This window comes from Pristiophorus japonicus, chromosome 1, assembly GCF_044704955.1.
Source record: "Pristiophorus japonicus isolate sPriJap1 chromosome 1, sPriJap1.hap1, whole genome shotgun sequence".
Taxonomy (NCBI): domain Eukaryota; kingdom Metazoa; phylum Chordata; class Chondrichthyes; family Pristiophoridae; genus Pristiophorus; species Pristiophorus japonicus.
Window position 1 is genome coordinate 310134026 of NC_091977.1, and position 72089 is coordinate 310206114.

At 42.6% G+C, this 72089-nt stretch overlaps 1 protein-coding gene across 2 annotated transcripts; it reads right to left on the bottom strand.

Annotated features, from left to right (window-relative positions):
• Window positions 1-14570: 14570 nt before the first annotated feature.
• slc35b3 (solute carrier family 35 member B3) lies at window positions 14571-58019 on the bottom strand. 2 transcript variants are annotated; one of them, XM_070888561.1, is made up of 9 exons: window positions 57565-58019; window positions 57298-57419; window positions 50530-50684; window positions 48070-48177; window positions 45240-45337; window positions 23845-23937; window positions 20923-21034; window positions 17169-17238; window positions 14571-15418 (listed from the first exon to the last, which is right to left on the bottom strand). In XM_070888561.1, the coding sequence occupies exons 1-9, from the start codon at window positions 57778-57780 to the stop codon at window positions 15271-15273; spliced, it is 1122 nt and encodes a 373-aa protein (XP_070744662.1). In that variant the 5' UTR covers window positions 57781-58019; the 3' UTR covers window positions 14571-15270. The 2 variants fall into 2 exon arrangements, with proteins under 2 accessions (XP_070744662.1, XP_070744663.1); XM_070888562.1 differs by lacking the exon at window positions 23845-23937.
• Between the last annotated feature and the right edge of the window lie 14070 nt (window positions 58020-72089).

A 72089-nucleotide genomic window follows, 5' to 3' on the forward strand; every position in this document is an offset into this window, starting at 1 on the left:
GAGGATGCAGATGTGGAACTGGATAAGCACATAAGAAATAGGAGCAGCATTAGGCCTCCATTCAATGAGATCATAGCTGATCTTCTACCTCAATTGCACTTGCATGCACAATCCCCATATCCCTTGATTCCTTTAATATCCAAAAATCTATCGATCTCTGACTTGAATGCACTCACTGACTGAGCTTCCACAGTCCGTTAGGGTAGAGAATTCCAAAGATTCACCATCTCTGAGTGAAGAAATTCTTCCTCATCTCAGTCTTAAATGGCTGATCCATTTAATGATCTTGATGTAGTTAAGCAGAGTCATAAGGCATGCCAGCTCCTGGCCAGAGCCAATGGACAATGATTGCAAGAGTCCTAAGAACAAAAAGGCTGCTAGTAGAGTTTCAAATGCATGCGGAGGTTCTGCATGACTTCTCCCAAGATACAAGGTGAATGTCTGCAATAACTGCAGAGTCCACTGCCATGAGGAGCACCAATATCTGAGAGGGGCTCAACTTATTGCAGGGCAGCCTAGAGAAAGTGGCTGCTGCAGGAACCTTGCCTCACGAGAGATCCAGGCAAGTCAGTCAATTCAATATGGAGGCATTAACTAACGGATTGCCAGTTTTGGGGGTCACCTGGAAAGGTAATTGTTAACCAGATTACAAATTATACAGGACAGCATTTCTGAAGCACGGAACAATATTTGGTGGACTCTCTCCCAGGGTTTGAAGGACCTTTCTGATTTTGTGAGGTCCATTCTCCCACTGATCACTGGCAACCAGAATCCTGTTCCCATGACCACTGGAGAAGCTGGTGTGTTCGTGCCTTAGAAGCTTCGTCCCTTCACGACAGAAGCACAGAGGAATACTCCAGCGGGTCTCTGCTGAAAGCTTCATATTTTCAGGTTCAGGCTGCCAAGGAGCCCATGACAAATATTTAACTTGTGCCGAGTCCATCCCAAAACATGGGTCCCCTGAAAAAAGGCCCACCTCCATCCCAAGAGGCTCATAATATTTTGCAGCAGCCGCCTACGTCGCGGGCCCCAGGTGGCATGTAGAAATAGAATTGGAACAGGGCACAGAAAAACAGTGTGATCACAAAATAAATGTACGGTGATAACACCAGAAGATGTTTTTGTAAATGGTTGTAATCACTGGAATATTTGATGTACAGTCTATTTGACGTTTGTCTCTTTTGTATGACAATGGTTCAGTATTAGGGTGTGATGGCTAGCTGTGAGGAGAAAGACTCTTACATAGACTATTAAGAGGTTGGTGAGAGGAGGCAGATCTTTGATGTGACTGAAACTTCCAGTGACCCAGGTAGATGACTAGGGGCAGGATGTTGAAAATCATATCAGCAATCTGTATCTAATGTCATGCAGGCCTGACCCAAATTATTCTGGTACCCTACTAGAAGTTAGGGAGCCTTCAGGACAACTCTTCAAGCCATTCCTAAGCCCAATACCCCAGCATTAGGCAGTGATGCTGACCTCTCCACCGTTCCCTGGGAACAATCTAAAGTTCTACAATCAGAAATAATCCCCTTCCACCAGAGGGATTGATTCCAGAGGGCACCACCGTAGACTCACATAGCCAGGAATTTTTGTACGGGTTCCCAATTGTCCACTTTGGCTTAATAGCTGTTTACGCCGTTTCTTCGAGAAGTTCACTGATCTTCTGTCAAAGTTATGGAGGGAGATCACGAAAACATGGCAGGAATTGTACCTCATACTCAGAGTGAGAAATACCTGGTTACATGAGAGACAATCACTGCATAATACGCAGCAGGCGCATATTTTATTTATGCAAAGATGATACCATTTTTGCTTGAGTACCATCTAGTACACATCTTTCTAAAAAGAGGGGGGTCATTTTGACTTTAGACAATAATGTAAAATGGGTGATATTGGATCCGTTATCGCCCATTTTATATTATTTGACAGTCAAAATTACCCCTAGAGTGAGCATGTGTGAAGGAGATGGTGTGTAGAGTGGACATCCCATGTGAAGGAGAGAGTGGGGAGGTGTGTGTGTAGAGAGGACACATGTGTCCGTGTGAAGTAGAGTGGGGAGGTGTGTGTGTAGAGTGGACATGTGTGCCCATGTGAAGGAGAGAGTGGGGAGGTGTGTGTGTAGAGAGGACACATGTGTGTCCATGTGAAGGAGAGTGGGGAGGTATGTGTGTATAGAGTAGACACATGTGTCCATGTGAAGTAGAGTGGGGAGATGTATGTGTATATAGAGAGGGCACACGTCTGTCCGTGTGAAGGAGAGTGGGGAGGTGTGTGTATATAGAGAGGGCACATGTGTGTCTTTGTGAAGGAGAGAGTGGGGAGGTGTGTGTATAGGAAAGCCCACTTAGAAACATTTATTAAAAACCTCACCTCAACTGGCCATAACTGCCCGAAATTTCACAGGCAAACTGCTTCCGTCGTGAGGTTGAGTAGCAATGCCACTTAGCTTAAGTGGTCTTGTGAATGATTTGAATATACTTGATATATTTTAATTCGTTCATTATTCATTTTCCAACACATAAAACTTATTTTATTTAATCACTTAATAGTTTTGCTTCCCTTTGATGGCTTTCATGGTGATTACTCGGCTCATTTCTACCTGTTATAGGCCTACTTGGTTATTACTGTCAAACTAGGAAGTCTAGCTGGATACCATGTTGTTATGTTTTAATGCTTGGGGGTCACTAGACACCAGAGGGCGCTGCAGCCGGAGGTCATCAGGCTGTACACATGTGGCATGTGTGCTTGGTCACCTGTATATAAGCTGTGTGTCTTTGTCAAGCTGGCACTCTTGGGCTGGAATAAAGATGGATCAGGTTGCACCTGAGCGAGTTTACAGTAACCAGACTCTTGAGTCATTACAAATGGCGACAAGGTAATTTAAGAACCTTCGCATGCACAATGGGCACTGTTGGAATCCTGGAGAGATTCGTGGAGGGCGAGGATTGGACGGATTTTGTTGACCGCCTGGATCAGTATTTTGTGGCCAACGTCATGGAGGCAGAGGCCTACACAGTTAAGCGCAGGGCAGTTCTCCTCATCGTTTGTTGTCTGAAAATTTACGACCTGATGAAGAATCTTCTCTCACCTGTACGTCTGGCGGAAAAATGGTACGAGGAATTGTGTACATTGGTGGGTAACTATCTGAAGCCAAAAGAGGGGATCATCATATCACGCTACCGTTTCTACACACATGTTCGTGCTGAAGGCCAGGACGTGTCGGGATTTGTCACCGACCTGTGATGTCTTGCTGAGCCGTGTAAGTTTGGGAACATGCTGCAAGACATGCTGCGTGATGTCGTCGTGATAAGCATCAACCATGATGCGATCCTCAGGAAGCTGTTGGCTGCAGAGATGCTGGATTTGAAAAAGGCCATCGCGATTGCCCAGGTATGCATGACGACAGATGATAATTTGAGGCAGATATCATTGATGAGTCGGAGTTCCATGGCAAGTAATGTGAAGCTGAATGGCGTGCCTATATCAATGGAGCTGGACACGGGTGCGAGCCAGTCGATAATGAACCAAAGGACATTCGACAAGCTGTGGGACACTAAGGCTGCGAAACCGAAGCTGAGTCCAGTCAATGCCAGGTTGCGTACTTACACTAAGGAACTCATACCGGTGCTCGGCAGTGCAGCAATCGAGGTGTCATATGACGATGTGGTTCACGAGCTACCATTATGGATCATCCCAGGTAATGGTCCAATGCTGTTCGGCAGGAAGTGGCTCGAGAAAATCAAGCTGAACTGGAATGATGTCAAGATGTTGTCCTCGGTGGATGATACTTCGTGTGCTCAAGTATTGTAAAGGTTTCCTTCTTTGTTTGAACCGGACATTGGCAATTTTACGGGAGCCAAGGTGCAGATTTACCTGGACTCCAATGCAAGGCCTGTCTATCACAAAGCTCGATCTGTTCTGTACATGATGAGGGAGAAGAATGAAATTGAGCTTGTCAGACTCCAGCGTGAAGGGATCAAATCACCGGTCGAGTTTAACGAGTGGGCTAGTCCTATTGTTCCTATGTTAAAGAGTGATGGCACTGTCAGGATTTGTGGAAACTACAAGGTTACAATTAACCGATTATCGAAACAGGATCAGTATCTGTTACCGAGGGATGATGACCTGTTCGCCATGCTAGCTGGTGGAAAGTCGTTCACGAAACTGGATCTGACGTCAGCCTAAATGACACAGGACCTTGTTGACACTTCGAAGAAACTCACCTGCATCAACACCCATAAAGGACTGTTCGTCTACAGGTGTCCTTTTGGGATTCGTTCGGCTGCAGCCATATTTCAGAGGAATATGGAGAGTTTACTGAAGTCTATTCCTAGAACTGTCGTGTTTCAAGATGACATTCTGGTCACAGGTCGCGACACTGCTGAACATCTGAACAATCTTGAAGAAGTCGTACAGTGTCTGGACAAAGAGAGGCTCAGGCTGAAATTCTCGAAGTGTATATTCATGGCACCTGAAGTCGAATTCCTTGGGAGGAAGATTGCTGCTGATGGCATCAGGCCCACTGATTCGAAAACCGAGGCCATCAAAAATTCGCCCAGGCCTCAGAATGTGACAGAGCTGCATTCGTTCCTTGGGCTACTCAACTACTTTGGTAATTTCTTACCCAGATTGAGCACTTTACTAGAGCCACTGCATGTGTTACTAAGAAAAGGTGCCAACTGGGTCTGGGGTGCGTGTCAAGATAGAGCCTTTGAGAAAGCCAAGAATCTGCTATGTTCAAACAAGTTGCTTGTTCATTATGATCCGTTTAAGTGTCTTGTATTGGCCTGTGATGCTTCATTATATGGGATTGGCAGTATACTCCAACAAGCAAATGAATCGGGCAAGCTACAACCTGTTGCATATGCTTCGAGAAGTCTGTCTAAAGCAGAAAGAGCTTACAGTATGGGAGAGAAAGAAGCTTTGCCCTGAATGTATGAGGTAAAAAACATACACCAGTACCTGTTTGGTCTTCGTTTTGAACTAGAAACGGATCACAAGCCACCTATTTCATTGTTTACGGAAAACAAAGGTATTAATACCAATACATCGTCCCGTATTCAAAGGTGGGTGCTGATATTGTCTGCCTATGATTACGTCATCCGTCAATGACCTGGTACTGAGAATTGTGCTAATTCACTGAGTCGTCTGCCCTTACCCACAACTGAGATGGGGACTCTTCAACCTGCAGATCTACTGTTAGTGATGGATGCTTTTTTTTGAGAGTGAAGGAATCCCTGTCACTGCTCAACAAGTTAGGATCTGGACCAGCCATGACCCTATTTTATCGGTTGTGAAGCAGTGTGTACTCAGTGGTGATTGGTCTGCCATACCTATGGAGATGCGTGAGGAGACCAAACCTTACAACCGTCACAAGGATGAGCTGTCCATTCAGTCAGACTGTTTACTGTGGGGTAATCATGCCTACGAAAGGTAGAGAAAAATTTGTACGTGAACTTCATAGCACTCATCCTGGTATTGTCATGATGAAGTCCATTGCTAGGTCTCATGTATGGTGGCCTGGAATTGACTCTGATCTGGAATCATGCATGCATTAGTGCAATACTTGCATGCAGCTAAGTACCAGCAGAATCTCCGCTGAGTCTTTAGTCGTGGCCATCCAAACCATGGTCGAGGATCCACATTGATTTTGCGGGCCCGTTCCGAGGAAAGATGTTTTTTGTCGTAGTGGATGCATATTCTAAGTGGATAGAGTGCTATTATGTCATCCAGCAAATCTATAGCTACTATTGAGAGCCTTTGTATCATGTTTGCTACTCATTGCCTGACATTGTTGTGAGTGACAACAGATCTTGCTTCACAAGTCTTGAGTTCCAGGAGTTCATGAAACTTAGTGGCATCAGACATGTGAGATCAGCTCCTTTCAATCTTGTTTCTAATGGTCAAACAGAGGGTGCCATTCAAATGATCAAGCAAAGTATGAAACGTGTAACTCAGCGTCCACTGCAGAGACGGTTGTCATGTATATTGCTCAGTTACAGGTCAAGACCTCATACGGTTACTCGGGTTCCTCCTGCTGAACTACTGATGAAGAGAAATCTCAAGACCAGGCTTTCTCTTATGATCGTGTTGAAAACAGACGTCAAAGTGAGCAATGGTGTCATGATCATAGAAACATAGAAAATAGGTGCAGGAGTGGCCATTCGGCCCTTCTAGCCTGCACCGCCATTCAATGAGTTCATGGCTGAACATTCAACTTCAGTACCCCATTCCTGCTTTCTCGCCATACCCCTTGATCCCCCTAATAGTAAGGACCTCATCTAACTCCTTTTTGAATATATTTAGTGAATTGGCCTCAACAACTTTCTGTGGTAGAGAATTCCACAGGTTCACCACTCTCTGGGTGAAGAAGTTCCTCCGCATCTCGGTCCTAAATGGCTTACCCTTTATCCTTAGACTGTGACCTCTGGTTCTGGACTTCCCCAACATTGGGAACATTCTTCCTGCATCTAACCTGTCTAACCCCGTCAGAATTTTAAATGTTTCTATGAGGTCCCCTCTCATTCTTCTGAACTCCAGTGAATACAAGCCCAGTTGATCCAGTCTTTCTTGATAGGTCAGTCCCGCCATCCCGGGAATCAGTCTGGTGAACCTTCGCTGCACTCCCTCAATAGCAAGAATGTCCTTCCTCAGGTTAGGAGACCAAAACTGTACACAATACTCCAGGTGTGGCCTCACCAATGCCCTGTACAACTGTAGCAACACCTCCCTGCCCCTGTACTCAAATCCCCTTGCTATGAAGGCCAACATGCCATTTGCTTTCTTAACCGCCTGCTGCACCTGCATGCCAACCTTCAATGACTGATGTACCACGACACCCAGGTCTCTTTGCACCTCCCCTTTTCCTAATCTGTCACCATTCAGACTGATCGTGTTGCCGGGTCACGTGACGTCTTGGTCAATGATCCGGTTTATGTACTGAACTATGGTCAAGGTCCAAAGTGGATCGCCAGCAATGTTACAGCCAAGGAGGGTAACAGAGTGTTTATTACCGTGCTCAAAAATGGGCAAACATGCAGGAAACACCTTGACCAGGTTAAACTGCGGCACACGGATGAACTGGAACCAAGTGAGGAAGATGCAGTCAGTGACCGACCAACCATTGTTCACTGATCAGAGGACTCTGCTGACATTATTGACTCTGAACCTTCAGTCTCTGATGTGGTCATGACCACTCCCATCAGATCGGCTACTCAGCCCTCAGTCTCAACAGACTCAGAACACTCGCCCAGAGCCAAAGTTGAACTGAGATGATCAACTCGTGAGATGAAAGCCCCAGACCATCTTAATTTGTAAAAAGACTGTTGTTAAGATTTTAAAAGGGTGATGTTGTTATGTATTAATGCTTGGGGGTCACCAGACACCAGAGGACGCTGCGGTCGGAGGTCATCGGGCTGTACACATGTGGCATGCGTGCTTGGTCACCTGTATATAAACTGTGTGTCTTTGTCAAGCTGGCACTCTTGGGCTGGAATAAAGATGGATCAGGTTGCACCTGAGTGAGTTTACAGTAACCAGACTCTTGAGTCATTACAAATGTGGAGTGCTGACATGTGGATTTGTGACCATCATTCCCACCATAGCCCATTCCAGACCTTGGCTGTGTTATCACAGAGATAGGGACATCTGTTTCACATTGAGGAGAAATGAAAAAAAAATAAAGGACAGTTCACTGTTAGACTTTTCCCACACACTTTATTAGCTGATTCACAAGGCCTTAAAGCCATTGGGATGCAGATAACACTGTGGTACATTAAAAATAAGGAAGGGAAAATGAATGTGCTTGACTTAGGTGCATTTGATATTTATAGTTTTCCTCAATTTCTAATTGAAGTTGAATAATTTTGTTTTCTCTAATATGATATTCAGTATATGTCCCCAATCAGTTGTGACTTAGTTGGGAGCACTTTCGTCTCTGAGTCAGAAGGTTGTGGGTTCAGGTCCCAATCCAGGGACTTGAGTACAAAAATCTAGGCTGTTCTGAGGGAATGCTGCAATGTCGATGGTACTGTCTTTCAGATGAGACTTTAAATCGAGGCCTCGTCTGCTCTTTCTGGTGGACACAAAAGATCCCATGGCACTATTTTGAAGAGGAGTAGGGGAGTTATCCCCATAGTTCTGGCCAATATTTATCCCTCAATCAATATAACTAAAGAAAAAGATTATCTGGTCATTATCACATTGCTGTTTGTGGGAGCTTGCTAGACATAAATTATCTGCCGCATTTTCTACATTACAACAGTGACTACACTTTAAAAAACTATTTAATTGACTGTAAAGTGCTTTGGAATGTCCTGAGGTCGTGAAAGGCGCTATATAAATGCAAGTCTTTTGATTCAATCCATTAATATTTTTTCTCACTGACCAGAGATTTTGGGAAATGGAACGTGGGACAAAGTTCAAAAGTTATTTGCACAAAATTAGAGATATGGCCAAATTTCACACCTTTATCCTTGTCCAAAAGCAACCGCGGTTAAGGAAAGCTCGAGGCAGAGAAGGCCCCAGATTTCCTTGTGGGGCCTAGAGAATCACCCCGTCCTCCAGACCCACAAGGAAATATACATCCTTCTATAAAAAACATCTTCTGCTCCTACTTGGAGCCTGTAGCGAGGGCCTCACATGCTGCCTCAACAGGCCTGATAAAATGACATGAAGCAAACAGGATACCATGCTGCCCCAATTTGAACCCTTCACACTCTGCCTCCCCTTACCCCGAGAGTTAAAATCAGGCCTAAGATTTCTTCAAAACATTCATTTTTTAGGGTGGTCACACAGAAGCTACTTTATCGTTCACTAATATTCATGTAGGCATGTCAGTAAATCAGAACAAAAACATATCTGTAAATAGATAATTTTGCTGGCTCTAAATTTTCCAAGAAAACATTTGAGACTTGTAATGTAGTTCCGTTCCTAATCTACTGTATAATAATGGTTAGCTGTATGGTTAAATATAGACTAGCTGGAGATTTACTAAAAAGCTCCAAAGCTCCAACCCCACTGACCTCAGGTTCCAAACTATAACTTCTGCTGCATCATGTGGCACTACTATTTTTCACATCTTCTGAGGCTACTCAGAAATTAAATTACACTGGCTTGACTAGTATTGTACCACTGACTAAGATCAGAAAATAGGGTGAGCTGGTCAGGAGGGATCGCATTGAATTTATAGCTCCTATGAATCATCAGGAAGAAAACAACCGTAGTCATTCATTCCTAGTTTCATTGAAGTCTGTAGAGCTGAAGATCCACACAACAGACAAAAACTGTCTTCATCCATGTTTATACAAGTAATCAATTCAGTGATCCAGTTAGACTTCGTGAATTAAAATCAATCCAAAACACCCTTTTAGATCACTATAAAAGATTTCCAATTATCCGAGGAAAAACAGAATGGAGATATGAGATTTTCTTTAACCTCAGGCTTCCAGGCCGTTATTGGTTGCAACCCTTCAGGCTCTAACAATGAAGGGGTTAAATGAAGCGACCCTGATGTTGTGTTAATTAACTTGACTTTGATCTCTTCTGTGCCATAATTTTCATTATAGCAACCCGTGTCAGATTTGGAATATAACTGCATCAATGATGCTTGTTTACATCAGAACCAATACATAATACTTTCTGATGCCATATTGTCCCTTAAATCCACCCTTCCAGGCTTCTGTATTTCTATTCAAATTAATAGGCAACTGCCACTGGTGCGTTAAATTGCTTCTTGTTTTGTGGAAAAGACACAACTGGTAAAGTTATTACTGTATTTATGCTCTGGAACACATTTAGAAAAAAAGCTATTTTAATTTTTGATATGCAAAATCTATTCAAAAGTAAATTTAACATATTTTTGTCCATAAAATAATGCATGTATTATTTGCAGCATTTAATTAATGTATGGTTTCATACCAGACAGAATTACATACACAAACTAGACCCTGAGGACTTCCTACAACTGCGTGGAAAAGAAAGTATTTAACATTCGGAATTTGTCCACAGCTGATAATTTATTGGAACTCATCTGTAACAAGTCCTGGCACTGATTTATAAGTTGATTTGAAAAATAAATAAAAGTGATAGAAACCTGCATTTGGTTTTAATGATAGACTGTTGCAGCGTGAAAAGTAAGGATATGAAACATTGCGAGGAAATTAGATATTATGCCCTGAAGACAACTACAGCTACTAGCCCATTAATTATTAGATATTTATTATTAAAAATTTCTCTTCATGAGTGACTGCAGAATGTTCAGGCAACTCAAGCTGTTGAATTCTGACATGAATGAAGTGGATGGAGCTCATTTGTTTCTTGCATGCTGACAGAGCAAATCTCCAACAAAGGTTCATCACCTATTCTGTTGAAATATATGGTGCCAGTAAGATTACATAAAAAAGTGATAATAGCATTAACCAGCTAGGTTTGTTATTGCACATTATTTGTAAGGAGAAGTGGAGGAGAAGGTTTTATTACATCTTTTTTTTAAAAAGAAAGCATAAAGTCCTTGCAGGACTCAAATTGATCACCTTTACTTACAGTAAAATATTGTATAGCGCATTCTTTACCATTTTATTGCTTCGGAACTTGAATCCATTGAACTTGGAAAAGAAAATCAGGCTTGATCAATTTTAACATTTAGATTTATTTGAGTAAGGTGGCGGGGAGTTGTGAAGAAGGAAAGCAGAAGCAAAGGGAGCGTCTGCACGCTCAACCAAACTCAAGACTCACTCACTGAGCCCTGCAAATTCAAGGATTTCGGAGAATGGCTCTTTAACAAATGAACTTTGCAGGCTCCATTCCCAAGTCCAAGGACAAAAAAAAAAGCCTTTGCCTGAAATAACCAAGTAATGGATGGGCTGCCATCCCTCCCTGCTGTGGCAATTTTGATAGGACGACATATTATATACCACCCTATTTGTAGTTGTGATGAGCTTCAGACATCTGCCATTATTTATTACAAGAGACCAGTGGGGGAAAAAAACATAGGTCACTGATCCAACTGATGCAGTTGACATTAATAAAGGAGGGTGGCCTCTTTACAGCGCCCCCATGAACATTGCCGAGTACGTGTTTAAAATTTAGTTTTTGTATTGCAACAAAAGAAAACCTTTATTCTTAAGTGACTCTAAAATTCGTTTTTAAAAAGCTGCACTGAAAAAGGAATTGTCACTTATTGAAAGGTTCAGTTCTCAACAGAGAATAGTTAAAAATCTGAAACCATGGAACTGCTAAAGGTACAACCTATATCACTTTTTGACAATAGAACTTTCAAATGTATTTTGTGCACCAGTGGCATCTAGTGGTAATGCATAGTATAAAATATCCTTTTAACTGGTCAGAAAGGAAAAAACATGGCACCATCTTAAAATAATCTTAACCTCTTCACTCTTGTACAGAACCTTTTCTGATACCATTTTGAAATAGTTTAATACATCAGTCTTTATTTTTGTAAGAATTTTACATGCTCTACTGGCAGAAAAGTCAGTAACAAGAGGACACAGATTTAAGATAATTGGCAAAAGAACCAGAGGCGAGTGATTTCTTTTTATCCAGTGAGCTGTTATGAACTGGAATACACTGGCTGAAAGGGTGGTGGAAGCAGATTCAGTGGAAATATTCGAGGAAATTGGATATATATTTGAAAAGGAAAAATATTGCAGGGCTATGAGGAAAAAGCAGGGGAGTGGATCGCTCTTTCAAAGAGCCAGCACAGGCACAATGGGTTGAATGGCCTCCTTCTGTGCTGTTTGATTCTTTGCACCTTACCAATTCAATCAGGACAGTAAAATTCTCTAAATAGTGCATTGATAATACAGTACTATCAGTATGATTCACAGAATGAATGCTATGCTTGTGTAACACTCCAGTTGACACCATAGCTGAGGATGAAACAGGCAAATTCAAGCAAAGGTTAGACTTAAACCTACATTTTTAAAAATAGACAGGAAAGCACTCTACTTTGTGTAACTGGACTACTTGCGCAATTACTTGACAAACAAAATTATCTTGAAGACTGGCCTTTCACCTCTGGAAACTGGATTCAAATCTCGACTGATGGAATGAAACCCTGGTGTCATCTATGAAATGTGTTCCGAAAGCCTCAATCCATTTGCTATCGGGCATGTCCCTAATTTGGCATCAACTGTCAATGACGCTCAGACAGGTTTCAGGCTGGTTGGTGAGAGAAATGGAATTAATGTCACTGCTACAACTGGCAGTATAAAGACTTGCATTTATATCGCGCCTTTCAGGACGGCCGAATGTCTGAAAGCACTTTACAGCCAATGAAGTATTTTAGAAGTGTAGTCACTGTTGTAATGCGACAGCCAATTTGCACACAGCAAGCTCCCACAAACAGCAATGTGATAATGACCAGATAATCTGTTTTTGTTATGTTGATTGAGGGATAAATATTGGCCAGGACACCGGGGATAACTCTCCTGCTCTTCTTTGAAATAGTGCCATGAGATCTTTTATGTCCACCTGAGAGAGCAGACGGGGCCTCGGGGGGTTTAATGTCTCATCCGAAAGATGGCACCTCAAACAGTGCAGCACTCCCTCAGCACTGCATTGGAATGTCAACCTAGATTTATGTGCTCAAGTCCGTGGAGTGGGACTCGAACCCACAACCTTGACTCAGAGACGAGTGTGCTACCAACTGAGCCACAGCTGACACTAGTAGTGGTCACGCTAACGTTGGGAGTGAGGTACATTGTAGAGGCACGGCAGAAGTTTTGCTGTGCATTTGACGATACCCCACATGACAGTACTCGAAATTGAAGTGGAGAGCATTCCATTCCCCCAGCAGTAACATCGTTCACCTTGATGAGCACAAAAGAATAATTAGTATGTATAATTTAATTGTGTTGTTATGGAAGAGGTTCTTTTCTAAATGCCTAGAGGTTATTGGCTATGAAACTTGAATATCGAAAAATGACCCACCTAGTTGAACACATAGAGTAGTTGAAAGAGAGCTTCAATTTTATTTCATTGGCCTATTATTCATAATTCTTGATTCTCAGTTAAGCGTGCTTGAAATGAAATGTTGTAAAACTGTAGCAATGCATTCTATTATTGTATTATCAGTTTTAAGACGACAATAATGAATGATAAGCGAGACATTCGATTTTTTTTAAGCCAACTTGAAAATATTTCAAGTGTATTGGCCTCTGCTTCAAATAGTTTATCTATATTTCCCTCAAAAGATGGAACAACAGCCAGTGATCAACTGCAATCTACAAAATATGTGACAATCTTCAATGTGAGCAATTGGGCAATGATACAAGTAGTGTTTTTCCAACTCTCAAGAGTACAGTTTCTTCATTTTCTTTTACAAAATGAGTGATCACTGAAGAAAATGTTATTCAAGGACAAAGGGACATCATAAATAGAAACACAAGGTAATTTATATTCAAGCTTTTCTAAAAGGAGAAATATAGTTTTGAAGTTATGAAGATTAAAAAAAACACTCCAAAATATCACTGGAATAAGATTCAATATCAAATTTAACTTTTTATTCATTTCCCCCATCAGTCTTGATCAAAAAGCCAAAAAATATATTTAAAAAGCAAGAAACACGGCCAAGGGTTTGAAATACCTTTATGTGTAATAAGGCATATTTGTGAAACATTGTTGGTGCTTATTTGTACTTGAACTGCAGTGATATAAAAACAAAATCAGGATTCCCTCTATAGTGGCTGTGCAACTTTTATATTGTGACTTTTGCACACATCATTCTGAATTTACTATTCCTTTAGATTACATTTTTTTTAAATTAAGAAAATTAGGTGGTTAATGTGAATTTTGGTCAAATCATCAGCCAGTCAGAATGCAGGATTCCACCAGAACACAATCTAATAAATTCAATCATCCACAACCTGAGTTACCCTATGATTTACATACTGAAAATATTCAGCACTCTAAAATGTAGCAGCATACACCCAGATATAATTGGTAGCATGTATGTCTCTACCATTTCCAGCTTATCTACATGTAGCTGCGTTTCCATATTGGCCTCAAATATAATGTTGTTTATTGACTGTTAAAGATCCAGCCACAGGGAAGAGTTTTGTGGGTACTTTAAACCCAATGAAACATAAACCTGTTTGTATTCTGCATTACTCTGTTTAAACAATGATAACTATGTAAGTGGAGAATATTACCATCTTTCAAACTTACATAAATCCAAGGTAAAAAGATTGGAACTGCAAAAAATTCTAAAATTTAGCAATATGCTTTACTCAGTTTCTTTTTTATAAGAAGACATGTTAAAATACAATTTGTCATTTAAAAAAAATCAAAGGATTAAAAAGGAATTGTGCAAAAACAGAATAACTTCAAAGGTCACAACACAAAGTTGGTTTTGTGATGGGATAGTTAGGGCACTAGTGGGATGAGTTTGGACTTTAATGGTACCTGACTTTTCTTATATTCTTAATAAAAAGATGAACAGTACACTCCACTTGAGGCGTGTGCACTAGAAATTGTTTTGGCAAAATACAGTAATCATGTCTTAACATGGCACTTTCTTTTGCACTGAAATAAATTAAGTACAACAAAGAAATATTTATCTATTTAAGGACACTATCCAATGAAAATTTCATAACATACCTCATCATAACCACAATGTTTAATGCACTTTTTCCAATTGCATGTCCCACTCTAGGTGCATTGATTTAGGAACTCAGTACAATCAAGATGCATTAAATGTACTAAAGAGGTATATACAATTGTACAATCATGATAAATAACCACTTTAAATACCACTAACACACGATTATTTCAGCAAAATTGCACACGTACGCATATACAAAATGATTTAAAAAAAACATATTTGGCCACAATTGGTCCCAGTCTGTAATTTCCACTGAACAAAAAAAAATGCTTAATACACATCTGATTCATTTACAAAGCAACAAACCACTAGCCCCTGCTGGAAATTTAAACCGAGACAAAAGTACTCAATGGCCAAGTGATATGACTGAAATTGTAACTCGGGAATTTCATACACATTATTAGTAAACAATCTTTGTGATATTATGGACAACATTGACAAAGTCTTGTATTGTTCCCTTTTACCACATCTGTACAGTTCATATTTTCCATTTTTGACTGATCAAATTTTCTTTTTTGGTAGAAGTCCTCAGTCGCACAAGCATCAGGCGTACTTTACACAGACCCACTGCTGCAGAATGTCCTGATACAGCCAACTAATGACTGCTTGGTCTGATCAAATCACAATAAAGGAAATCACTGTGGACTCTACACAGTCTGGGACATTGATCTCGTTTGCCTGTTCTGGATTCTATTCCAAAGATCCAGCAGTGATGGCAGTTTCATTTGGTCCATATTTTTGCTGTAAATATTTAGGAAGATACCAAGGAGGACCAGAAGACCTGCCCATATATAGCTTGAAGAGAAAAAAATGTAATTAGTAATGTAACTATTTGTAGGATTTCTAGTGACCTACCACATAGTTGCAGTTTTAATACTGAGAATACCATCTCGATGTCAGTGAGCACCAGAGGTTTTCTGATCTCATCAAAAATTGATTCAGTTGTATCTCCCAGGTCAGTCTTTCAACTGAGGTTTGATTGCATCAAAAAATTATAAAACACTTAAGGCCAGGTTTCAACCAATCAAAACTATGTTTAAGGTGCTCCCACCTCCAAAATGAATGGCGAGAGTCGGGATGGGAACACGCAAAACAACATAAGAATAAAAGTGGGAGCGGGGGATTAATAGGGCAGTGTAATTCCAATTGCACTGAAAAAGTGTGTACTTCATATGTGTACAGGTACAAAATTAATCCCAACAATGTGATATGTTTATTTCTGAATTTGTGTGAGCTGAAAACACAGAACCTATGCGAAGTTTTTTTTCTAATTAACAAGAATTCAATTTGATGTTCAATTTCTACTTGCAGGAGTGCTCTCTCGTTGGGTGTACTCTAACTACAATACATACAATATTTAAGATGTAGAAACTATCACAGGTGTCCTGTGATACAATATTTAAATAGTGAGCAAATCTGACCACATACACACAAAAGTAACAATTGCATATGTGTTATGTCCTGACTGTCAGGTGGAAAGTTATAAAGAATGTTATCCAGGGATCAGTCATGGGACCTATATTATATTCATCTATTAAAATTAAGAGATTTAGTCAAGAATATAATAAGCAAAATCTTCAATTTTCTGATGTTACTTAATTAGGAGGCAAAACAACTCATAATACAACCAGATTCAGAAGGATTTGCATATTTTAGGATATGTATAACATAATTAGTTTGGGAGCAATAGACCAAAAGGAAGACAATGTGTTCAATTGAATAGTGGTGCAGCTTGCCAATTAAAAAGGTCCAGGAGTTATAGTGACTTAACTGCAGTAAGGAAAACAATGTACTGGATTGCATTACCAAGGAATAAAGTATAAATCTCAAAGGAGTGTATTGCTGCTGGAGAAGATGTTCGTCAGTCCCGACCTGGAGTAGTGTGTGCTGTTTTGGTTACTTGGTTATAGGACCAAGTTGTTTTTGTCTTTTGAGCAACAAAGGTGATTCAAGGCATGAATAATTCAAGTTGGCAGAAAAGGTTACGAAAGTTGGACTTTGTTTCTTTGGAAAAGAGACTTCGAGGTAACAACTGAAGTGTTCAAGATTCTGAAGGGAATTGACAAAATTGATCCAGGCAAATTGTTCACTATGGTGAAGGGTCCAAATACCACAGGACAAATTTAAAATAAGGAAGTTAGGAGTAAGAAGTGGCCGGGTGAAACTTATTTATCCTAAGGGCAAGAAACTTGGAATAAGTTACTATGGAAAGCCAATGATTAGATGTGTCTCTAGAGAAAAAGGAGGAATTGAGAGCTATTGAGAGATTACAGGTAGGTAGGACTGATTTAGAAAAAAAGTTTGAGCACAGGGAACTGTTAAGCATCTCACTGCTTGTTTGGCCAGGACCATCCAATCTATTTGGGCATTAGCTTGTAGAGTTATTTGGAATAGAGTGGGAAGAACCTTAGTTCTAATATCATACTGTATTACTACTCCTGAGATCTCATCCACTGTATAGAAGTATATGTAATTTCAAACTATTAGCAAGCTACTTTCTGGTTAGATTGTTCATGTTGTTCACTTGAAATGAAGATTTACTTACTGAAAGGTAAAAGGCTTTGAAAAGAAGAGAAATGAAAGTCCAATAGACATTGCTTTTCTTCCAGTGGTTACTGCAAAGAAACAAACACAGATGTTCACCTCTATCCAGAAACACACAACTTTTTAAGCCACCAAGACGATAGAAAAAAACAGGAGTAATTTTCCAAATATTTCTGTGAAAAGCTTCAAATCCGTTGGCAGATAATTAACAATTTGAGATATACATGCTTGAGAAGTGAATGAATAGCACTATAACAAACATCTTGCTGGCAGATGAAATTTCTAAAAGAGCCAGTGTTTATAGTTTGCAATAGCAGGTTCAACTGTACAACCTATTTCAACCCCACAACCTATTTCAACCCCACTTCAATGTGAAACAGTATTAGTTGGACTGCATGATTAAAGAGCCATGGACATTTTCAGCAGTGTTTGTGCCAGCTTTTTGCTCGGATAATCTCTATGGCTTTAAATGCCCTTTTGATACTAAGGAACCCAAAACTGTACATAGTATTCTAACTGTGGCCTAACGAATATTTTGTGCAAATGTATTACTTCTTTCCTCTTGCATTCTATGCCCTTTACAAAACATAAAATGCTGTTGACCTTTATGGCTTTATCTGCCTGCACTCACTTTAAAAGTTATGAATTTGAACCCCTTGGTGTCTTTGTTCATCCACCCCCTCAGTATCTTTACTTATTTTCCCAAAATGTATCACCTCACACTTATCCACATTAAATTGCATCTGCCACCTGCCTGGCCATTCCATTAACCTATGTCTTCCTCAAGTCTTTTACAGTCCTCTTCATTTGTCAAACACTTTACTTTTGCACTGCCAGCAAATTTCAAGATTGTACTCATTGGGGGTAGAGTTTCCCCTTCGAGTACAATCTAGGACAACATTGCATTCAAAATTGCATTTGTTTTCCAAAGTGAAGTTTACGGTCCAAGTTTCTGCGCAAACTCATTTGCATAATCACGAACATAATTGGGCAGCGTTTTCGAACACGATTGTTTATTTTTTCCCTTTGCATTGAATAATATTCCTTGCTATATTTATAAATGGTAACCTGGTGAAGTTTTATTAAAACGGCTGAAAATGGGTTTAACACAAAATTAAGCATTTTTAATATGAATGTCGAGTCCACCACTTGTGTAACCGCATTTTAAATAACTGAAAATGACTTTAATAAACTATACAGAACTATTTTCTAGTTTCATTGGTGTACACTAGTCAGTTTCTTAGTAAATTTTAATATTTAAAAACTTTTAAATGGTGCCTATTAGTATGCCTGCGCCTAAAAAAAGCTAAATTTTAAAAGCCTCCTCAAAGGGCCACAAACAGGCGCAATTGGTGCAAACTTGCAATGACGATTAATTCGATTTGGGGGCATGGCCAGTTTTATGGGTGAGACCGACTTCCAGCGGTTTGTTTTATGAACCAGCGCAAAATATTGCAGAAACTTGTTTTGCACTGACTGTAACTTGCGCTTGAAATTCCTTGATTTTTTGTGCTGGTTTGACTGATTTTGGGCACATTGCGCTGGAAACCTACCAGAAACTCTACCCTATATGTCTGTTTATACACAGGGAAAACAAAGGTGAACCTATCACTTATCCTTGGGGTTTACCACTTCCAAACCATTTCCAATCAAGGGACCCCTATTTACCCTAACCATTAATTTCCTTTCCGTTAACCAAATTTCTATTAATGTTGCTACATTTCCTCTTATACATCGTACTGAATTTTCCTAACACACCTCAAAACATCTTTTGGAAAACCATCTGAAAATCCATATAACTACACCTATCATTCTCTTTACCTATCTAGTCAGTCAAGTAAGATGGTACTATGATGCATGGGACTGCCATTCTAACATCATTGTTAATTCAAGTGACACCTTAAATCTAGTTTTTCTGCTGAGAAATACAGCTTGAACAAAAAATATTGCATACTTGAGCATGTGGGCATCTTCGCCCAGCAAATCAATGGCAGTTATTTATACAGAATACTGTAATTTGAGAATTTGAATTCATTAAAAAAAATAATAATCTGGAAATAAAAAGTGAATACGAAGCTGCTGGATATCACTGGTTCACTGTCCTTTAGGGAAGGAAACCTGCTGTCCTTACCCAGTCTGCCCTAGATGTGACTCCAGCCTCACACCACTGCGGTTGACACTTAACTGCTATCGAAAGTGGCCTAGCAAGCCACTCAGTTGAATCAATGAGAATGGGCAATAAATACTTGAGCTATGGTCCACAGGAAGGAGAGGAGAACAGAACAAAACAAAACAAAACCTGCAAAGATCAACACTACCAATCTCAGATCTGGAACAAAGGACTTCAGGATGGCAACCCTCAGACTCTCTGCTAACTTCAGGTGGATGGTACCAATTTTTTGAAGGAGAAATCAAGCTGCCGATCAGGAAACAAAGACCACATCCTTTCCCAATCAAAGTTATGAAATGTCTTACAGAACTCTGAAGGTGTCTGGGCAACTATTGGGATTCAAACAATGTGGAAGTAGTGGGCAAACCCTAAACTGTTGGGATGAGTGCTGAGTTACTCTTGGAGAAGTCACAAGCTGGAAAGTTGATTGAATCAAACCCCAAGACACAAAGTCCTACCAGTCTTGACAGAGGTAAACATGAGTTGGTCCCCAGGTGACAATATTTGGAACCTGCATATCTCCCAGTTGTTACAGGAAGCAAAATGAGTAGCCTCCAACATGGCCAGAAGATAGGGGGAATCTAAAAGCAACGAGTTTAACTCACTTGGCTACTCAGATGTTCATTTACAGGCAGCTATGGGTTTGGTTTCAAGTAGCATCATTGGCCTCCAAAGATATTTAGTGGTTCTAGGGACCAATAGTCTCTCATCGTAGAGCCATTACCCATATAAAGGGGTCACAGTCTCCCAATGGCCCTGGGAACCAACATTTCGGTTTGGTCTACTCTTGTAGTACTAAGTACTAAGCTGTATTGAACAACTGGCATCAGCTTATAACAAGCTGCTTTTATCTTTGGTTGGTCAGAGCCAACTAGTACCAAGAAGACCATCAAGAGTGTCGAGCAGTTTGTCAGACTGATGAGCAGGTATCAGCAGCTGGCAACACAGCAGGGGCCACTTGTGAGACACATAATGTTAAGTATACTGGGGACTGTAGATGGCGAGATTTTGATGAGATTAATTCATTTTGTGAAGCAGAACAGACAAAATTAAGAAACATGCATCATATAGATCATCTTCCAGCTTTGTGAAAAATTAACAAGAATACACCGTCTTTTATACGGTGCTAGAGTGGGAAAGGTCACACGCATGACAAATCACCATCATTTCACTGCTATAACATCTTAAAAGGAAGGCTGTTTGACTTTTTCATATGGTGGAACATAAGAATGTTTGGCTTATTCTTGCAGTTTCTAACAGATGCAGAGAATGAAGAATGACAGCTACTCTAAAAATTAGGTTTCTTTTTAAAAAGGTAATTGAAACTTGGGATCTAGCTTTAGCTGCTATACAGATTTTATGCAACTTTATAAAATGGGTGCATTATATTCAGTTATGCCATGTATAATTCTAATAAAAAAATTAAAAAAATTGAAATTTCTATTCAGTAAGTTTTTGTTTAAGATTACAACAACCTGGCAGGCAAAGGTTCCAATCATATTTTTTGAAATTGAAATAAGGACTTAGCTGTTTTCCAATTTTACAAATCTTGGTGATGATGAACAATATGTGAGGTATATATTACCTGTTACAGCAACAAGTGCGCCGAAGAGCTTTATCAAAGCTAGTACAAAGGAGATTCCAAAATATCCAGTCAATGAAAACATAAATGCATAACCATACGTCTGCATAAGATGCTGCAAAACAAACATAGAAACAGAAATCATAGCTCATCAATGACTCCAGAACTATACAAATTAAGTGTTTTGCACACTAGGTTATAAAACACATTCACATTGCACATTCAGGAAGGTTGAGTAAACTTTCCAAGTCAATAACATCAATTATTTGTTCTTGTCCTTCATAAAGAAAGAAAAATCAATAGCTGCCAGTCATATTTAAAAAAAAATCAATGGTGATGTACTGCAAGTATGCCTTGCTCTTATCACCAAAGATGAAACCAGTACAAGACCAAGTAATTCAGTAATTAGCGATTAGCTGATGCCAAGTTTGAGTTTTAAAAGATTGAGGATTATTGCAACAAATAATAGGAAAGGAGTTTCACGGAAAAGAAACAGTAGGAAGTTGCACAAAAATTTTTGTATTTAACAAAGTGACAATATAGCAGCAAGAGTGTGTAAACTGAATGAGGAAAGTTCAGAGCAGGGCTGAATACAATAGTATTGATAATAAAGGTGGGGGGGGGGGGGGGGGGGATATTCAGTGCCCTCCTTCTCCGGATGACCATTTGCAGATAGTTGTAGACTACTTGGACACTGATAGAATGATTATGATTGATGAATGCTCCACTATTGTATTTGGAGGACATAGGGCTACAAATGTGCAATGAACTCCCTACCAAGTTTAGGGAACGCAACCGCCTGGAAAAACTATGGACACGATATTGACTGCGACGGGTTCTGTGAGTAGGGAGAATTCTGGGTTTCCTCGCACTCTGTGGAATTTTAACTCCATCCTGGGGTGCGGGCAGGGTAGTCCGATGGTGGGCAAGGAAGAAGGTAAGCTTGGTGGGCTGGGGTTGGGGGGGGTGGGGAAAGAGAGAAAGAGAAGCACTCCTGCTCCTCCTGGCTCGCTAGCAGTGCTGTAAAAGCACTTAATATGTTTCCATGAAGCAGCCCTCACCTCCATTTAGCTACCGAGTTTCTCAATGCCCGGGAAACAATGGCTGGCCAGGATTAAACCTAGAAAACAGGTCAAATAGAATATTTAAATGGGTAATCTGCCTCCTGGGAGTAGGTTGATTGCATACCCCACCCCCATTAAAATTGGAAGTGGGCGGCTTGGGCTTAGGTTCAGAATTGTGTGTGGTTAAAATTACCCCCTATGTTTCTTTTATGACATTGCTGTTTATCCAGTGAAGTGAGTTGCTTTCTCTTGCCAATAGCTTGTCAGTCAATTCTTTCATGCACTTTTGGACTGCAGACTGACTGATGCAGAAGTCCCCTGTACCAGTCTGAAGAAAGCCAGAGTCAAAAGGTGTTAGGTCTGAAGTGACCCAGAAAGCCACTGGCAGGGACATACCATGCCTGCCCTAGAGTTTGGCTTGATGTCATCTTGCCATAGACAGGGCTAAACGATCCCACAAGCAATGGATCAGATCAAAGCTCTGCAGTCCTGCCACATCCGATCGTGAATGGCAGTGGACCATCAAACAACTAATGGGAGCAGGAGGCTCCATGAATATCCCCATCCTCAAATGATGGCGGAGCCAGCCCAGTACGCGAGTGCAAAAGACAAGGCTGACGCCTTTGCAACCATCTTCAGCTAGAAGTGCCGAGTAATGATCCATATCGGCCTCCTCCTAAGGTCCACACCATTACAGAAATTATTCTTCAGCCAATTCGATTAATTCCACGTGCTATCAAGAAACAGCTGAGCGCACCGGACACAGCAAAGGTTATGGGCCCCGAAAACAGCCCAGCTGTCGTGCTGAAGACTTGTGCTCCAGAAGTAGCTGTGCCTCTACCTAAACAGTTTCAGTACAGCTACAACACTGGTATCTATCTGACAAAGTTGAAAATTGCCCAGGTAAGTCCTGTTCACAAAAAACATCGACAGTGCTATCAAGCAGCACTTACCCATCAATAAACTGCTCACCGATGCCCAGTAAATTAACCTCAACCCACTTTCCTGCACTATCCCCATATCCTTTGATTCGTTGATTATCCAAAAATCTATCGATCGATCGATTTTGAATATACTCAAAGACTGAGCCTCCACAGTTGTCTCGGGTAGAGAAACCCAAAGATTTGAAGTTTCTCCTCATCACAGTCCTAAATGGCCGACCACTTATTCTGAGATTGTGGGAGAGTGAGGGGAGGGCGGGTGGAGAGAGGGCGAAGGGGCAAGAGCACGGTAGGGGGGGGGGGGGGGGGGAAGAGCGAGAGCGGGAGGAGAGGGAAAGCAAGGGAGTAGCGCGCAAGCACGCAGGGGGGGGGGCGGAGGGGCGCGCGAGGGAGAGGGGGAGCGCGAGGGCAAGCGTGGGCACGAGAGGGAATGGGCGCGGTGCAGAGAGAGGGTTGGCGAAGATTGGAGGGAGGGAACGAGGACATTAGCATTGATTCTATAGACGAAGATGATAACAGTCTAAACAAGCATGGTTATAATAAAGATACTAATTGCAAATATTTTGCGGGTCTTTGCTTGATCAATATTATGCACTCCACTTTGTCAAGCCAAATAAAGTGTTACTCGTAATGTAGTAATAGTCAATGTAGGGAGTTTCTATACAGCAATAGTAATCGATAAAATACTTATTATACAAATGCCCTTATTAACCATACATACTGTAGATACACAAAGTGAAAAATGCTTTTTGCATAAAGCACAAAGCCCTTCAAATGGATCATGTATTGAGTTCAGCTCATTTAAATTAATACCCAATTGGATGACCAGAAATATTGTACCTTGAATTTATTTTTAAAACTTAGTGTGAACAGGTTTCAAAGCTATCATTAGGCAGCAGTACAAAGTTAAACACACTTACCCTTGAACAAAATACAAAAGCAGGGCTCAGTCCACGGGTACAAAACAAACCCGTTAATATATACAGAAAACCTATCGAGTAGGAATATAAAACCTAAAAGCAAGAGACAAATATGTACATCAACAACCCTGGATGTGCAGCTGCTCAAAATGAAAGCAGATGTTTTGCAAGCAAACTTATACTGATATAATAAACCAGAGAATGGCGTTAGTGATAAATAATAGGCCGCAAAGGTGCCAAAAAGCAAATATCTGGAATTGTTTTAACATATATGGTTTTGACCTGACTTACTTTCTAAGCCAATGTACATTATAATACTGGAGCACTTAATTGGTAAGAGATACCTGAAAAAGCAAATTGTTGATCCCTCCTACACATTTGTCAAATAAAATAGACTCTAACCATTAGATCATGTTTGCACACAATTGGTGGTCACATACTTAACGATATACATTACAATAGGATACAACCAATTAGCTAACCTACATTTGCTTTTTTAATGCAGAGGAACCTAAATCATCCTGAGAATTTTCATAGAAGGCAAAAGACTAAAATACACTGAAGGAAGAGCGAGAGAGATATGCATGGTCAGCTGCTCGTGGGGATCAGAGGAGCCTCAAATATGGCTCTCCTTGTATTCTCAAATCTTGTGGAATTATTCCAAAGCTGGAAAAAAATTACATAGGGTGTACAGCACATTCGGCCCACCAGTCCATGCCGATTTTATTCAATGCAAGGGGGAATGGTATGTAAAAGATACTGGAGGCAGATCACTAGAGAGAAAAGACTAAATACTAGGAAGCAAATCTAGAGGACTGTTGGCCAGCTTTCCACAACTGTTGATACAGCCCAGGAAAGCTTCCATTTCTTTGACTCAGCCACATTTTCTGCCATCATTTGAGCCACTGTTTTGTTTTTGTGGTTCATTGCAGCTTTTCAGACTGTAGTCTACCCTCAAACAGTGCTGGAAGGAACTTATATTCCTTCTAACATACTGAAGGGATGACTGGTTGACATTTTTGAAGGCCATCATCAATCAAGTTAGACTGTCCTCAAGTGGAATTGAAACTTACAAAATTAGATTGTTTTATTTGTTTTTAAAGTGATCACACCATATTCAATCATTTAAAAATAAACTCAGCAAAGGACATTCTTTTAAGAGCTCCTCAATTTCACTTAAAGTTGCAAAATTGTTCAGTTCTCAAGTTTAAGTATAATTTTTTTTTGTTTTGCTACACACTCAATAACTGAATTTCCCAAGCTGTACAGACCAAAGACTTTTCTTTAAGCACTTGGAAGACTGATATTCAGCAAGAATGCAATGCTGATTAATATAACATACTCTGATTTTCTTTGAGAAAATAGGACTGCAATTATATACATCAAACTAACCAGTAAACTGAGGGCAGCTAAAGTAACATTATAGTACAGGGGATGGTCAGGCAGCAGCAGCCACCCACCCGCATCATTTGAGCTTCCACACAAAAATACCAGCTCTAGTCTGAGCATAGCAGCAAAGGTGACATCCATGGTCTGCAAAAGGGAAGCTAATATAATAAGGGAGAAATATTGGAGGTAAGGGAGAAAGAGGAAACAAAACAATTGCTACAACTGTTCAAATATAAGGACAAAAATATATTACAAAAGGTACAAAAGGAAATCCTTATATTTGCATAACTGAACAATGAACAAAGTTTGTTAATTGTTCAGTTATGCAAACACTTTTTCAAAATTACTGCAGAGAGGATGAGTTAAATTGCATTTTCATCGCCCCATTATTACTCTCAACCACAGTAGTTGATCAGATAGAATCTACCATATTTCTAAAAGTATTTGTTGGTATGTTTCATACTAGCTAATCCAGAAAGCACGAGCTGGCTAAAGAGATCAAGGAGTATGGAGAGAAAGCAGGAAAGGAGTACTGAGGGAATGAACAGCCATGATCTTATTGAATGGTGGTGCAGGCTCGAAGGGCCGAATGGCCTATTCCTGCACCTATTTTCTATGTTTTTATGCTTCTATGTAACTTATGTGCGGGGTCATTTGCGCTGCGAGAGGTCTTGGGAGGTGGAACAAAAACTCAAAAAAACATTCAAACAACATTTACAAGACCCAGGCAAATAATCGCTGCAAAAAAATAAAACATTTAACTTACCTTTTTTGCAGGTTTTCTAACTTACCGCTGCTGGCAGGGCTGCACTGACAGGTTTTATTTGTCGCTGTGCTGGGTGCGGCGTACGGGTCGGGTGAGTGCTGGAACTCGGACGGTAACGCAATCCGCGTCGATACACGTCTGCTGCAGCTCTCCCCGGTGGTACTTCCCATCGGCGCCGCCAACAAGGAGCCGAGGATCGCACCCCAGCTCTGCGACCGGGTTTTCGCCGCGGCAGCGAAAACCCGGTTGCAAACCACCCAAAAATCCAGCCCTTTGAACCTGATTTAACTTGTCTTTTCTCTTGTTGACTTGCTGTATATTTCGGCAATTTCTGTTTTTCCCCATAATTTCTAAGCACCAGACCATTTTTTGTATAACTGCATATTTCTTGAAGGAACAATGGGAATGATAGGCCAATCTGGGTAAGGATGATAATACTAGGGGTAACATAAAACACATTCTGGAAATCTACTCTAGTGTTGTCCAATACGGTAGCCACTAGTCACACGTTGGTAATCTAGATGTGACTACTTGCATTTTTGATTAGTAAATACTACATGAGTAATTGACAGAGTCGTTGGGCATATGATCCCAACAGTCACATTCGCAGAGCATATATGCATGTGTACTTTAACCTTTTTGTGCATTTGTTTGTAAAATAGTAAGTTAAAAAGCAGAGTGCACGAGTGTTTTGATTGTTGTGCATGCTTGGTTACTGCTTATTGGTTTTCTGTTAAAATGTGTGTAACATGGTGAAAAAGCCAGACTTCAGCACCATGGAAACCCCAGTAACATTGTGTGGAGAGGGGAGCTGCCATTGTGATCAGCTCGACCAATAAGAATAACCACTCCAGGCAAAGGGAAGAAAGCCAGCCCAACCAATAACAAGGAGCTCCAACAAGGCACATCATTGGTAAAGGGCAGGCAGTATCCAACCGCGTCCTAGATAGAGAGCAGGGTGGGTCTGGTGCGAGTTCACATTCACAGCAAACACACTGATAAAGTCAAAATACCGCTTGGAACTACTTTGAGTAGATACAAGAATAAGTCATACATAGATACAAGAATAAGGCACTGACTCACTATCTCTAAGCTGTCCTGGGAACCAATACAGGGAGACAGAGGGAAACAAAAAGGAGACAAAAACAAAAAACGGAAAAGAGATGAGTAAAAATGGAGGGCAGAGAAACCAAAGGAAAGAAACAAAAAGGGCCACTGAATATAAAAGGGCTGCAGGAGGGGTAAAAAACAAAAATCATGGTTTAAAAATGAGGATGAAAACACTCTACCTATATGCACGCAGCATTCGAAATAAAGTAAATGAGTTGACGGCACAAATCATTACAAATGGGTATGATTTGGTGGCCATTACAGAAACATGGTTGCAAGGTGGCCAAGACTGGGAATTAAACATACAGGGGTATCTGACGATTCAGAAAGATAGGCAAGAAGGGAAAGGAGGTGGGGTAGCTCTGTTAATAAAGGATGATATCAGGGCAGTTGTGAGGGATGATATTGGCTCCAATGAACAAAATGTTGAATCATTGTGGGTGGAGATTAGAGATAGTAAGGGGAAAAAGTCACTGGTCGGCATAGTTTATAGACCCCCAAATAATAACTTCACCGTGGGGCAGGCAATAATCAAGGGAATAATGGAGGCATGTGAAAAAGGAACGACAGTAGTCATGGGGGATTTTAACCTACATATCGACTGGTCAAATCAAATCGCAGGGGGTAGCCTGGAGGAGGAATTCATAGAATGCATACGGGACTGTTTCTTAGAACAGTATGTAACAGAGCCTACAAGGGAGCAAGCCATCTTGGATCTGGTCCTGTGTAATGAGACAGGAAAAATAAACAATCTCCTCGTAAAAGATCCTCTCGGAATGAGTGATCACAATATGGTTGAATTTGTAATACAGATTGAGGATGAGGAAGTTGTATCAGAAACGAGGGTACTATGCTTAAACAAAGGGGACTACAGTGGGATGAGGGCAGAGTTGGCTAAAGTAGACTGGAAACAAGGACTAAACGGTGGCACAATTGAGGAACAATGGAGGACTTTTAAGGAGCTCTTTCATAGTGCTCAAAAAAAAAATATTCCAGTGAAAAAGGGCGGCAAGAGAAGTGATAACCAGCCGTGGATAACCAAGGAAATAAAGGAGAGTATCAAATTAAAAACCAATGCGTATAAGGTGGCCAAGGTTAGTGGGAAACTAGAAGATTGGGAAAATTTTAAACGACAGCAAAGAATGACTAAGAAAGCAATAAAGAAAGGAAAGATAGATTACAAAAGTAAACTGGCGCAAAACATAAAAACAGATAGTAAAAGCTTTTACCGATATATAAAACGGAAGAGAGTGACTAAAGTAAATGTTGGTCCCTTAGAAGATGAGAAGGGAGATTTAATAATGGGAAATGTGGAAATGGCTGAGACCTTAAACAATTATTTTGCTTCCGTCTTCACAGTGGAAGACACAAAAACAATGCCAAAATTTGCAGGCCACAGGAATGTGGGAAGGGAGGACCTTGAGACAATCACTATCACTAGGGGAGTAGTGCTGGACAGGCTAATGGGACTGAAGGTAGACAAGTCCCCTGTCCTGATGAAATACATCCCAGGGTATTAAAAGAGATGGCTGAAGTTATAGCAGATGCATTTGTTATAATCTACCAAAATTCTCTGGACTCTGGGGAGTTACCAGCGGATTGGAGAGCAGCTAATGTAACGCCTCTGTTTAAAAAAGGGGGCAGGCAAAAGGCAGGTAACTATAGGCCGGTTAGTTTAACATCTGTAGTGGGGAAAATGCTTGAAACTATCATTAAGGAAGAAATAGCGGGACATCTGGATAGGAATAGTGCAATCAAGCAGCATGGTTTCATGAAAGGGAAATCATGTTTAACTAACTTACTGGAATTCTTTGAGGATATAACGAGCATGGTGGATAGAGGTGTACCGATGGATGTGGTGTATTTAGATTTCCAAAAGGCATTCGATAAGGTGCCACACAAAAGGTTACTACAGAAGATAAAGGTACGCGGAGTCAGAGGAAATGTATTAGCATGGATAGAGAATTGGCTGGCAAACAGAAAGCAGAGAGTCGGGATAAATGGGTCCTTTTCCGGTTGGAAATCAGTGGTTAGTGGTGTGCCACAGGGATCAGTGCTGGGACCACAACTGTTTACAATATACATAGATGACCTAGAAGAGGGGACAGAGTGTAGTGCAACAAAATTTGCAGATGACACTAAGATTAGTGGGAAAGCGGGTTGTGTAGAGGACTGAGAGAGACTGCAAGGAGATTTGGATAGGTTAAGCGAATGGGCTAAGGTTTGGCAGATGGAATACAATGTCGGAAAGTGTGAGGTCATCCACCTTGGGAAAAAAAAAAACAGTAAAAGGGAATATTATTTGAATGGGGAGAAATTACAACATGCTGTGGTGCCAAGGGACCTGGGGATCCTTGTGCATGAATCCCAAAAGGTTAGTTTGCAGGTGCAGCAGGTAATCAGGAAGGCAAATGGAATATTGGCCTTCATTGCGAAAGGGATGGAGTACAAAAGCAGGGAGGTCTTGCTGCAACTATATAAGGTATTGGTAAGGCCGCACCTGGAGTACTGCGTGCAGTTTTGGTCACCTTACTTAAGGAAGGATATACTAGCTTTGGAAGGGGTACAGAGACGATTCACTAGGCTGATTCCAGAAATGAGGGGGTTATCTTATGATGATAGATTGAGTAGACTGGGTATTTACTCCTTGGAGTTCAGAAGGATGAGGGGTGATCTTATAGAAACATTTAAAATCATGAAAGGGATAGACAAGTTAGAGGCAGAGAGGTTGTTTCCATTGGTGGGAGAGACTAGAACTAGGGGGCACAGCCTCAAAATACGGAGGAGCCAATTTAAAACCGAGTTGAGAAAAAATTTCTTCTCCCAGGGGGTTGTGAATCTGTGGAATTCTCTGCCCAAGGAAGCAGTTGAGGCTAGCTCATTGAATGTTTTCAAGTCAAAGATAGATAGATTTTTAACCAATAAGGAAATTAAGGGTTACTGGGAGAGGGCGGGTAAGTGGAGCTGAGTCCACGACCAGATCAGCCATGATCTTATTGAATGGCGGGACAGGCTCGAGGGGCTAGATGGCCTACTCCTGTTCCTAATTCTTATGTTCTTATGTCCTGGTCCGCAGTTCCATTTCATCCTTCGCCTCATCCGGCGCTTTAACCAAAATCTTTTTTTCTTTCTTTCAGGTGTCAAGGATCGTAAACTTCAACAACTGTTGGACACCAATGCCCCTCCGGGACCTTCTTCCCGCACACATCCCTCTGATCCCATCCCTTCTTCCAATCTCACCCCCTGCCATGTTTTCACTATCCCTCTGACCTTCCCTTCTCTTGACCTCGAACGATCAGTCCTCAGAAAAGGTCTGGGCTTCATCCCCTTACGCCGCCACCTCAAATGAATTTTGAGCTTGGCACAATGCTGAGCTCTTTTTCCGCTGCCTTCGCCTCCGTGCCCACTTCTTCAGTCAGGAGTCTTCCCCCTGCACAGCTGACCCTTTCTCCCGTTTTCAGAATTCTCGCTCTACCTGGACCCCTCCCTCTGGCCTCTTACACTCTCTAGACCTCTTCATTCTAAACTGCCAATGGAACATCGGCCGTCTCAATTTCTCTGCTCCCCTCACTCACTCCAACATAGTTCCCTCTGAACTTGCAGCACTCCGCTCGCTCAGATCCAATTCCAACCTGCTGACAAGGGTGGCGCTGTTGTTGTTTGGCGAACCGACCTCTACCTTGCAGAGGCTGATCGCCAACTCTCTGAGACCTCCTCCTACCTAACCCTGGACAATGACCCAACTACTGAACATCAAGCCATAATTTCCCAGCCTGTCACTGATCTCATCTCCTCTGGAGATCTTCCCTTCACAGCCACCAACCTCAATTCCCCAACCCCTCACAGCCCCTTTCCCAAGATTCACAAACAGGACCGCCCCAGTAGACCCATCGTTTCAGTCTGATCTTGCTCCACAGAACTTATTTCTTCCTTATCGCGACTATTTTTTTCTCCTTGTCCACTCTCTTCCCACCTACATCCGCGACTCCTCCGACGCCCTCAGTCACTTTAACAGTTTCCCGGCCCCAACCATTTCCTTTTCACCATGGACGTCCAATCCCTCTACACTTCCATCTCCCACCAGGATGGCCTGAAGGCACTCCACTTCTTCCTCAAGCAGAGGCCCAACCAGTCCCCATCCACCACTGCCTGGCTGAACTTGTTCTCACATTGACCAGCTTCTCCTTTAACTCCACTCACTTCCTCCAAATTAAAGGCGTTGCTATGGGAACTCGCATGGATCCTAGCCATGTCTGCCTTTTCGTGGGATATATGGAACATTCTTTGTTCCAGTCCTACTCGGCTCCCCTCCCTCACCTCTTTTTCCGGTGCATTGATGACTGTATCGGTGCCGTTTCCTGCTCTCGCTCTGAACTAGAAAATTTCATTCACTTTACATCCACCACATGGCCCTCGCCTTCACATGGTCCATCTTCGACTCTTGCCGTCCCCGACTTCTCCATCTCTCAGAATAGACTTTCGACCAGTATCCACTATAAGCCCACTGACTCCCACAGCTACCTGGACTACAGTTCCTTCCACCCCGCATCCTGTAAGGACTCCATTCTATTCTCCCAGTTTCTCTGTCTCTGTCGCATCTGCTCTGATGACTCCACCTTTCACACTAGTGCCTCTGACATGTCTTCCTTTTTCCTCAACCGAGGATTCCCCTCCGCCATAGTCAACATGGCCCTCGACCGTTTCCCGCAATACTGCTCTCACCCCTTCATCTCAGAACCATGACAGGGTTTCCCTTGTCCTCATCTTTCATCCCACCAGCCTCCATTTTCATTGGATTATCCTCCGCCATTTCCACCACCTCCAGCGTGATCCCACCACCAATCACATCTTCCCCTCCCCTCACCCTCAAGGGACCACTCCCTCCGCAGCACCCTGATCCATTCCGCAGTCACCCCCAGCACCCCGTCCCCATCCCACGGCACCTTTCCGTGCAAGCGCAGGAGATGCAACACCTGCTCTTTTACCTCCTCCCTTCCCACTATCCATGGCCCCAAAATACTCCTTCCAGGTGAAACAGCAATTAACTTGTACTTTTCAATTTAGTGTACTGTATTCGCTGCTCACGATGTGGTCTCCTCTACATTGGGGAGACCAAGCGTAGATTAGGTGACCGCTTTATGAAGCACCTCCGTTCAGTCCGCAAGTGTGACCCTGAGCTTCCGGTTGCCTGTCATTTTAATTCTCCATTCCATTCCCACTCTGACCTTTCCATCCTCAGTCTCCTACACTGTTCCAACAAAGCTCAATGCAAGCTCGAGGAACAGCAACTCATCTTTCGTTTAGGCACTTTACAGCCTTCTGCACTTAACATCGAGTTAAACAATTTCAGAGCGTAGTCACCGCCAATCTTTGGCTCCTTTTTCTCTCCCCTCCCCACCCTGCTAAATTACTGTGAGCATCTAAAATTCGCGTAATATTTTTGGATGCATTATCCATTTATTTTAGATCAGTTTATGCCTCTGCTAAAACATCATAGACAAGGATTTCAAAAAAATTGAAGCATTCATATATTATCCCATGGCATAATTTCTACCCATTTGATTTAATAAACATGCTGAATATCTTATTTGCAGATAGTAAGATGGTAAAAAGGTCTCTATTGTACTTGCCAATCCATGCCCTCAGGTTTTACAATAATAAAAGTAGACTAGGTTTAAGTGGGCATATAAATTATACAAAAATACAATATACTGCTATAAGGGACATCGAGGCAATCTCCTTTTAGTGAGATCAGTAAACTTAAATCAAATGTGCAAGAATGTTCATATTCTACTAAAATGGGTAATTAAAAATTAATGTTGTCTAATTCTAACTAGCTTTAAACGTGTGCTTTCTTTTGTCGTGTTACCAAGCTACAAGCATTCCCTTTTAGTGTGTGGTCAGTTTAAATTTTAAAAAAAGTGATCTTATTCAGTATTTCACTTCTACCACTTACTGCTTCGCTTGGAACAAATAGTAACATTTACAAAAGTAAGTTCAAGGAGCAACTACCCTCATGACTATGGAATACAGATTTCTAATAAATAAGAAAGGCTATTCATGAGTGGCAAAACCACAAATGTCTTCTGAAGGTCTTAAGTCATAGTTGGGAGTGGAAATTCACATTAGAAATCTGGGCCTCTAACATAGTTATTTGCCAGGAATATTGAAGTTTCCTCTCAGCATCTCCATACTGCCCATAGTTTAACATAAAGCAAATGAGCCCCTTGACTGCTAAGTGAGTTTTCGATTAATACAGAAGTTTTTTACAGAAATAGAGCCAGACAAAAAATCTACCAGAAAAGGCATGTTTTTTTGATGCAGTGATAAAGAGTTACTATCAAAGCAATATTTGTCTTTGCTGCATAACCTCCAATCTACATGAAAGAAATCAGGGCTTGGAGAGATCATCAGCCAGGTCATCACCATAGTCTGCAGAACATGGCTGCAACGCTCCAATCCATAAATAAGAAAGCAGATCTGAGAGATCACCATGTTCTGTTGAGTGTAATCAGTGAGATCAAAAAAATCAAGTACAACCCAACTTTCAAAATCAAGACTTCAAGCTATTGAGGCATACGAGATCAAAGTTTTGATCTGAAGAAACTAATGAAGAATTGTTTAGCCTGGAATATCTAGAAAGGTAACAGAAGCTTAAACTAGTGTATGTGCCCAAGGCGTGGTGAGGCCACACCTAGAGTACTGTGTACAGTTTTGGTCTCCTTATTTAAGGAGGGATATATATACTTGCATTGGAGGCAGTTCAGAGAAGGTCCACTAGGTTGATTCCTGAGATAAAAGGGTTGTCTTATGAGAAAAGATTGAGCAGGTTGTGCCTATACTCACTGGAGTCTAGAAGAATGAGAGGTGATCTTATTGACACATATAAAATTCTGAGGGGGCTTGACAGGGTAGATGCCGAGAGGATTTGTGGGGGAATCTAGAACTAGGGGGCATAGTTTCAGAATAAGGGGTTGCTCATTTAAGCAGAGATGAGGAGGAATTTCTTCTCAGCGTGTCATGCATCTTTGTAATTCCCTATCCCTGAGAGCTGTGGAGGCTGAGTCATTGAATACATTCAAGGCGGAGATAGACAGATTTTTGAACTACAGGAGAGTCAAGGGTAATGGGGAACAGGCAGGAAAGTGGAGTTGAGGCCAAGATCAGATCGGCCATGATCTTGAATCAAGAGGCCAAATGGCCTACTCCTATTTCTTATGTTCTTTTGTGCCAGTGATTCCAGCAAATGGAATTCTAATCCTACGATTTCTCATGTATCTTACCTTACAAGATATTTAGTCTGTGATGCTGGTGCTCTACATGGATTATTTGCTGTGCAGCAAGTACCCCCACATGTAATACTTTGGACTCTCATGCTCTACATGCACAGTAACCAATTTTTTTCTAGCCATGTTCTTTCCACTGAAGAAACTGGATCATCAGATTCCAGAGTACATCTGCATCACACTGGAAGACACTTACACCAACATTACTACTGTAAGTGGAAAGGATTGTTGAAGTTAGTTTTTATTGCCAATTTAAAAGCTTCCCACCGCCCCCCACCAAGTTTATGCAAAAAAAAAGTGGGAACATTGGACCCCCAAAACTCACTCCCCTATTCTTTTCCCCTTAGCCCTGCAATGTTCCCCATTTCAAGTATATCTCCAATTCCCTTTTAAAAGTTACTACTGAATTTGCTTCTGCCACCCTTTCAGGCAGTGCATTCCAGATCATAATTTGCCGTGTAAAAAAATTCTCCTCACCTCTCCTCTGGTGTTCGTTTGTCAATTATCTTAAATCTGTCTCCTCTAGTTCAATGTTCTTTTGAAGCTGCATTGCTGTGAAGCTCTCTGAACTCCCCACGCAGCCGGCCTTATAAATGGTAAAAACCGCGTATGTGCGTTATTGTGAATGGGCCGCACAGCCACTTAACGGGGCCGCGCATCCGGAAAAAAAATTAACAGCAACATTGCTCTGGTTACCAACCCTCCTGCCAGTGGAAACAGTTTCTCCTTATTTACTCTATCAAAACCCTTTACGATTCTGAACACCTCTATTGAATTTCCCCTTAACCTTCTATGCTCCAACAAGAACAATCCCAGCTTCTCAGGTCTCTCCACATAACTGAAGTCGCTCATCCTTGTATCATTCTGATAATGATATCACAATTCACAGTCTATGGACACCATTTTTATGGGGGGGGGGGGGCACCATCAGACTTTTAATTAACCCCTAGACAGCTGTCTTTTATAAAGGTTAAACAAAAAATTATGAATGTGTGTACTTGTGTGGCTTCAACATGTGATCTCAATACACAGCGTATGCTTGTGTACTTTAATCATTTTGCTTATTTGTTGGTTAATGGCAAGACGAAAAGCAGAAGTGGGGGTGTTTTTTTGATTGTTGTGAATCCTTTACTGAATGGTGGTGCATAATTGTTAATTTAATATACACGTGACGTACAATTACTTTATTGTGTGATTAAGTTACCTTTATTACCTCTAGACTTGACTACTCCAACACACTCCTTGGCTGGCCACCTACATTCTACCCTCCGTAAACTTGGTGATCCAAAACTCAGCAGCCCGTGTCCTAATTCGCACCAAGTCCCACTCACCCATCACCTCTGTGCTCGCTGACCTACAGTGGCTCCCAGTTAAGCAACACCTCTGTTTCAAAATGTTCATCCTTATATACAAATCCCTCCATGGCCTTGCCCCTCCCTATCTCTAATCTCTTTCAGCCTCACAACCCCATGAGATGTCTGCGCTCCTCAAATTCTGGCCTCTTGAACATCCCCAATTATAACTGCTCAACCATTGGTGGCAGCCTTCAGCTGCTTGGGCCCCAAGCTCTGGAACTCGCTCCCTAAATGTCTCCGCCTCTTGTTCCTCCTTTAAAACACTCCTTAAAATCTACCTCTTTGACCAAGCTTTTGGTCATCAGCCGTAATTTCTTCTTATGTGGCTCGGTGTGAAATTTATCTGTTTTGTCTTCTAACACTGCTGTGAAGTGCCTTGGGACATTTTACTATGTTAAATGTGCTATATAAATAAAAGTTGTTGTAAGTAAGGGGTTCTTCTGCTCAAATGAGCACGTGATTAAAATGATATTGTCATATATGGCTAGCCAGAAATTTCTATTGGAAAACACAGCACCACCTTACGGTGGTAACATCCGTAAGACAAAGGTCCTCCACCAGCCTGTCCTCGCCGAACAGCACTGCCTCAGTCATCAAGATTCACGGCGCGGCCCTCGAAAGTGTGGACCACTTCCCATACCTCGGGAGCCTCTTGTCAACAAAGGCAGACATTGACGCGGAGATTCAACATCGCCTCCAGTGCACCAGTGCAGCCTGCACCCTGAGGAAAAGAGTGTTCGAAGACCAGGCCCTCAAACCTACCTCCAAGCTCATGGTCTACAGGGCTGTAATAATAACCGCCTTCCTGTATGGATCAGAGGCATGGACGATGTACAGAAGACACCTCAAGTCGCTGGAGATATATCACCAACGATGTCTCTGCAAGATCCTGCAAATCCCCTGGGAGGACAGACGCACCAACATCAGTGTTCTCACCCAGGCCAACATCCCCAGCATTAAAGCACTAACCACACTCGATCAGCTTCGCTGGGCAGGCCACTTAGTTCGCATGCCAGACACGAGACTCCCTAAGCAATTGCTCTATGCGGAGCTCCTTCATGGCAACCGAGCCAAAGGTGGGCAGCGGAAACGTTACAAGGACACCCACAAAGCCTCCCTGGTGAAGTGCGACATCACCACTAGCACCTGGGAGACCCTGGCCGAAGACCGCCCTGGGTGGAGAAATTGCATCCAGGAGGGCGTTGAGCTCTTCGAATATCAATGCTGTGAGAAGAGGTCAGGAGCAGGCAGCGGAAAGAGTGTGTGGCAAATCAGTCCCATCCCCCCTTCCCCCGACGAATGTCTGTCCCATCTGTGACAGGGTCTGTGGCTCTCGTGTTGGACTGTTCAGCCACCAAAGAACTCACTTTAGTAGTGGAAGCAAGTCTTCCTCGATTCCGAGGGACTGCCTATGATGATGGGTTACGATGGTTCAAAGAGATCAGTGTGGGGTTGCAGATGCCCCAGACTAGAGACTCAAATTGAGAACGGTAGCTAGAGATCAGCAAGTCTGCAATCAAAATGAAATGGACCACCAAGTCCACAATGTTCTGGTCACCATGCACACTATATTGCAAGGGAAGCTGGGCAGAATGGAGGCAACCAATGCAAAGATATTGGCCCAGAATTTCTTGCAATGGTGAAAACGGCAATGTATGCCATAAATTTAGACGATTTACATGATGATCTCACCATTGCGAACTTACTCCAAAATTTCATGGTTTTGTAATTTGATACGGGCATAGCAAAGAAGAAGTTGGACTGCAGATGGCCAATGTCTCCTACATCTGAAGCAAGTGTTTTAAAACACAAAGAATTGTAAAATAAAATTATAAATACATAGTTTATTATTAAAAACCCTTCCCACTACGGTAAGTTTATTTTTAATCATAATTTTAAAAAGTTATTAAAAAAAAATCGAAAATATTTTATTTTTAAGTCATAATAATTTTAATTCCAATTCATTTTAAATATGGTCTGTTATTTATTTTTTTATTATTTTGTGTGATTCTTTTGTTCCCATTAATAGCACTGAGAACTCGTAGTTACGCGAGCCTCAGTGCTATTAATGGGAACCTGTGAAGCACTTACCCAATTGGCTGAGCAGTCACACATGACTGCATCTTCCGCACGGGACCCTCTGCACGGGAGCGCGTTTTGCAGCACGGGAGAAGGCCTCCTCATCGGAAATCAGGGCGCCTCCTAGACCACCAGGCAAATTCGTAAAAAATGTCCAGCAAGGAGGCAATTGCCCGCGGGAAGACCCCCAGAGGAATTTCTGGGCCATTATTTCACTAGAAATTCTTTTAACTGACAAGTATAGCATTTTGCATTTTCTTGAATGCACCATTGGTCCCATTCCTCAAAAAAGGTGTTAGCTGCCTTTGGATAATCTTTAAACACTGCTCTGCTGTTACTGGATCTTAACAAGATCTGGTCACTTAGTGCCAACCTGGAACTAGACTTAAAGACAGGACGCATTTATTTGTACTGTTAAAATGGCCACCCCTTGTTTCGGATTGGTCCCCTTGGAGGATAAGTCACACCCTGACGTTTCTCTGGAATGTGCAACTGGAACCGCCCATTCAAAGTTCTCACTGACTTCGCAAGTTGTAACTCGATTCACTTTGACTTTTAGAAGCCAGAGAGGATAGATCTCCCCAGAAGCCAAGTACCAGCCGAAGTCCTTGGCCCCCCAGCGCAAGTGCGACCCTCCCCCAGCCAAAGTCCTTTGCCCCCCAGCGCAAGTGCTGCCTCCCCCAGATGATTGCAGGGTCCTACTTCCGGTTCGGGCAGGAGGCACTGTGGGTGGGGACACTCGACAGAAAAAATACAGTACAAATAGTCAGTCCCTTAAAGCTAACAGTCTGCAGATCTCTGGAATACTCAGAAAGTGCATTATGCTTCCTCAAGTACAATCAACCCTTTCAGATAATGAGCTTAATTGTATTTTTTTCTTTAATGGCACTGGCAATCTACTTCTGACTGTTGGAACTTGTAATTTCTGTCCTTGACAAACGAACATGCTGACCTTGATAAATTTCCAAGTGGAACTTCGCCACCAAAATCAGGCAAGTATGGTGTTCCATTAGTACCCACTGATTATTTGTTCAAACCTCTGGCTCTAGATGGCTTGCTAATTTCAAAACCATGAATGCTTGTATCCTACAATATTAGTAAAATATTGATTTTATTATTGCAAAAGATAACAAAAGTTTCAAATATATTTAAACTGAATAGAAAGAACATTTTTAATACTGAAGAGATCACTACAAGCGAAGTGGGTGTTTTAATGTCCAAAATGATACCCGAGATAGACATCGCTTCTCTTCAGAGGTGTTTAGCTGACACTAGGAATCCTTAAAGTAGGTTTTTAGGTTCACAAAAAAAGCAAGCCTGTTTTACTTGCAAACAAAACTTTTATAATTGGTCACAAAAGCATTTGCAATCTTAGTTCCAGGTCTCCACCGTGATCAAGATTCTAAAATTTAAAATTTCTTCAAAGCACCATGGGCGAATAAGTGGAACTGAGTGACATAAAAGGCTATTCACCGATATTCAACAAGAATTTGCATACAGTATTTCCACTAAAGTAGCTTCTGTATCTGAAGTGATTCTTATCAGCATTTTATGTACTGATATATCTGTAAATTTAATATCTTGTGTCTCCATGAGCTCCTTCTCTAAATATTATTTTCTGAAACAGTTTTCAGCAAAATTTGTAATGGGAAAACCTTATTTCAGTAGGACATCTTGCAGTCACATAAACCAATTAAAAATCACAAAATGTTGATTTTTTTTTTCCAATCACTATTTTTGCCCTTTCAGTAACTGAAATTTCTAACTTTTAAACAAAAGAATTACACATTCCATAATAACATGATTCAATTTACTCACAGAACTGTATTAGTGTCTTTTAATACCCTCATTAAAAAAATTAACTTCTAGGCCTCAACTGGATATTTCCATCAACCTTTCAACCACATCTGTGCATTCTAAGCATGTGCAGTTTGTAGAATTTCACGACATGTAATTTGAGTAACAGCGTGAGATAAAAAGGGAGAAGGTTATGTCCTTTAATTCTATGACAATGAGAGTTACTTTGCTTTTTCCAAAAGGCTTTAACTGAAACTGGAAATTCATCTCTCAAACCTTTATTTTCAGGTTGTTTGCAATTAATTGATCAAGAAATACTGATCTCTTATGAACTAACTGCTCAGACAGACCACACTTCTGTGATTTCTCTGTTGATGATTAAAAAAGAAAACAAAGATCGTTTATCAAGAATGAATTCCTCTCTTTTGTGTCACTCATTTCTTTATTTCATGAAAATTCAGTTAAAAAAAAACTCTGAACCATTTTAGAGACTTAAAGAATGTTTCCGTTTATGATGAACCAGCATTTTAATAGGTAAATTTTGTCTATAGATATGTATGTTTGTTAAAACTTGCACAAGTCAGCAAGCTGACCTAAAGTGCACTAAAGGGTAAATTTTCCACTTCAGTGCTCCTGGTGCAAGCTGGGGCTCCATGTTAGGAAAATGCACATCTGAACCCTGTAATCTTGACCATTCATTTTAAGAAGCAGACTATTTACATTTTAATGCTTTAAGGCAAGATCTGGCTGACAATAGGAAAAGCAGTGGGCGTGGGGAGGAGACAATTAACCTTCGGACACAAAACATGAACTGCAGGGGTACAGAGCTTGGGAGTCAGAGCTGGGTGAATGCAATCAGAGTGGATTGCAAGCAGAGTGGATGAATTTGGCGAGAGCAGGAATCGGGAGAGAGGAAGAAGGTGGTTGAGACCTCTAACTGAAAAGGAGTGGAGCCACAGAACCCAAGGACTCTAAGTTAATAGGCTCGAGAGCGGACTTGCGGGAGAGCAAGCCAAGCGGCAGGAGATAAAGGTAGGCCCCAGAGCTTTAGATTCCTGGGACACTGGGACCAGGTTGTTCGCGCTGTTGGGGAGGATTTAAACTAATTTGGCAGGAGATGTAGGGTGTAGCATTAGAAAGGAGAAACAAGGTGCTCAAAAGGATTGGGAGAGATAGATAGCACTGGGATAAGAAATAGTACGTTATTAGGTGGGGTCTGAGAGAAAACAAGGTCTAAGATAGATTTACGGAGCATGTATGTAAGTGCATGAAGTGTGGTAAATAAGGTTGGTGAGCTGCAGGCGCAAATAGCCACATGGAAATATGTTGTTGTGGCGATAACGGAGACCTGGCTCAAAAAGAAGGTAGGGTTGGATACTAAATATTCCTGGATATAAGGTGTTCACAAAAGATAGGGAAGGAAAGAAAGGAGGTGGGGTTGCAGTATTGATTAAGGAAAATATTACAGTGCTGGAGCAAGATGATGTCCTGGAGGGGTCAAGGACAGAATCTATTTGATTACAGTTAAGAAACAATAGGAGGTGCCATTATACTACTAGATGTAATCTATAGGCCGGCAACTAGTGGGAAGGATATAGAGGAGCAACGTTGTAGGGAAATTATAGAAAAGTGTAAGAACTATAGAGCAGTGATAATGGGAGACTTCAAATATCCTAATATAGACTGGGATAGTAACAGGGTAAAGAGCAGAGAGGGGGAAGAATTTCTGAAGTGTGTTGAGGAGAACTTTCTTGATCAGTACGTTTCCATCCCAATGAGGAAGGAGGCATTGCTGGATCTGGTTCTGGGGAATAAGGTGGGTCAAGTGGAACAAGTGTCTGTAGAGGAATAGTTAGGGAATGATCATAGTATCATAAGGTTTAGATTAGCTATGGGAACGAAGAGGGAGCAATCTAGAGTAAAAATACTAAATTGGAGGAAGGCCAATTTCAGTGTGTTAAGAATGGATCTGGCCCGGGTAAATTGGAATCAAAGATTGGCAGGCAAAACTGCAATCGAACAATGGGCTGGCTTTAAAAAGACTGTTCGAGTACAGTCAAGGTACAATCCCACGAGGGGAAAACGTTGGGCAACCAAAGTCAGAGCTCCCTGGATGACTAAAGAGATAGAGAATAAGATGAAGCAGAAAAAGGGGGTGTATGACTGATGTCAGGTTGAGAATACAAGTGAGAACCAGGCTGAATACAGAAAGTTCAGAGGGGAAGTGAAAAAGGAAATAAGGACACAGAAAGCTTATGAGAAAAGATTGGCGGCTAACATAAAAGGGAATCCAAAAGTCTTCTGTCAGCATATAAATAGTAAACAGGTAGTAAGAGAAGGGGTGGGGCCGATTAGGGACCAAAAAGGAGACCTTCGTATGGAGGCAGAGAGCATGGCTGAGGTATAAATGAGTACTTTGCATCTGTCTTTATCAAGGAAGAAGATGCTGCCAAAGTCAGTGAAAGAGGAGGTAGTAGAAATACTGGATGGGATAAAACTTGATAAAGAGGAGGTACTAGAAAGGATAGCTGTACTTAAAGTAGATATTTCACCAGAACTGGATGGGATGCATGCAAGGATTCAGAATGAAATATAGGTGGAAATTGTGGAGGGACTGGCCATAATCTTCCAATTCTCTTTAGATACAGGAGTGGTGCCAGAGGACTGGAGAATTGCAAATGTTACACCCTTGTTCAAAAAAGGGGGCAAGGATAAACCCAGCAACTACAGGCCAGTCAATTTAACCTTGGTAGTGGGGAAGCTTTTAGAAAGGGTTATCAGGGACAAAATTAAGTCACTTGGACAAGTGTGGATTAATTAAGGAAAACCTGCATGGATTTGTTACAGGCAAATTGTGTTTAACTGACTTGATTGAGTATTTTGATGAGGTAACAGAGATGGTTGTTGAGGGCAATGCAGTTGATGTGGTGTACATGGACTTCCAAAAGGTGTTTGATAAAATGCCATGGTGCCTTTTATTCCATGGCCTTCAACTGCAAAAGACTTTTCCTCGTCAAGGAATGGATATGAAATTGGTTAAATGCCAGGAAACAGAAAGTAGTGGTGAACGGTTGTTTTTCAGTCTGGAGGAAGGTATAGTGGTGTTCCCCAGGGGGTCAGTACTAGGACCACTGCTTTTCTTGATATATATTAATGACTTGAACTTGGGTGTGCAGGGCACAATTTCAAAATTTGCAGATGACACTAAACTTGGAAGTATAGTGTACAGCGAGGAGGATAGTGATAGACTTCAACAGGACATAGACAGGCTGGTGGAATGGGCGGACACGTGGCAGGTGAATTTTAATGCAGAAAAGTGCGAAGTGATACAATTTGGTAGGAAGAACGAGGCAAGGCAATATAAACTAAACAATACAATTCTAAAGGGGTGCAAGAACAGAGACACCTGAGGGTATGTGGGCACAAATAGTTGAATTGGCAGGGCAGGTTGAGAAAGCAGTTAAAAAAGCATATGGGATCCTGGGCTTCATAAATAGAGACAGAGTACAAAAACAAGGAAGTTCTGAGAATCTTTATAAAACACTGGTCCGACCTCAACTAGTGTATTGTGTCCAATTCTGGGCACCGCAATTTAGGAAGGATGTGAAGGCCTTGTAAATCTTTTTTGAACCCTTTCTAAGAATGGTTCCAGGGATGAGGGACTTCAGTTACGTGGATAGACTGGAGAAGCTGGGGTTGTTCTCCTTAGAGCAGAGAAAGTGGAGAGGAGATTTGATAGAGTTGTTCAAAATCATGAGGGGTCTAGACAGAGTAGATAGAAATAAACTGTACCCTTTGGCGGAAGGGTCGCGAACTAGAGGACACAGATTTAAGGTGATTGGCAGAAGAACCAAAGGCGGCATGAGGGAAAATCTTTTTTTACGCAGCGAGTGGTTAAGATCTGGAAGGCACTGCCCGAGAGGGTGGTCGAGGCAGATTCAATTGTGGTTTTCAAAGGGAACTGGTTAAGTACTTGAAGAAAAAAAAATTGCAGGGCTACGGGGAAAGGCCGGGAGAGTGGGACTAGCTGAAGTGCTCTTGCAAAGAGCTGGCATGGGCTTGACGGGACGAATAGCCTCATTCTGTGTTGTAACCATTCTATGATTCTATACGCATTGGGGAGGAGGCAGGTTGACAGGAATGTGCTGGCGGTGGTGGGTTTAGACCAAATAGTTTGAAAGGGACCATGGGCAGTTTGAGGCACATTCCCCTGATCTCAAAAAGCAGCTAGGGACAGCTCCCCCTCAGATCCAAGCAACCCCAATATGCCAATATCTGTCGCCATGCTCTGAACTCCCCTCAGTGTTGCTGGACCCTAGGAATGTCGCTCAGTGCTCACAAGCCCTTAAGAGTGCATTTCTAATACTTCCTGATTCCAGAGCCATCCCCAAATGTTCAGAGATGCTCCAAGATTCTCTCTCCCAATGTTCCTAGGCTACACCCAACAATTACATAGAATTGCACAGAATATATAGCACAGAAAGAAGCCATTCTGTCCAACTAGTCCATGCCGCTGTTTATTCTCCACTCGAGCCTCCTCCCATCCTTCCTCATCTAACTCTATCAGCAAAATCATCTATCCTCTTCTCCCTCATATGCTTATCTAGCCTCCCATTAAATGCATCTATACTATTCGCCTCATGTGGTAGTGAGTTCCACATTCTCACCACTCTCTGGGTAAAGAAGTTTCTTCTGAATTCCCTATTTGAATTCTTAGTGACTATCTTATATCGATGGCCTCTAGTTTTGCTCTTCCCCACGTGGAAACATATGTGTCTACTCTATCAAAACCTTCCACAATCTTGAAGACTTCTATTATCACCCCTCAGCCTTCTCTTTTCAAGAGAAAGGAGACCCAGCCTGGTCATCCTTTACCGATAGGCATAACCTTGCATTTCTGGTAAAATCCATGTAAATCTTTTTTGCACCCTCTCAAATGCCTCTATATCCTTTTTATAATATGGCGACCAGAATTGTACGCAGTACTCCAAGTGTGGTTTGACCAAGGTTCGAGACAAGTTTAGCATCTCTTCTCTAGTTGTCAATTCTATCCCTCTAGAAATAAACCCTAGTGCTTGGTTTACTTTAAAAAAAAATAGCCTTATTAACCTGCATCGCTACTTTTAGTGATTTGTACTCAGATATCCTTTTGGATCTAATAGGGAAAGCATTTTTAAAACCATTTTCTAACTCTCTGCAGTGCCCCCCTTGTGAAAAACATAAATTTGTGCAGAGTAGCAAAAAAAGAACAATATAAGGCATGGCTACATCAATGGTTAACTTTAGTACAACTAAAACTTAGTCTAGTGTATTTATATCAAATTGTGCATCACAAACTGAATAAAAATACAATTAAATTGTAAAGATGGAGTTCTTCACAGATAGGACTTAAAATGGAAAGCACTTTGCAATAATTTGATTTAAAAAAAATCTAACTATATTAGGCGCTGCAGCTTTAAAGAGCATGTCTTGTTGCAAATACAAACTGCAGAACAAGCAGAACATAAAGGTTATTTAATAAGCTTTCATTAATTTGAAATTGGTCTACGCTGTAACGCTTTTAACAAGCTACTGAAATAACCGGCCAACCAGGTAGGGACTGAAATCACTTACCATTTCTGAATTTGAACCATTATGTAGTTTCATAGCTTTCTCTTGTACATTTCCAATAGCTGCATCAGCGCAGAGTGCCATTGTTATAAGTGCTATTCCTAGAGAAGAGAAGGTTTTCAAACAAACCGTAAGCGTAAGAAAATCAAATCATTCACTTTGTGGTGAACCATGACGTGCTTCCATTACTTCAGCAGTTATTAAAACAACACTTCAGATATTTGTTTCAGTAACTTTTCCTTCTTGGCAAGGCTAAAAAAAAAGCTTCACAATTAAGCTGCTCATGTGATGCAAAGAAGTATTAACATCTCACCTTCATTCAAAGAGCATTTCTCAGATAAAACCTGGATTTACCAAGAGGGCCAATATTTTACTACAACATCTTGAATAAAACTAGACAATATTCATACAACTTAGAACTTCTAGAGCAACTTATTTTGCAATTAATACTTGGTCAGCCTAACATGTCATCAAGTGATAAAGCAATGCTGGCATTAGTGGCTGTGGGAACAGATGTGGACGAACAGCAATGAAAGCATTAAGAGGGAGGAGGGGACAGCAAAAAACTCATTTATATTTTATATATTATATATATATTATATAAAATCTGAAATATATTGCAATATTGAAGGGACAAAGCAAGCACTGCATTTATAGATAGTAAACCTTTAGTGTCTTTAAAGCAGAAAAACATCCCAAGCCTCTTCACAGGGGCATAATCTGACAAAAATGGAAGCCAAGCCAAAGGAGGATATATTTAGGGGGCGAGTAAAAAACTTGGTGAAAGAGGTGGGTTTTAAGGAGACTCTCAAAAGGAAGAGAAGAAGTTGGAGATGCGGAGGGGGTGGGAGGTGGGGTGGCGTGGCAGGGAGGGAAGGTTTAGATGGGGAGTTTCAGAATGTGGGGCCTAGTTGACTGAAGTCAAAGGGGCCAGGGTAGGAGGAGTGGGGCAAAGAGATGCACAAGAGGCCAGAGAGGAGCGGAGAATTTGAAGGTTGTAGGGCTGCAGAAGTAAAGTCATGAAGGGTTTTAAAAATAAGGATGAGAATTTTAAATTGGAAGTGTTGGGGAATCAGGACCCAATGCAGCTGAGCAAGGACAAGAGCGATGTGAGTGAGACTTGGTGCAGGATAGTATAGGCAGCAGAGTTTTGGATGAGCTGAAAGGGAGACCAGCCATGTTAATATTGGAATAGTCGAGTCTGGAGGTGACAAAGGTATGGAGAAGAGTTTAAGCAACAGATGAGCTAAGGAAGGAACTGAGGTTACCAATGTTACAGAGGTGGAAGTAGCCGACTTTTATGATGTTATAGGGTCAGAAGCTCAGTTCAGGGTCAAATAGCAACCCAGTGTTATGAACAGTTTGGTTCAATTTGAGACAGTTTCCATGGAAAGAGGATGGCAAGGGTATGGAGTTTGTTGCGAGGGCCGAATAAAATGGCATCAGTCTTCCCAATGTTTAACTAGAGGAAATTGTGGCTCAAAAATTGGGTGTCACTCAAGCTGTCTGACAACAAAGAGGTAATGGAGGGGCCAGAGAGGTGGTGGAGAGAGAGAGCTGGATGTTGTCACCATACATGTGGAAGTTAACCCCATGACTTTGGATAATGTTGCCAAGGGGCAGCATACAGATGAGGAAGAGGAGGGGGCAAAAGGATAGATCCTTAGGGAATTCCAAAGTTAACAGTGCGGGGATTTGAGAGAAGCCATTTCTGGCGATGCTTTGGCAACAATTGGATAGCTAAGCATGGAACCAAGTCAGAGCAGTCCAATTGAGCTCGACAATGGAGGAAATGTGTTGGAGGAGGACAGTGTGGTCAATCGTGCCAAGGGCGTGTTAGGGGTTGCTGTTCATAAGAAGGCAATGATGGGTGCCTCAATAGGTCCTCCGGAGAATGCCAAGAGAGGCACAGAAACCACTGTTAGGCCCTTGACCACAAGATGACTGCAGGTTCCCCCCACCCCATTAGTTTACTCTAACTTCTATTGGTTCAACTGACTTTTGTCTAGAAGGCTAGTTTTATTCCATAACATCACACACCACTGTACTTAGAAAGCAGAATTTTGCTTCTCAAGGCAAAACTGTCCAGTGCAAATCCGATTTACTCAGGATTATACGGCTGCCAAGGCATTTTACTCCTCCAAGGAAACTGCTGGTCAGTGAAAATGCAGGTGCTCCCTGTTTTATTTTGTGTGTCAGTGATACCAAAATAGTAGCAAATATACATTAGGAAAGCAAATTTGGTCTCTGAAGGACTGTCAACCACTCTATAAACCCTCAGGCACTTGACCTCATGTGTATTCACCATCTGAAACTTAATACTCAGTATATCAAAACAGTTTATACAAATAATGTTCAAATTCCAAGAAGCTACCAGCAAGGTTTACAGCCAATATTGAACAGGCTTGGTTTTTTTTTCAAAAATGCACTTATGTACTTTTAAAACACTCAAACCGTCTGGAAGCAAGTTAACTATTCAAAGCCTTAATTGTACACTCATTTTGTTTATAGGATGAAAAATTTGTGTGCGTATTAGTGCCTTCAGAAAATACAACATTACATGCCCAACTTTACAAATGCTGATTCAGTAGTTTAAAAATGTATGCAGCGAAAAGTCACTGTAATTGATGGACATAAGAAGAATTGGACAGTAAAAAGAAATTCAAGATATGCTGAAAATATTACCAAGTTCCAAAGATGCCAGTTTAAACATAAATGCAATAAATCAGATCCAAGTACTTAAGTGCACAAGTTCTCAACTGTTAAGTATAAGACTATCACACATCACAAGTACTTAACAAGAGTTTTTGTCAACAGAAATTACATGCCTTACCTGTCGCATTGAAATTAGGGGTCACTGTGCTATCAGCTAAAGTGAACCAAATCAGACCAAAGCTCATACAAAGTGCAGCAGATACATCTATAATATTGTAACGTTTCCCTGTTAAAGGAAGCAAACAGATTAACAAATGATTATTGGTGTATATTTTTTTTAAATAAAAGCTTTCAAGCTATTCCTCGGGGGAGGAGAGGAGGGGCGGAAGGAAAAGATGCAGGATCTTAGGCATTAACCAATATCCGCATCTTACAATAGCAGGCTAAATATTGCCAGAAGATACCAAGGCTTGATTTCAAAAATAAACTATTCTGCTTAATACTGACCTAAATGACAATCCAATACCAACAATTTTCATCCACAGGTCTTTGTATCTACCTTTCCTTGCAGAACTAATAGTTTGTAGGTAAAATTGTCATTAAGCTAAAATGACAGAATACGTAACAGTGGCAAATGATCATTGGATGAATTGATAGTCTGTAATATTAAAAATGTTGCATCTGTGCATCCGTTGTGGAGCAGGGGAGTTCGCCTGGTGTCCCGGCCAACATTTCATTATTTTACCAACACCACAAAAAAACTAATTATCAGGTAATTTGTCTCCATGCTGTTTGCAGGACCTTGCTGTACGTACTGCAACAGTGACTACATTTCAAAAATATTTAATGGCTGTGAAGCATTTTGTGAAAGGTACTATATAAATTCATGGTCATGCGTTCTTTTTATCTCTATTTGAACAAGCAACCTTGGTAATCTGTTTGAACACTAGCAAAATCTCAACCCCATATCCTCTCTATCACAAAGATTCCATCCCCACCCATACCTCAGCCCATCTGCCACTGAAATACTCAAGCATACATTTGTCATTTCCAGACTCGATCACTCCAATGTTCTCTTGGCCGGCCTCCCTAACCTCCCATCTTACATAAACTCAGTTCATCTAAAACTCTGAAGCCTGTATCCTATCGTGCACCAAGTCCCACTCACCCACCCCGGTTCTAACTTACCGATATTGGCTTCTGGTCCCCCAACACCTCAAATTTAAAACTGTTATCCCTTTGTTTATAGTCCTCCATTGCCACACACTCCAAGGTCTCTGCAACCTCTTCCAACCCTACAAACTATCCTGATTCTTCCCTCTTGAATTTCATCCCTAAACCCCTCTGTTTCCTTACCTTCCACTCCTTCATTAAGATTCTCCTTAAAACCCATTTCTTGAACCAAGCTTTTGGTCACTGTGTAATTGCTCCCCCTTTGTTTAGCTCAGTGCCAGCTTTTCCTCGTGCCTCTGGTGAAATACCTTTGACCACATGAGAAAGCTCTTTATAAATTCAAGATGTTATTTAAATTAATAAGGCTCAGGGTTATTAGAGGATCAGTCAAGGGCACCAAAGGGAGGGTGGTTTTTGGAATTGGTTACCAAGGGAGCTTGTAGGGGCAAGTAGCTTAGATCAAATTAGGCAAGTATCTTGAAGAGAAACATTAGTTACATCTGCTAGGAAGTACAAAGGCAGACTTTTCTAGACTTCTTTTCTATATTTAATTAACTTTTATGCAAATCCCTGACATTAGCTGTAAATATACTAAAGTAACAGTATCTTTGGGGTCTACCAATTTAACAGATCAACACACTATTTTTCTAATACAGTAAGCTAGCTTGAAAATGGCATTAATTTGCTATTCAAATCTGCAGTCAGCATCACCCAACATCAGCTATTTAGCTGGTCATCCTCAATTCTGAGGGACTGCCTAAAAGAAGAGACTCCAGAGAAAAAACCCATTAAATTATACTATTTATTTTAGGTTTGCCAACTTGTAGTGGGAGATTAGAAACAGCAAGAAAAATAGGTCTACACTTGTTTTGTATGACCATAGTTAGCTTAAAATGATAGTCATCTACAATAATCTGACAAATATCTTTTCTAATCAATGTTTTTAATTGGGATTAGCATCTAAGGTTAGCATGGAATTGCTCAGTTTTTATGTTACTTTTAATAGAGTGCTATCGAAGTACAATTTGTAGTACTGATGTTTGTGAGAAGACTTCGAGAGAAAACTCAATAAACTATTGTCAATCTCATATTGCTGTGACAGTTATCAAAACACATTTAAACAATATCCTATATTATTCTCCATTAAATATTTAATGCAATAACCACAAAACATATTCAACGGCAAAATACTGCAACCTTTAAACTGCCTCTATCCCTACTAGTGAATAATGAAAGTGTGTACATAATCGTGTTTCCCAAAATCTGGCATAGTGCAACATTACTCTCAGCACAGGAATTAAGGCATATACTATACAATTAAAAAAAACATAATTCACCAAGAAGGGAGGTGGATTACAAATCGCATGTAAAATTTTGCTTTGCAAACATTCTGTCAGATAACACGTGTCACTGTACTGAATTTTAGGAACTGCAATATTGTAGAATTTACAACTCTATTGTGTACCTTGTATGAAGATTCCGCCTATCATAACAGGAATCAGCTTGCAGCATTTAAAGATTACTTGAGTTGGATAATTCAGATAACCAAGAGAGGTGTTGGACAAGCCCATAGTGCCCACTGTTAGAAATGCTATGAGCATGTACGTTTTCCAGGGGATTCTGCAAAACAAGACACAGAGGTGGAGTTGTAAGCAAAATTCAGTGGATTCTGATGCTTAATAGGATTTGTTGGTATGCTACACATCATGGTTTACAAGTTTTAATGATGCAGTTAAACAAAAGCATAATATTTACCTTCCTTGGGGAATTTTGATTTCACTTGGACTCGAGCAAAAAATGCTTTGGTAAAATGTTCAAACATGTAAACCACACATACATTCTGACATGTTACATTTTGCTACACAGTGCTCATTTTAAATTAACACTCATTGGACTGTGTTTAAAAAGTTCATCTGTTCTTTGTGATTGGCTCTTTGTAAAAAATAAATGATCTGCATAAAGTAACATGAGTTTAGTTCAATTCCAAAGATTATGGCATGCAAATTATTTTTAAATACAATTGAAACCAACTTTGTCCAAAAGCTGATACAAATTGATACAGGTACAGAGTCGAAAATCTGGAAGCCTCTTTCTGACATCCCGAATCCGAAAGGCCCGAGCCCAGGTTCGGGTAGTTCTGGACTTCGGAACGTCTTTCTGACAACCCGAGTACGGAAACGCCTGGGCCAAGGTAGGTAGATAGGTAGGGGGGGGGGTGGGGGGGTCGGGTGGTCAAGCGGGGATGAGGGTCGGCCCGAGGCAGGGGCGAGGTCGGCCCGAGGCAGAGGTCCGAGGCGGGGTGAGGTCGGCCCGAGGCGGGGGCGAGGTCGGCCCGAGGCGGGGGCGAGGTCGGCCCGAGGCGGGGGCGAGGTCGGCCCGAGGCGGGGGCGAGGTCGGCCCGAGGCGGGGGCGAGGTCGGCCCGAGGCGGGGGCGAGGTCGGCCCGAGGCACATTTTTTGGATTCCAGACGACCCCGCCACGAATCGGCCTGGTGTCCGTATTCTGGAACATTCTGAATTTCGGAACTCCGGATTTCAGACACTCAACCTATAGTACTATTCTGAATATTTTTTCTTAAAAGTTAAGAAAGTTGCATCAATCTGATTGTTTAAAGTGTAAACAGAATATGACATACAAAATGGAAAAAAGTTCAATGTTTGTGAATTTTAGTCAATTGAGAAAAATTATGCTGCTGGCCATAGCAAGGCATTACCATTTCCACAGAATTTTTAAAAATGCAAAGGCATGCCTAATAATAAACACTTCAATGAGTGTATTTGCTAGACATTAACCACAAAATATTCAAGTTTAAAAAAAGCTACTAATAATTTTCTTTAGAACACAGATGGATCAGTAAGTAGCTAAGCCACAGATCAGGAAGACCCAGGCCGGGAGTTTCCACTAGGTGGTGCTGGTGTTTTCAGCGCAATGCTCCCTAAATCAGCCAAACTGGTGCAAAAGATCAAGGAACTTCAAGCGCAAATTATGTCCAACACAAATCAGGTTTCTGTGATCTAATTTTAAAAATGTCGCACTAGAATTCAGCACTGCTCACAAAGCTGGCCACACCCCCAGATCGAATGAATTACAATTGCGAGTTTCTGCTAATTGTGCTCTTTTGCGGGCATTCGAAGAGGCTCTTAAAAAGAAGGTTGTTTTTAGGCACAAGGATACTAATAGGCACCTTTTCAAAGCTTTCAAATATTAAATGTTTACTAAGAAATTGACTTCTGTACTCCAATTTAACTAGCAAATGGTTGTGTTTTGGTTTTTTTAAGCATTTTACTTTATTTAAATTTGGGTTACTCACAGGTGCTGGACTAGTCTGATTAAAATGCTTATTTCTTGTGATAAACCCATTTTCAGCTGTATAAATAAAACTGCACCAGGTTATCACTCTTAAATAGATCAAGGAATATATTTCAATGCAATTTTTTTTAAATTACATTCTAAAAGGTGTCCGATTGCACTGGTTCATGGCAGATGATTTTATGCTCGGCAATATGCAAATGAATTTGAGTGGAAACTTGAGGAATTTTGAGCACATTTGCACCTGGATCACCGATTGCACCCAAAGTGTAAACACATAGGGCTCAATTTTCCTCAATTATCTTCGTTGTTTTTTTGGCGTGCACCTTTGTTTTTTTTTTAAAAAGAGTAAATTAAAATCTCCAAGTTTCCCCAAAGTTTCTGCGCTAGCATAATTCACTTTAGATAGGATTTTTTTTTTTTAAAACCTCATTGGTAGTGTAACCTACCACCCACGCCAATTCTGGCCATTTAAGCATGTTTGGCCAGCTCCAATTTTTCTTAGGACGGCGTATGTAACCACACTGGAAAAACCTTCTGGGCAGTTAGCAAAATCGGCGCAGGTAGAAACATAGAAAATAGGTGCAGGAGTAGGCCATTCGAGCCTGCACCACCATTCAATAAGATCATGGTTGATCATTGACCTCAATACCCCTTTCCTGCTTTCTCTCCATACCCCCTGATCCCTTTAGCCATAACCAACTCCCTCTTGAATATATCTAACGAACTGGCATCAACAACTCTCTGTGGTAGAGCATTCCACAGGTTAACAACTCTCTGAAGAAGTTTCTCCTCATCTTGAATTAGCGCAGCAGATGCAGTTCCACGGCTGGGACAGCAGCAGCAGAGAAGTTGGGAGGGGGAAAAGGGAAGGGGGAGGCGGGGGAAAAGAGAAAGAGAGAGAGAGAGAGAGAGAGAGAGGGAGAGAGAGGGAGAGGAGGCCTTTCGGCCAGGGTTAGGAGTGGCAACTGGTACCAGCAGGGGAGAGAAGCCTTTCTCCAGGGTTAGGAGCGGCACCCGGCAACGGGAGGGAGGCCCTTCGGCCAGGGCTTGCAGCGGCAACTGGCATCAGGAGGGAGGCCCTTCGGTCAGGGCTAGCAGCAGCAACCGGCATTGGAATGAGGGAAGCCAGGACTAGCAGCGGCACCGGGAGGGGAGGGATGCCTTTCGGCCAGGGTTAGTAGTGGCAACGGGAGTGCTGGGGGGGGGGGAGATAGACTTTTGGCATAAACACTAATAGTTTAATGCTGGAATGCTGCTGCAATGTGCAAGGTGCTTGTGCAGATTGCTGTGAGCTGGCTAGAATGTGTTGTATGTTTCACTTTCCAGCCTCAGCCCCCAGTGTCCCTCGTTGTCCTGGCAACCCGATCTTTTTGGCGCAGATCTTAGGCTCCACCCCCAAAGCTAAAGGACAGGATATGCGGCGCCAAAATCAACAATTCAAACAGGGAAAGTTGGATGATTTTTTTTTTTGGCGTAGATGGGCCCCCCAAAAAAAAATCAGGTGTAACTCTTCAAGTACACCAAAAAATGTCTTTGGGGAAAATTTAGCCCATGGCCCTAGGTTTGATCCCCAGATCAGAAAGATCTTAGATTTGATCCCCAATCAGTGCAGCAAAAGCAGATCTCAGACAGGACATAGGTTGGGTGCTATAACTGACATCAGTGTTCTGGGTTGGCTTTGGATCATTAGCCAGTAGATAGCAGATAAAAGTGTAAAGCTGGATTACACTTTAAAAAATTCTACTCAATTTTTAGTCTAGGGTAAATCTCTATCAATATTTGTATTACTTTAACAGATAAACAACACGATAGATCTGTTTCGTACTAAATTCATTATGGTTTTGACTTTTACAGTATGGAAGAATAAAGACAGGAAACTAGCCTAGTGAAGATGGATTCTACAAGTGATTGATTTTTATTGTTTGTGCCCCAAAAAAACGTATGATATTTCCATCAACTACAAATGTGATGAGCAGTGTAATGTACCAAGACTGGTTTTGTTTAATCCACTGCTAACTGGGTAAAAGCAATGTTATCAATGGCTTAGATGTATATAGTAATTGAACAGTGAAAGCTTGAGCTAACTATAAACATAGATCGAATAACAAGGATTAACTTGTGTACAAAATAGCTATCCAAATGAAAAGAGGCCTTCCCTATGTCAGCCGTGGCTCAATTGGTGGCACCCTCGCCTTGGAGTCTGGAGTGGGACCTGAATCCATAACCTCCTGAGACTGGAGCACAAAAATCTAGGCTGACACTCCAGTGCAATATTGAGGGAGTGCTGCACTGTTGGAGGTGCCGTCTTTCGGATGAGATGTTAAACCGCGGCCCCACCAGCTCTCTCAGGTGGACGTAAAAGATCCTATGGCACTATTTCAAAGAAGAGCAGAGGAATTCTCTCCGGTGTCCTGGCCCATATTTATCCCTCAATCAACATCACTAAAAAACAGATTATCTGGTCATTATCACATTGCAGTTTATGGGAGCCTGCTCTATGCAAATTGGCTACCGCGTTTCCTACATTTCAACAGTGATTACATTTCAAAAAGTACTTAATAGGTTGTAAAGCACTTTTAGATGTCCAGTGGTCGTGAAAGGCGCTATATAAATACAAACCAGGCCAGCTCTTCCTTCTGTATTGTTATAAATATATCTCTCTGCGCGGGTCACAAAGGTACAACATTAACTCGCCTCTTTTCTCATTAGAATTGGGCAACTCTTCCCAGTTGGCACAGCATCAATGGCTTCCACACCCAATTGCAATTATTTCTATAAAAGCTGCCATGCTTTGCTGTAAAAAAAAAATCAGCATATTGTGGCTGAGCATGACCTCATTAGCTACTTTGTCACCTTTTCTAGGCAATGGGAAAACTGGAATGGCCATAAATACGATCTATCGAGGACACTGCCACATCTCGTGTTCATTGCCATTATCTTTTCCTTCTTCCTTTCTCCTCATACTTGAGGCATCCCTGCCATCCACAAACGCTAAAAATCTTTCAGTTCAAAAATAGTACTTTTCAAAAAGGTATCTGAAGAGCAGATATTTAAGCAGAGAGGTTAAACAACAATTTTTTTCCCCTCTAATTAAAATTCTGGAATAGCATAACTACTAATTCTTATATTAAGTAACTTTTGTAACCACAAGGACAGAGTTCCTTGCAAATAAGTATACTAATACATTAACAAAGTTTTGTAAAAATGGCAGATTGTAATGGCTTTGTTGGTTGAAGTATTAGATTTATTTGATACTGTAACTGTGATTTACTTTCTGATATGACTAAACAAAATTAAAACTAAGATGATGGGCCGAGAATTGAGGTTGGGGGTCTCCTTGGTACGAACGCCTCTGACCCCTAAAAAATCTACGAAACTACCTGTTGGTCCCGGAGGAACGTTGGAAGTCTTCGTTCACTGCGCAGTGCACGGGAAGATGTCTTCCACGTATGAACGCATCTACTGGAATCACGTGGGCCGGGATCACCAATCACTATCTAGTATTCGCATTGATAAAAATGGGAGCTCTGTTTGTACGGACTCCCATTACTATCAATGAGAATACCCCCCAAAAATACAAACACAGCACAATAAATTAAAAAAAACACGCCACATATTTAAAATCAATTGAAATTAAATATAATTAAATATTTTAGAAAAAAAAACGTTTTTGGAATTTTTTGTGTGTGTTTTAATAGAGTTAAAAATAAACTTACCTTAATGGACAGAGTTTTTAAATATAAAACTGAATGATTAAATATAATTTTTCTATGTTTTAAAAGTGCTACGCCTGGTAAAAGTAAGCTATACACTAGGTGTAAAAGTTCGAAGGACATTTGCTGGGCATGAGTTGGGCAAATAGTCCTTCCTTCCTGCGAGGATGCGTAGGATCTGTCTGAAGAAAATCCGGTTCTCGGCGCATGCACACTGCGTCCCGAAAACTGGCTTTTGCGAGGCCTCGCCAGGTGCGTGCTTACTTCGTACACACCCGGCGAGGCCACAATTTTCATCCCGATTTGTTTCAAATGTAACTGCTCTGATCTGAAATATATTGAAATGGCCTGATATTTTTACATCAGGCTCATTGGTTGGATCACTCAACTCTTCCCAAACTGTTAGGAGACTTCTGGTCTTGCAAGTTACAACAGCTGCGTAAAGGTCACATTAGAAAGTTAATTGCATTTACTGTTATGATCTGGAATGCACTGCCTGAAATGGCAATGGCAACTTTCAAAAGGGAATTAGACATATATCTGAAAAAGGAAAAACATTGCAGGGCTATGGGGAAGAACATAGTGCGACTAATTGGATAGAGCTCGTACATGCACATGGGCTGAATGACTTCCTTCTGTCCTGTATTCGTTTATATGATTCCTTTATAGTATCAAATAATTCCAGTGTTTCAACTAAGTAAGCGGATTAAAATTTGCCAGTTTTAAAAGGCAATTATTACTCTACAGCAAAACCAACATTGGATCTCCAATGACAGAGTCATCGACCTGAAATGTTCACTGTTTCTCTCGCCACAGATGCTGCCTGACCTGTTGAGTATTTCCAGCATTTTCTGTCTTTATTTCAGATTTCAGTATTTTGCTTTTGTATTGGATATCCAATTCTGATCATCACAAATGTATATTCAACCCATGATTGTCTTGTGATCTCTACCATTCATAGTTGTGAAAGATGTTCAAAGCATCACTACTGATACTGATATTGAGCAGTGGAAACACCTGTTACACCACTTACCGATTTAAAATTTGGGTGACTGAAAATATTTTGAACTGGCATGTAAACAATTACACAGAAACGTGTTCCCTTTAAAGATCTCAGCTAACTTTGGATCATAGCTTATTATTTTTTGCTGCTGACTAAATTTTCCAATAGGGATTATTATAATTTGCACGTAATTAGGGACCATTACCTTCTTCTCTTGTCCTGCGTGAGCTGAAGCTCGACCAGTCCGAACATGGAATAAAAAGCAAACTGCACCAGAGTGAGGTACCAGCCGTACGGTTTAAAGCCTTCCAGAGAGAAAATAAGTTCCTGCAAACCCGGGTCGTGGGGGAAGAGATAGAGAGATATCATGATAACTAATGCGACATTATGCTTTGCAACAGACATAATCCACAACGCTCTCTGAAATAATTGGGTATTTGTTTTGCATGTGTTTCTCACGCTCGGGACTGACCTGCAGGTATCCATAGACGAGATAGAAGATGAAGACCCCGGCCACACAGATGAGGAACTGCGCGGTCCTGGAGAAATCGGTCAGGTTGAAGCCGATCACCCGCAGCTCATCGGCCGACTTGATGTGCGGGGACATGGAGTCGGGTTTGTCGGGCACGCTGATGGAGATGAATTTCCTGGAGCCCGAGCCGTTCATTGCCTCCACCGAGTCGACCATGCGCTGCCACCAGCCCCGGCCGACCGCGGGCTCGGCGCTGCACCAAACACAACCGCGAGAGTCGCGTTGCGCAGCCCACAGACCTCTAGCGCTTCATCCTCCCCTTTAATGTCAGCTAATGGCTGTTGTTGTTATTTACTGTATGCCTGTCTCCGGGTGCCATGGAGTCGGCCCTTGGCAATAAGCTCCCAATCGCCACAGGTAGGCCCCAACCCCCAACCTGCCAACTGTCAACGCCGCCGCTCCTGCGCGTGCGCGCCCCTCCGCGACTGCGCTAACGGATGGGAGGGGGAAATGGATCTACTGCGCCTGCGTCAACGGGGAGGGCAGAGAAGGGAACGGAGCCACCGCGCCTGCGCACGACCTGCTCCGTGCAGCCACATCCCGAAGGGTCAGAGATAAACATAAATGAATACGTTGGTGAAGGAATACATGATAAACTGGTGATGACGTTTTCTTTACACGCCGCCCCATGTGACTTAGGGCGCAAGCGCACTGAAGCATGTTGCGGGCTCTCCCTCCCTCCCCCACCACCACCATACATATTCCAGTCCCGCGTTATACTTGAACTATGGCGCATTCCACGCTCACAATTGGATCCAGCAGCAGTGCTGCCAGAAGATTTAAGCCACCCAGTTAAATTCGAGCCAGGGTGTTCCTGGAGATGGAGCACGCAGTGTCCACCGGTACACTCGCAGCTTTCCGCGAGAGGTGGGCTCCGGAGGGACTGGAGTGCATCATCACCCCTGGCAACCAAATTTTAATTTGATTTTATATGTTTTAAAGTTTAGTTTGTTTTTATTGCCGAGTTTTAGTGTCCCCCTCCCCTTTTATAGGGAGCACTTGTAAAATTTATGGTTTTAGTGCCCAAAAGAAACCCCCAAAAAACACAAAAAAAAACAAAAAAAAGGGGGCACTTGAAAAGTGGAGTGTCTCCCAGATCAGGGGGCACTTGATTTAATTGATTTATTGTTTTACAGCCAAAAAGAGTTGAGCCACCCGGTCTCTGGTCCTGTCAAACACTGGACTGGCCGCCAGTGCTACCCCACCCCACTGCTGTCAGACATCCAGCACCTGCCCGGTGCTGACACATCCCGAAGGGTCAAAGACAAACATTGAATACATTGGTGAAAGTACACATGATAAGCGTCAAAGCCACATTGACAATTTTTAAGGAAAAGCGGTCTGAACCACTGAATTCAATTTCCAAACTATTGAAATTCTGCAATAAAAATGCACTTTAACTGATCTACTGTAAATCAGTCCTTCTGATAATACATTGCATGTTACATGGCATAACACCCCAAATAAAAAAGCGCATTCTATGCATAGGAGATCCACTAATGCAATATAAAAATGTATGGATATTGAACAAATGCTATTAATTTATAGTTCAGTTATCAAAATAGTTGATAAAGGCATTAACGTCATTTTCGTGCCTATCAGTTAATCATCTCATATCCGTAATCGTTACTGAATCAACCTGAGAAGTTTGCTGCTTTCAAGATCATGTTGTTTCATCAACTTCCTGAAACATGATCCTTTTGTGGGTGGATCTGGCCTGATAATTAAACTCAATCACTTGAGGAAGTTGAGACGAATTGCCAGTAATCAGAGTGAGAATCTTGGGTGAAATTGTATTTTGGCGCCTTAGTCTGTATATCTGGACTACGTTTCTGCTTTGAAATACACTAGATTACACCATTACGTTTCTGCACTGGACTACACTAAGACTTACCTGCTGTTTCTCTATCTCTGCTGCTAACGTTTATTTTTCCTTTTAAGTGCAGCTGTGTCTCTGCTGAACTAGTTATATTGGTTTTTCCAGGTCTCCTGGCTTCTAGCTGGCTTGGAGTTCAGCTTCTGAATGTGCGCAGACGCAAGTATCGTCCACGTACTGTAGATCGATGACAGGATGGGACGACCTTGGATCTAGCCGGGAAATGACGAAGGTTGAACAGGTTCCCACTTGTTCTATAGTTTAGTTTCACTCCAGCGGGGAGCTTGTTAAGAGTGAGATGGAGCATTGCGGCGAGGAAGATTGAGAAGAGCGTTGGCGCGATGACGCAGCCCTGGTCCACATGTGGATTGCGTCTGTGGTGGATCCGTTGGTCAGGATCATGGCTTGTATGTTGGCATGGAGCAGGCAGAGGATGGTGACAAATTTGTGGGGGCAGCCGAAACGGAGGATGTTGCTGCTTTCAAGATCATCTTCACCGCATGGCCTTACACTAAACGTCCGTCAGACAAAGGTCCTCCACCAACCTGACCCTGCCACACAGCACTGACCCCCGGTCATCAAAATCCACGGCGCGGCCTTGGACAACGTGGACCATTTTCCAGACCTTGAGAGCCTACAATCAACAAGGGCAGACATCGACGACGAGGTCCAACACTGCCTCCAGTGTGCCAGCGCAGCCTTCGGTCGCCTGAGGAAGAGAGTATTTGAAGACCAGGACCTTAAATCTAGCACCAAGCTTATGGTCTACATGGCACTAGTGATACCCGCCCTCCTATATGGCTCAGATATGTGGACCATACACAGCAGACACCTCAAAACACTGGAGGAATACCACCAGCGCTGCCTCCGCAAGATCCTGCAAATGCACTGGGAGGATAGACGTACCAACATCAGTGTTCTCGATCAGGCTAACATCCCCTGCATCAAAGCACTGACCACACTCAATCACCTCCGTTGGGCAGGCCACATCCGCATGCCTGACACGAGACTCCCAAAGCAAGCGCTCTATTTGGAACTCCTACACGGCAAGCGAGCCCCAGGTGGGCAGAGGAAACGTTTCAAGGACACCCTCAAAGCCTTCTTGATAAAATGCAACATCCCCACTGGCCCTGGGAACCTCTGGCCCAAGCCCACCCTAAGTGGAGGAAGAGCATCCGGAAGAGCGTTAAGCACCTGGAGTCTTGTCACCGAGAGTATGCAGAAACCAAGCACAGACAGCGGAAGGAGCGTGCGGCAAACCAGACTCCCCACCCTTCCTTCAACGACTGTCTGTCCCACCTGTGACAGAGACTGTAATTACCATATTGGACTGTACAGTCACCTGAGAAGTCACTTTTAGAGTGGAAGCAAGTCTTCCTTGATTCCGAGGGACTGCCTATGATGATGAGCAGAAGCTGCTTCACTTGTTCTACCAGTTTTTACTTTGTTGGTCGCTGGCTGTGGTTTTACTTTTTCTCCGCTGTTTTGATCTACAGTGACCTCGAACTTGCATCAACTTCGCCATCCTCTTTCTGCACCGCTCCCGACTCTCCTACCTATGGCAAACTTCGAACTTTCTACACTTGAATTAGCTCCTGGACTTCCCTCGCCTGCTTTGGACAGCGGTTTGTTGAAGCTCCGTGCCAGCCCCATCCTGCTCAGGTTAGCTTTGTCCTTCCATGGGACCTCTGACTTTGACTCTGGTCTCCCTACTATTGTATCCCATTAACCACTACATTTAAACAGGCCTATGTAAGCTGAGTTTTTCCCCTATGTCTATTCGCATGCGCACTTTGGCTGCCACTCCGGACCCGAGCCATTCAATTCTTTTCCACTTTATCTCCCTCTTTCCTTTTCTCTTTATCCCTCCCTGACTGTTCTCTCCTTTCATCTCTCCTCTCTTGGATATTCTGCCCTCCCAAATCCCTACATCAATCCTTCATTACTCTTTGACCTTGCTACTCCTGCCACTGTCCCATAGAAACATAGAAAATAGGTGCAGGAATAGGTCATTAGGCCCTTCGAGCCTGCACCACCATTCAATATGATCCTGGCTGATCATGCAACCAGTACCCCATTCCTGCTTTCTCTCCATACCCCTTGATCCCTTTAGCCGTAAGGACCACATCTAACTCCCTCTTGAATATATCTAACGAACTGGCATCAACAACTCTCTGCGGTAGAGCATTCCACAGGTTCACAATTCTCTGAGTGAAGAAGTTTCTCCTCATCACAGTCTTAAATGGCTTACCCCTTAATCTTAGACTGTGACCCCTGGTTCTGGACTTCCCCAACATAGGGAACGTTCTTCCTGCATCTAATCTGTCCAATCCCATCAGAATTTTATATGTTTCTATGAGATCCCCTCTCATTCTTCTAAATTCCAGTGAATATAAGCATAGTTGATCCAGTCGTTCTTCATATTTCAGTCCTCCCATCCCGGCAATCAGTCTGGTGAGCCTTCGCTGCACTCCCTCAATAGCAAGAATGTCCTTCCTCAGATTAGGAGACCAATATTCAAGGTGTGGCCTCACCAAGGCCCTGTACAACTGCAGTAAGACCTCCCTGCTCCAATACTCAAATCCTCTTGCTCTGAAGGCCAACATGCCATTTGCCTTCTTCACCGCCTTCTGTACCTGCATGCCAACTTTCAATGACTGATGTAGCATGACACCCAGGTCTCATTGCACCTCCCCTTTTCCTAATCTGTCACCATTCAGATAATATTTTGCCACCAAAGTGGATAATCTCACATTTATCTACATTATACTGTATCTGCCATGCATTTGCCCACTCACCTAACCTGTCCAAGTCACCCTGCAGCATCTTAGCATCCTCCTCACAGCTTACACTGCCACCCAGCTTAGTGTCATCTGCAAACTTGGAGATATTACATTCAATTCCTTTGTCTAGATCATGAATGTATATTGTAAATAGCTGGGGTCCCAGCACTGAACCTTGAGGTACCCCACTAGTCACTGCCTGCCATTCTGAAAAGGACCCATTTATTCCTACTCTTTGCTTCCTGTCTGCCAACCAGTTCTTTATCCATGTCAATACATTACCCCCAATACCATGTGCTTTAATTTTGCACACTAATCTTTTGTGTGGGACCTTGTCAAAAGCCTTTTGAAAGTCCAAATACACCACACCCACTGGTTCTCCCTTGTCCACTCTACTAGTTACAGCCTCAAAAAATTCCAGAAGATTTGTCAAGCATGATTTCTCTTTCATAAAGCTATGCTGACTTGGACCGATCCTGTCACTCTTTCCAAATGCGCTGCCTTTGCATCTTTAATAATTGATTCCAACATTTTCCCCACTACTGATGTCAGGCTAACCGGTCTATAATTCCCTGTTTACTCTCTCCCTCCTTTTTTAAAAAGTGGGGTTACATTAGCTACCCTCCAATCCATAGGAACTGATCCAGAGTCTATAGAATTTTGAAAAATGACCACCAATGCATCCACTATTTATAGGGCCACTTCCTTAAGTACTCTGGGATGCAGACGATCAGGCCCTGAGGATTTATCGGCCTTCAATCCCATCAATTTCCCTAACAATTTCCTGACTAATAAGGATTTCCTTCAGTTCCTCCTTCTCACTAGACCCTCGGACCCTTGTATTTCCAGAAGGTTATTTGTATCTTCCTTTGTGAAGACAGAACCAAAGTATTTGTTCAATTGGTCTGCCATTTATTTGTTCCCCATTATAAAGTCACCTGATTCTGACCGGAAGGGACCTACATTTGTCTTCACTAATCATTTTCTCTTCACATACCTATAGAAGCTTTTGCAGTCAGTTTTTATGTTCCCTGCAAGCTTACTCTCATACTCTATTTCCCCCTCCTAATTAAACCCTTTGTCCTCCTCTGCTGAATTCTAAATTTCTCCCAGTCCTCAGGTTTGCTGCTTTTTCTGGCCAATTTATATGCCTCTTCCTTGGATTTAGCACTATCCCTAATTTCCCTTGTTAGCCACGGTTGAGCCATCTTCCCTGCTTTATTTTTACGTCAGACAGGGCTGTACCTCCTTCTGGATAAGCCTACAGCTTCTATGCTTCCCTTGGCATCCTATGATGGGCCCATCCAGGCTCTCGTCGCTGCCTCCTTACGAGCATCATCTCCAACTATTCCATCCTACTCTCTCGCCGACCTTCCTGCCCAGCATATACATTGGGGGCTAATCTTGCCAATCTCCTCCCCATCCAACTCGTTCCCTCCAGCGCTGATCCAGTGGACCCTGGCAGTGTGACAGCCATCACCAATCCTCTCCGCATCTCTGTCCCGAACGTCCGTTTGCTTGCGAGCATGGCCCTTCCCATCCATGGGTTTATTGTGGATGATGTCATCGACATCATGGCCCTGACGGAAACCTGGTTGAGGAACGATGACACCTTACCCTTAAATCAAATCTCTCCACCTGGCTATAACTTCCACCACTTGCCCCATTCAGACCACCATGGTGGTGTGGCTCTCATCACCAAATCACACCTTGGTCTGTCCCCCTACTCCTCCAGCACTTTCTCTTCCTTTGAGCTTTTCACCTTATTCTACCCCTCTCACTGAACATTTAAAATTCTCGTTCTCTCCTGCCCACCCAAGTACCTTAAAATGTTTTTACCGACATTACTTCACTGCTTTCCTCCCTCAGCCTTTGCACCAAATGACTTCCCATCCTCGGTGATTTCAAACTCCATCTCAATTCATCATGCTCTCTCTCCTCTGAGTTCACTAGCCTCCTATCCTCTCAATCTCTCCCTCCATGTAAACTCCCCAACCCATATTCACGACCACCCTCTTGACCTTGCCATCTCTCGTGGCCTCGCTACTCCCATTATGTCAATCACAGATAAGGCCATCTCTGACCATTTCCCCGTATCGCTCTCCACCTACATCCCCCTTCCACCTCACCCCCACCCCAACCCTACCTCCTTGTGTCCACCCCTGGAAAAAACTCGCTCCCGACTCTCTTACAACTGCACTTATGAACTCGCAACTGTCCAGCCTTTGGCCCTACAATCATCATGACATTTCTGCAGCTACCGATCTGCTCAATCACACCCTCACCATCACCTTTGATACCCTAGTCCCTATTAAAACTATTACTCTCTTTCACTCTTTCACTCTGGCTAATTCCCCTGGTACAACCATCATCTTCGCTACCTTAAGTGCAAGAGATGCAGACTTGAACGGATATGTTAGACAACTAGTTTAGCCATTCACTGCCAGATCTGGCTGGACCACATAAAGCATTATTGGGCCCTGCTCTCATCTGCCAAAATTGCAACCTATTCCAGAATCATCAGATAAACACCAGCTTCTATTCTCCACTGCTAACCGTCTTCTTAAACTACTCTCCCCTGTCTCCACCCTCACCTCCGACAATAAGTGTGAGGAACTCATGGACTTCGTTGTCTCTAAGGTTGAGACTGTCCTGTATGTAACCTTCATGTAACTGTAACCTTCATAACAACACTGCATACTATTGTTAGTGAAAATAAATTCACATAGACTCTGGTAAGGTAAGAGAGACAACTTTATTGCTAACAGAGCTCTGGGAGAAGAGTTGAGATCCCGCGACCTGCGAAGCACCTTCTCCCCGAGTGCCTGGTGCCGTGGGGTTATAAGCAGTTTACAGAGGGCGGAATACAATCATTTAAATTTATTTACATACAACCAATCAATCCATGTGGCAACGCAATTCATTTACATACAACCAATCATATTGTTGCACAACTTTTTAGTCCTAGTGAAACCTGATAGCATGGCGCGAGTTTGGGGGCCTTTCCTCTGTATCTTCTTTTGTGGTTAGTTATTCTGTTGCAAAGCTTTCCCGAATGGGACAGGCCATGGTGCAACTCCAATAAGGTATTCTGTATGCATTCAGGCGCCATTACCTTGTCGTTTCGTCTCCAAACATTATCCTTTCCTTGCGTTGTGCCCTGCTTTGTCCACATAACCCTTTCTTCCTCAGAAGTGTCCTGGTGTAGTTTCTCGATACTTATCTGTTCGTCTCGGACCCCAGCAGCACTGACTGCGGCTGCCTCACACTCCTCTTGTTCTAATGCCTCTTGTGCAGCTAAGTCCGCAGCTTGATTTCCCTGGTGACTCAGCCAATCTGGACTGGTTCGGTCCGGTTCCCTTTGGTGGGCTTTAATTTTAATGACAGCTACCTGTTTTGGTTTATTACTGGCTGCTAAGAGAGCTTCTATTCTCAGCTGGTGTTTTATGGGATGTCCGCTGTTTGTGATAAAACCCCTCCTCCCCCATGCTGTCATATAATCGTGTACTACCCCAAATGAATATCTACTGTCCGTATAGATATTAACGATCTTACCCTCTGATAGTTCCAGTGCCCGGGTGAGGGCTACCAATTCTGCTACCTGAGCTGACGACCCCCCCACTAATTTGCCCTGATTCGACTGACTCTAGATCCTGGTTAACTACGGCCCATCCGGTACGAGGTAGTCCCTCTATGTATTTTTGCGAGCTGTCCACAAACAAGGTTTGTTCTGCGGTTTTAAGGGGCGTGTCTTTTATTCTATCCTCTTCCATGTCCGTATCCACGTCCCCACAATCGTGGGGCTCTCCCTCTTGTACTATGCCCTCCACGGGGTTTTCCCCTACATCTCTAATTATAGTTACTGCTTTGTTAGGTGGCAAGAGGACTGCTTCCCACTTTGCCCGTCTCATATTAGAAATGGTTCTCAGTTTTCCTGTGTTTAACATTTCTACCAACGTGTGTTTGGTGTGGAGAATGATGTTTCCGGTCATTACCACGGGTTCGCTTATTTTTACTGCCCAAGCTGTGCAGTCTAGTGCAGCTATACATCTGGATAATCCGATGGAGTAATAGGCTATAGGTCTGCTTTTATCCCCGTGATCTTGGGTGACCACGGCCGTATAGAACCCATCTTCATTGGTACAGCGGATGTGGAAATCTTTACCCATGTCAGGCAGTCCCAATCCAGGTGCGGAGACTAGTTCTGACTTGAGTTTACTATACGCCTGTTCTTGTTCAGGGCCCCACTCTATAAGGTATAGGGCCGGTTTTCCTCCCTTTACTAGTCTTTGTATAGGCTCGGCAATCTTTGCAAACTCAGGGATAAAGTTCCGGCTGTAATTAAAGAGACCCAGTACCTTCCTCACCCCCCTTACCGTTACTGGTCTAGGCATGTCCTTGACAGCCTTTTTCCTATCCGAGGGCATTTCTTTCAACCCCTTTGAAAGGCAGTACCCTAGGTATAGGACTTGGGTTTTCCCTACCTGGGCTTTCATGGGGTTGACCTTAAGGCCTGCCGTCTCCAAAGCTCGTAACACCAGGTATAGGGTTGCCTGATGTCCCTCCTTGGTTTCTGAAGCTATTAATATGTCGTCGACAAATTGTAAAATACTATTTCCTGCCGGTACTTCTCTTTGTTTTAGTATGTCGCTCATGACTCGGTGGAATATGGCAGGACTATTATGGAACCCTTGTGGTAATCGGGTCCAAGTATATTGTTTATCCTGCACCGTGAAGGCGAATTTCTCTTGTGATTCTGGGTCGAGGGGAAGTGCCCAGAAGCCATTGGCTATGTCCAGGACTGTAAAGATTTTATGTTCTGGGGATAATCCATTAAGGATTGTGGAGGGACTGGCCACTATCGGGTATAGTTTGGGGGTGACCTTATTAAGGGCGGTGTAGTCAATGGTTAGTCTATAACTCCCATCTGGCTTCCCTACTGGCCATGTTGGGGAGTTAGTGGTGCTAACAGTTTCTCTTAAGATACCTTTTTCCATTAGTCCCTTTACTATTTCTACAACTGCTGTTCTGGCTTCGGGTCTTATAGGGTATTGCCGGTGTGGTTTATGAGATGGTCGAGGGACCTTAATAGGGTCCATGTCCGCCTTTCCGGTATCCAATTTTGTCTGTGCCCAAACCCCGGGCACAGAGGCACAAATGCCGCCATATCCTCCAGTCTCGGTATGCCAGTTGTTTTTTGTGGCTGTTGCTACACCTAAACTTTCCATATGGTGAGCTATCTGTCCCAAATCTCTCTTACTGCCATCTGCCTTTGGCCATGTTAATTTCCCCTTGCCACAATCAATCAGGGCCTGAAATTCCTTCATTACGTCATTCCCCAATATTGTTCCCTCACGATTCTTGCATACGTAAAATCTCATGGGTATACATAAATTATCAATTTCCACCACTTGGGTAGTGCTCAGGTAGGCCGGTGTTGGCCGTCCATCTATTCCGTTTATTAAAACCTTTTTGTCGGTTATGGGAAGGGGTAGATTGGTAATGGATATTGAGGCTCCAGTGTCCACTAGCATCTCACACTGTCGGCCCCCTACTAGTGCAGACACATATATCCTTCCCTCCTTTTTACTTTGTACAGGGGCCGCCGGGCATCACAGGGTGGCTTTGTACTCCGGCCACTGCTGGTATTCCTGTTCTGACAGGGTCCTTGCCTTATTAGGATAGCCATTTTCACTATAGCAGGTCGCGTCTAAATGTCCCTTTTTGCCGCAATATGTGCATTGTTTTTCCATGCGTTTCCCCTTACATTCTTTGGCAAAGTGACCCACCTTCCCGCAGTTATGGCATGTCCCCTTTTTCTATCCTCTCCCCATCCCTGCTGCAAAAACCCTTTCTTGTTTTATCTTTGTTTGGGATTTTTCATCGCCCCCTCCCTGGACGCCACTAGCCCACTCGACCAGTTCATCGTAATCCTGGGTTACAATTACTCCCATTTTTATAATGGTCTGGTGTGCAGCGAATAGTCCGTCCTTAAATGCCTGGATAAATGCTCGGTCGCCGCGGCCCGGGTTTCCCTGTCCAGAGCATTCTTGATATATCTGGAATAATCGTTCCCCATACTCTGAGGCTCCTTCCCCCTTTTGTTGTTTGGTTGTAGTAATTTTACTTCAATTAGTAGGGGCATTACCTAAAACTCGTTGGATCTCGGTTTTAAAAGGGCCAAAGGCCGCCTGTTGACCATCTACTTCGGGTGGTTAAAGGTACCGCGTGTGTCCAACGTCCCCCTGAAAAGTTGGCATTGGCTGCTACCGCAGCTCCTCCGGCCACTACTCTCCACCGATCTGCCGGGCAAGCCGCTCGGACTAGTTGGTGGATATCTCTGAGGTGTAGTTGGTGGCCTGCCCAAACTGTATCCAGCTCTGCCCAAAATTTGGTATTCTGCCCTCTGTAATTTACCCAGGGATGCCATTATCTGCTGTCTCTCGCCGGGAGTAAATGGTTTATAGGTTGCAGTGGGATTCGCTGCAGTTCATCCCCTGGTGACTGGCGCTGCCGGGAAGGTTTCTAGATCTTCCTGACCCGGGGCTGTTGCCTCACCTTGGTAATCTTCGTAAGGGGGCAGTGAGGCTGTCTCTCCCCCCCCCATTGGGAACGGTTCTGAATCTGTGGTTCTAACGCCAGGCACTTCTTTTCCCATTCCCTATATTTTCCTTGTGCCTGACTTAATTGTTTACTTTTCTCTTCCCTTTTCGCTCTAACGTCCTTTACTTGCTCAATTAGTCCTGCTAACTGATGTACTAGCAATACTCCGGCCTTTTTGGTTTTATCTTTCTTTTGTTTTGCCATCCAATTTTGTTGTTGTTCTAATGTCTGGGATACATCCCAGCTGTCTTTCTGCATTTTTTTTTAATTAAGACTTGTCGATCGGTCATGTAAGAGTTAATTAGGGACCCGGGCGGTCCACATTTTACGTCCGTTTCCTTACCTGCCATTGAAGATGTTTACTCTATGTTCCTGTATTCCCTTCTAGTTTATGGAATTTCCAAACTTAAATACTCACGGCCACGATTCACCTCACAGAGACCTCTTGTCTTGCTCGCGAAGATTAACGTGTTTCCTTACCACTGGAGTCCAGGTCTTGGTTGGAGTGATCAGCTCCCTTCCGCACCGATTTCTATATCACCTTCTATGAATATTGGACTAAAATAATCAACCCCCTAATTAGTAATCACTAATTACTTTACTTTCAGTCTGCGTTGTACGCCACTACAGTCTGAATTTCTTAACTCTTATCACATACTATCACATACTATCAAGTTATGTCTCTTTACTTAATCTATTTTATTCGTTTGATACCACTTCGCCGGCCAGCCGCTTCCCCCAGTATAATTTATGGGTGGTCAGAAATTGACTACTGTCCCGTTCTACTGGGTCATACAACTATCCAGCTCTGCGATATCCTGTTCGTGACGCCAATTTGTTAGTGAAAATAAATTCACATAGACTCTGGTAAGGTAAGGGAGACAACTTTATTGCTAACAGAGCTCTGGGAGAAGAGTTGAGATCCCGCGACCTGCGAAGCACCTTCTCCCCGAGTGCCTGGTGCCGCGGGGTTATAAGCAGTTTACAGAGGGCGGAATACAATCATTTAAATTCATTTACATACAACCAATCAATCCATATGGTAACACAATTCATTTACATACAACCAATCATATTGTTGCACAACTTTTTAGTCCTAGTGAAACCTGATAGCATGGCGTGAGTTTGGGGGCCCTTCCTCTGTATCTTCTTTTGTGGTTAGTAATTCTGTTGCAAAGCTTTGTATGAAACAGTGGCCTGCACCTGGCCATGAGTCACTTGTTGCTGCAGAGTTCATATCAGCGGATAGCAGACAGGCTTCTTGGTACAAAGTTCATTTAGTGGCAAGGCAGATAACTGGCTTACCCCACCATGCTTTACTATGTCCGAAAATCCACTCCAACACGGTATACACCTAAGAAATGCATACCTTGACCACAGGGGGTGAACTTGTGGGAGACACTCCTTACCTGGTCATCCAGGTATATAAAGGGAGGTCCCATGCAGGGTCACAGAGTGGCCTTGTCTGCAGAATGTGCCTCATGTGAATTTATAGTAGTGTGTAAGGACATTAGAGAAACAGGAATCAATGACTCACGAGAATGGCCACCGGTAGCACAGAGGAACGGTACTGTGTTGGTGAGGACTGGGACGATTTTGTTGAGAGGCTCCAGCAGAGCTTTGTCACGAAGGACTGGCTGGGAGATGCAGCGGCTGACAAGCGAAGGGCGCATCTACTGACCAGCTGTGGACCTAAGATGTACGCGCTGATGAAAGACCTGCTCGCACCCGAGAAGCTGGCGGACAAAACCTTTGAAGAGCTCAGCAAACTGATCGGCGAGCACCTCAAACCAGTGAGAAGTATACAAATGGCCCGACACCGATTCTATACACACCGGCGTCGGGAAGGACAGAGCATATCGGACTTCGTTGTGGACCTTCGGCGTTTGGCCAGTCTCTGTAAGCCTGCTGGGGGGAGATGTTAAGGGATTTCTTTATTGAGGGCATTGGTCATGCCGGGATTTTCAGAAAGCTAATTGAGACCAAGGACTTGACCTTGGAAGCGGCGGCGTTGATGGCTCAGACCTTCATGGCGGGGGAGGAGGAAACCAAGATAATATACACACGCAATTCTGCTTCCAACGTGGCGATGAATCAGGGAGTTAGCATTGGAAATGCGACTCAGAACCCCGCAGGCAGGCAAGGGCAATTCGACAACACCCAGGCAGCAACAGACTCTAGAGTGGGTCCTCAACAGAGACAATGGCAGGTTGAAAGGACATTTACGCCATCACGGCGGACAATGCATCCTGGGATGGAGCCATTGACACCCATCAACAGAGTGCTCAAGAGTAATCAAAGAGACAATCAGAGAGGAATGCCTGGTAACAAACCTTTTGTTCACAATGATCTCAGCTCATGCTGGAGCTGCGGGGGCAGACATGCTGCAAAAACCTGTAGGTTTCAACAATTTATCTGTAGAAATTGTAACTTCAGTGGACATTTAGCCAGAATGTGCAGGAAACCCGCAGCGAGGCTAATTTACGAGGCAGATGAACCAGAAGAGGGGTCTGCAAGGCAGGTTGATGCTTGGAACAAAGCAATGGACGCTGAAGTTCAGCGGGTTCATGTGGCAAACATCCACAGCTCATATACCAAAACGCCACCTATGATGATGAAAGTCCTATTAAACGGCATCCCGGTACGCATGGAGCTGGACACAGGGGCCAGCCAGTCACTTATGAGTGTCCAACAATTCGAGAAACTATGGCCACTCAGAGCTAGCAGACCCAAACTAGAATGCATCGACACGCAATTACGGACATACACCAAAGAGATCATCCCAGTGCTAGGCAGTGCAATGTTGGTGGTCACACATAATGGATCAGAGAACCGGCTGCCACTCTGGATTGTCCCGGGAAGTGGTCCCGCGCTTTTGGGGAGGGGTTGGCTAGCCGAGATGAACTGGAAATGGGGGGATGTGCATGCCATTTCATCAGTGGAGTGAAATTCATGCTCACAGGTCCTACAGAAATTTGAGTCACTATTTCAACCTGGTGTCGGGACTTTCAAAGGTACCAAAGTAGTGATACGCATCACCCCGGACGCCAGACCAGTGTACCACAAAGCCAGAGCTGTGCCGTATGTGATGCGGGAGAAAATTGAGAGTGAGTTGGACAGGTTGCTAAGAGAGGGCATAATTTCGCCCATTGAATTCAGCGGCTGGGCAAGCCCCATCGTCCCTGTCCTAAAAACGGATGGCT

Bases quoted from the DNA above. Each gene is read 5' to 3' on its own strand.
- slc35b3 (XM_070888561.1), bottom strand. From the start codon at position 57,780: ATGGTCGACTCGGTGGAGGCAATGAACGGCTCGGGCTCCAGGAAATTC. The intron at 48,178-50,529 runs GTACACAATAGA...TTCCTTTAACAG, and splicing joins AGGCGGAATCTTCATACAAG to GGAAACGTTACAATATTATA. The intron at 17,239-20,922 runs GTAATATATACC...GTTTCTTTGCAG, and splicing joins CGCACTTGTTGCTGTAACAG to TAACCACTGGAAGAAAAGCA.